Here is a 60,948-nt window from a genome sequence, read left to right on the forward strand (position 1 = left end):
CAGTCATGTGATATTTTGGGTGACTTTCCCGGCTCAAACACCACACTGAGCTGATGCTTTATGGCGATGCTAATGAAGTCCGTCCCTCCATAGACTTTCATTAGTCAGAGGGTGAAATGTTTTAGGCTTGAAGTATTTTTAGTAATTTTATTTATTTTTTGTAGGGCCAAATTTGCCATTAGTGGCCTATATGGCTTATCTAATACTTTAATTAACGGTTAAATGTCCCAGTAATATCACCGCACAGATAAGTGGAGTCTAATCGTCGCGTTTTGATGGCTCCGCTAACCTTGACGCGCTGAAATGCTGATCGTTGTTAAATTCCAGCCCCGTCGTGGCTACCGTCTCCACCTTTACATTAACGTGTTGCGCAATCGCTAAGCGTTGGTGTTAAATGTTAATTCTTGGCGCTGAAAGCTTTACTATGTTTTACCAGCTTACCCCGGGTGGACCGAGGGTTCCCGACCGATCCTACAAACTGTTACGCATTTACAGAACAATGAAAAGGGCTAGGAGCTTTTTCCGAAGGAAACTTGCATCTTTTTAGCGTTGCTTATCATGCCCTAATAAGCTCTCCTTAGCAGATCTGCCCCTGACACCCCTGCTATAGAAGAACCTATATAAAAGTAATGAGAACACATCTCCATGGCATTTAGCTGGGAGACGGGCATAGGGGCAAATGCATATGGGGGGTTTCTTCAGAATCCCCCCGTGGGTTTGTGGTCGCTTTGCCAGGCGGAGAAGCATATGGGTTAATTGCCTCTGCCCATTGCTAATAGCCCTTTCCTCCTGAATGAAAGACCTGTTCTTCTGGTTGGTTTGGCCAAAGATCCACATTGGTAGAAGAAAAAATAAATGTTGTAAGTTCCCCCTTTCACGTGAAACATTATTGCTTTTTATTACTGGAATCCAATTAAAAACTTTCAATAATATTGCGTTTTGCTTTTGTGAAACAGTTTATGGTTTTCAGGCCGCTGCTTATCAGCCGTTTGTATGAGGTTCTCGCTCTGTTATCTGATCCCCAATCTACTAAACACCCCAACTCCTTATACAGCCTGTGGGGAAATAATAGAATGGCTCAGTTCTAGTCACCCAGGGGGACTCTCCCACTAGTCAAATTCTGTGGAGGAAATGATTTCATTGGATAAGCAGGCCTTCATTAGCGATGCCGTAAGAAATCTGCTCCGTCACAGCAATGGCAACCTCCGGGTCTGCAGGTAAAGGGAGTTTATTGGAACAAAATGAGATAATAAACAGGTTTTTGCTCTTTGTTGGTTGTCAGGCGAGCCCCCTGCCGGCGACCAATAGAGTCGCTAGTATGGACTTTTAAAATTCCGGCGCCGAAACTTGTCCTGGGGAGACCATTGGAGTCCAACGGAGTCGCTTGTACAGACCTTTTTAATTCTGTCTCTGATCTGCCGAGACCAGCTGCCGGGTGAGACGGGGCTAAGGTTACCGCTCCTTGCCGTATGTTCCCGCGCTCGCCCTCCCGTCTGCCGCTTCGTACTCCAGCTGTCGCTTGCGCTGCTGTTTCGCTTTTCCCTTGCCGTTCTCTCGCTTTATCCTTTTATGCTTTTGTCCTCTATAGTTTCTGTTCCCACTCTGTATCTCCATCTATATCGCACACGGTTTTCTTTCGCCAGTCCCCCCCATTTAGCACTTTACAGTAAACCAGCAGTTTACAGGATTGGGAGATGGGGGGTGGGGTAGTTGTCAGAATCCAGCAAATCAGAAGTTCGTGAGAATCGGCACAAATAGCATTATGACCCGAAATAAATGTGTATTCGATGGATGTGGGGATCGAGAAGGCGGTCAATTGTGCGAGTGTGTGTATATATGTGTATATATGTGTATATGTAATACACACGCCCAATATTTTGCTTTTTAATCCTGAAAATTAATACATCTCTGCTCTCGTGACAGCTAATGTGAAACTATTCTTGTTGCCCCCAGGTGGTGATTAATTGCGCCATCCCTAAAGGACTGAAATACAATCAGGCGACGCAGACCTTCCACCAGTGGCGAGACGCCCGGCAGGTCTACGGCCTGAACTTCGGCAGCAAGGAGGATGCCAATGTCTTCGCGAGCGCCATGATGCATGCCTTAGAAGTGCTGAACTCGCAGGACTCCGGTAAGACGACGGTTTGAGATTTGGTGAATATGGTAAACCAGTGCCATGTCTGCTAAATGGCTTTCACCTCGCAGTCCAATCCTCTCCTTGTTACATCCCCATACTGTTATGCTTTAATGCATTAGCCTCTACCACTTCCGCTGGGAATCTGTTCCCCTTATTTACCACCCTCTCATTAAAGTAAATCTTCCCTACGTTCCACCTAAGCCTCTGTATATCCCCTCTTTCTCTCCTCTCCCTTTATCTGTTTGTTTACCTCATCGCTGGTTCTTTGGCCAGAGAGCGGTGACATCACCGAGCGCTTTGTTTAGAATCTCAAATAAAAATCACATCATCAACATGGAAGTCCGCCCGGAGTCCTGTTTATCCACGCTGTAAATCTACCGCTGACAGCACGATCCAATGTCGTCGTGTGATGTATCGGTCTCCGCGTGACCCCCGGGCTTTGGGGCGATCTTCTCTGTACTCAGACGGGATTATCAAATCTTTAGGGGAAAATGAAGTCATTTGTTGCCTAAAGACTTTTTAAAGTGAAATAGCTGTCTCTTTCCTCCGTTAGTTTGGAGCCCTTCCACGCTTTGCGGGGGATTGTCTGCAGGGTCTCAGCTATGACTTTATTGACGCCTAGAGCATCTTACGGCGACTCGTAAAACTTTCGCAGGGCTGCGTCCTATGCTTTCCTGCGGGGGGCACGGTGTATCGGGGGTCGTAAGGATCCCGCCGGGATTAACTAGGTTGTGTATTTTATGAAAGAAGAAAATCAGGGAATTAAAAAACAAAAAAAACAAAAAAAAAAAGCGTTCCTAACTTTTGGCTGGATCCAAACCAAATTTGTCAGCATCCTGGGGTAACCAGACGGCTACTTCATCGGCTTATACAGGATAGCCGTATACATTTTATATACAATTCCCGGGTTAAGAGGCTTCTGGTTATTCTATCTTAATATAGATTTTCCTTGGCGTCATTCTCAGTATGTTGAGACCGCGGCAGAGAAATAGCCGAGAGCTCCCGTTGATCCTGACATTGTTTGCAGTCCTTCCTTTGTAATATTTATTTCAATAGTTGACAAGAGCGGCGCTGTATACATAGAGAAAAAGTTTAAGTAATGGGGTTTTTTTTTGTTGAAATTGAAGCTTACTGTGTACTTAGAGAGGGGATTTAAGGACAAGAAAGAAAAATAGACCCTTAAAGCTAAAATTGGGTGGGATGATGTCCAGTGAAACCAATGGCACCCTATGGGTTTCCTATTCAAACACTGCCCTCTTGTGGTCAATCATGGGTACAGCATGTGACAAACGTGACTCTGCTGGAGTGGGTCTAAGTTTTATATTCGTATGTTAGTTTGGAAAATTAAGGTTTCTTTAAACGCCCAAATAATTGGAGACCAACAGCAATGGCGAAGCTGGAGGCCGAGATCACTAAATATCCGAATGAAATGGTGTTTACGTATGAAAATGTGTTTGCCAAAGGAGCAGCCATGCTCAGGATCTGCATATTTATCCATCTCTCCATCATGATTAAATGTCTGACGGGAGTAAGTTTATTGTAAAGTCAAAAACAAAGGGAGTTTTAACCCCTTAAGGACCAGGCTGTTTATTTTATGTACCCTTTGTGACTTTTGTGGCCCTCGTGTTTAGATGTAATTTGTATTATATATTTTATTTTTTTTTTGGTCTCGTTGGATACGCGGCCACCACGTTCCTTTAACACCATGGACGAGCTGGGTTTGTTTCTGAATTGCCACTTGAGGTCAACTGAAACCTGACGGGACCTGATAGAGTTGTTACATTGTTGTCCATCTGGAGAAGCAGAAAAGTCTGAAAGGCTCCCGTCTTTCCTGAAAAACCCTTCGTCTTGTTGGGGTAAATATCTGTTCATGAGACATGAGCAGAGTGTCTTCTGTGTCTCCTGGAAACCTCGTCGTCGGATGTGAATGGTGGTCTCCGGGAGAAATCCAAAATTCCTCGGAATAGAATCCGGTGAAGCTTTGGCCTAAGCCGGCACGTGGTCCCCGATCACACAAAGTACCACCAGCTCTTGGTTTTCTATGACTTACCCAGCAATATTGTTTAGATCTTGGCAAAAATATGGCTTTATTTTGCATAAAACAAATAAATTGACGATCTATTTTTGCATCTTCCGGCGGGCTGATCGTCGGTACTGCTGACCATATTCTAAAGCGTTCTTTTAATGGCTCTGTCTGGAGGACAAGGCATTCTTCTGGAGGTTAATGAATCAATAATTGCAATCTTTGAGTAGCGATGGTTAATATGCTGAAACGCTGTCTTTTGCTTGCAGAGAGAAATGCTTTTATTATTTTTTTCTCTCTCTGTTTACATTAGCAGCGAGGTAGTGGTTTGAGACTTATGGATATAGAATGATAAATAATTCAGGGGCTTCGGGAAGGGCAGACTGCAGTGAGTTTTAATGTAAGAAGCGAGAGCTGGAATAGGAGAGCTTGCTGTGGCTGTGAAGCGCTCGAGAATGAGCGGTCGTTAGGAAAATGGTCCTTATCCTTCATGCCGATGGCCGCCGAGAGGCTGCGTTCGAATCTTCCCATCGCAGTGAGGAGAGCGGCGTCTGGCGGTACCTCTGCTGTCACAAACGGGACCATGCCCGCATCTTCGGCTGTGAGTACTCGCTCTTCGGCTTCGCGGCTTCCAAGCATCAGAAGTCATTCTGTTTCTAAGCCACTTCCAAAAGTATTTTCCTTCTGAAACTTTGTTTTGCTGGTTGAAGGAACGTTCTTGTCCCTCCAGAGTAACTGTGGCCCTATAGATGGGCAACCACAGGAGCATTTCTAAGTGAACCAAGTGCTTGGAGGTGGTTTGCTCTAATAAAATATGGCGGATCCGATGACGGCAGCTTTAAGAGTTTTAAGCATAAAACTTTATTGTTTGGATCGTAGCGATTGTTACAAGGTTTGGTCTCCACAGCGGCTGGTCTTTTGGCCAAATGCATGGGACAGGAATTCGGCTCCTGAATCGAAGACGAGACCAGCGGCTCATTAAGGTCCAAGTCTCTGCGACGGGAGAAACGGGCAGACTAGACGGGGGCCGGTTTGAGCCATCGAGTTTCATTTCCCTAATTATTTTGAACATTAAAAAAGAGAATCCGGCCTCCTGCGTAGAAGGTTTCTGTATCTCTGTACGCTAGTAACTGCTAATCTGACCGTAGTATTTAGGACTCCAGGAATCCAAATCTTCTGGTTTAACACAAGTAGGGATCTCCCTATCTGCCTTTTTTTTTTATTTTTGTTGCGTTTAACTGCAGTAGTATTCAGATTACCTTAAATCCCTCTAAAGTCATCCCGTATTTGTTTCTTCGATTGTCTGTCAGGTAGACAGTTAACTAAGAACCAGCCTCTATTAATCATCAGAGCGTGAAGAAGCTCTGCATGTATCTTCGTCTTCGGTGTTCCCGTACCTGATTTTTAACATTTCCATCGGTTTTGTTGCTGACACAGCTGGTTCTTATGCTAATTCCACCGCTGTCTGTGCTGCGGGGTAATTTGTGTGTAAAGCTGGGGCATATTGACGACTTTGAAGAAGTTCCATACGGGTGACGTGGAGGACGGGGTCAGAACCAGCTGGATATACATATTGTTGGACCCTTGGTCCCGTATTTTGAAGAGTCTCTTGTTCGGCTAATGTGGAAACCGCTCGCGATATGGGTTATTCCTAAATATGTTGCCTTTATGCATATTTTTCGTCTGGGAGATAATGGCTATTTTTATCGCTTCTGATTTTTTTTTATTTTTTTTATTTCCAGTGTTATCTTTTGGTGGGTTTTTCTTCTTCTCTGTTGGCTGAGTGTTCCTTTACGTCGTGTCAGCAGTTGACCCATAGAAGGCTTCATTCCTCGCACATTCTTAATTCTTACGCTTCATCTGCTTTTCCTCAACTTTTCTGCTTTGTGCTTTCCACGTCAGGAAATCGTTGCATGAAACCTGTTCTTATTGATACTTTTCTCTTCCCAGGTCCAACGTTATCTCGGCAGAATTCTCATATACCTTCTCAAGTGCAAAATGGCCCATCCCAGGAGGAGCTGGAGATCCAGCGAAGGTAATGAATGTGAATGAATTGGTTAAGCGATAAAGATCTCCGCGTATTACGTAGCTTTGGTCGGTTAACTCCATGCAGCCGTGTATTCCGGAGATGTTCTGTGGCTCCTGCAGCTTCAGACGCCCCAACTATCCTCAGTGTTCTAGAACATCTAGAAGTTCTACTATGTTTCCAAATCATTCTCGCTTCTCCCCCAAGCTTTTATGTTAGAGAGGCCATTGACTGCGTGTAAAGGAATATCACCCAGCTGCTCCTAGTAAAAAGTGACTCAACATTTCAGATATATGAGAGGGCATCTCTTAAAAAGCAGAGCCGCTATCTAAACCCGACACACGTCTTCTGGGGAGCGCTCTGGAAGTCTCTCATCGCACGCGGTTTGCTGCATGTCTGCCCGGCAAGGAATACCGACGTATTGCCGACTGGGTGAGCGGCAGGATTGTGTGTGCTTTCATTAAGTCACTTTGTATTTATATTTTTTTAGCTTTGTTACCGAGTGGTCGTCGACGTAACAGACTGTAAAAGTTTATACTTTAGGGTTAGGGCAGGGAAGAGAGTGTTTTTTATCTGAAACGGGATAGAGGGATATGTAATGTAATATGTAAATATTAGGGTTGGGCTGAGCGACCACCAAAAAATATATGGAAATTATTTCGTGGCAGGGTTTTTTAATTTTTTTATTTTTTTTTTAATATCTACAAATGAAGGGATCTGCTCCTTTTTTTTTTTTTTTTTTTTTTGTAAATCGATTTTAGATATTGACGTATACGTACCACAACTGTTAATGTAAAGCGACGGAGGAACTTGAAAAGCAATGTTTTGTAAGGCGCTGGGAGCCGAGAGAATGAGCCATGTTGTAGATGGAAGTGCTTAGGGGCCCCACACAGTACACGCTTGTTTGTTTGAGGCTTCTGTCCGTCTGTCGAGTGTGGGGAGCTTCCGGACCGAGGTCTCTTGGGGTGGCTGCGCCCCCACTTCTGGAGACCCCCATAAGGTAACGTAGGCCCCCTATTAAAAACGTAGTGAGCCGTTTATTTGGCAGGCGTAAGAATCCGTGTGCTTCGCTCAGCACTCCTACAGACTTTATACGGTGTGTTTGGGCGAACGTTGCTGAGTAAGCAGTTTCATGGAGTGTGTGTGTGTGTGTGTACGTTATGTAAATATATTATGATATGGCCGTCCCCAGATGTTATGTCAAGGTCATTAATGTTGGAGAAACAAATCCCAATGCACCTAAAGAGAAGCCGTTCCGAGTGACTTAGTGGCTGCTGCCAGAAGACACCCACTGTTTACACAGGAGAAACAGCTGGGGAGGACTAGCCCGTGGGGTCTGTTTTGATGAGCCGGGGCCGCAAGGGCCTACTTATAGCTCTGCTCCGTCACCGGTATTTAAAGCTCTTGTCCCCCCTCGCGCTCCCTCGGCTTGGAAGCTGACAGATTATCCATTTGGAGCCGGCGCTGGAATCTGTGTTTTGCTACTGATGTCATTCCCGAGGGGGGCGAGGACATTAACCCCTTCACTTCCAGCTGTCCGCTGTCACAAGTGTCACGGATCCTGGACTCGGAGGGTTAATTCACGAATATGTAGAGAGCAAAACTCTGCTCAATTTATGCTTAAAATTATTATAAATCTAGCAAGAGAGGAAGAGGTTAATGCGCGGCTGGGAGGGGGCAGCCCGGGGCATCTATTAATAGCCGTTTATGTATCAGACATCTATATCTGTGTAATTGTGTAACAGAAGTTTATCTCGGAGAAGGAGAAATGTTACAACATGAGGCCAGAACCTAACACTAGAGGGTCAGAGGCCTCAATGGAAGGTAGTAGATAGGTGGAGCAGCCTCCCAGCAGAAGTGGTAGAGGCTAATACAGTGAGGGGATTAAACATGCATGGGATAGACATATGGCTCCTGAATCTAAGACGAGACCAAGGTTTGAGTCTTTACACATTGGGGCCGATCTGCCGGCAGATTCTATGTTTCTATACCCAACAAAGTTATTAGGAATTCTAAAGAGGGACTGGCTGTCCCAAACCTAGGGCACTTGGTTAGTATGTTGTTTGATGCGGTTGAGTGTTCCTCGGTGCCAGCACGAACTTGAAAGCGCAGCAAATGCTTTTTTATTACGGGAGCCACCAAAAAGAAGTTGCCTCTAATGCCAGCCTAGAGGAGGAATACGCTGTCGGGGATGACATCATCGTGACTCACCGACCACAGCCTGGTGGCTTGGGGGGGGGGGGGCGACACCATTTATTTATAGCATGGAAGTCACTGTTACGGCCCTATAAAAAGCCGACGGTGGCCCCACGGGGAGATCTCTCCCGGCGTGTAATGAGGATGAAGCCGCACGGCTGCTACATTGTACTTCAAAAGGGAAATGGGCCGCGGGTGGACCGGCTCCTGCTGTAAGTACCTGCGTAGAGGGGCGGCGGATTTACTCGAGGACTTAATACTTGCCCCAGAACCGGGAAGCTGGGTCTTCCTCTTAGCTTGTTGCCCCCAGTAGTGTATTCATGTATATAAATCCTTTCATAGAAATGGTGTATTCATGTTCCAGGGCAGCATACGGGTAACATTTAAAATGATCCCATGCCCCTGACTACAAAATATGTCTATCCCATGCATGTTTAATACCCCCTCACTGTATTACCCTCTACTACGTCTGCTGAGAGGCTGTTCCACTTATCTACCACCCTCTCGGTAAAGTAAAAAAAAATAAGACATCGTTACACTAGTTCTGTCTCATTTTGATACAAATACCGGCTTTCTAATGTTTTAAACCTAAATAAATACTTCGAGATACAGACAAAAACAACGCGCTGGTGTAAGATGTTGTCGCCGTCACATTTCTGTTTGGCTGGACAATGTGTGATATTCTATTACAGAGTGTGTTACCCGCCGAGCAGCATATAGCGCGTGCATGAATGAATGTGCATGAATGTGTTGCTCTTATTCACGATATTCCTTTGATTCCGCCGCAGAGTTTTGTATGTATGTATGTATGATAAAGTAGTTCCCTAAACCTCTGGGCAAGCTTCCCCTAAAAAGTAACGTAATAATTAATTTGACTCGTTTTAAGTTATTTTATGTATGATGGAGGTTGGTTAAGGGGGGGCTTTGTGTGTTTTACGCTGCTCTGGTGCAGGTTCGTGCGCTTCCTACAGCCCGCTCTCTATCGCTGTGCGCCTCCTCCGGCGTAATGTGACGCGATACCCCGGGGCCCTGCGGACGGCAGTGGGGGAGCGTCGGTGGAGTAGTTGTGCCGGTAGCTGCCGTCAGGGTTGGGGTGGCCCATGGTTGGGTAACTTACTCCAGACGTCTCCATACATCGGAACATCAATCGTTCGCTCCGTCCTCACTGTAGCTTCTGGATGAAATCCGTGCCCTTCCTAAATACACGACCGCAGTGAGATAAAATAAGCCACAGTCCTTGCCATGTGCCTATATTTATCTTCTAATATATATATATATATATATATAACACATACAGTATATACGCAGCTTGTATTTTTTCTGTTCACTAATGTCTCATTATAGAACTCTGTGTGTATTTACACAACTTTTCAAAAGTTTGGGGTCACTTAGAAATGTCCTTGTTTTTGAAAGAAAAGCAAATAACATGAAATGGATCAGAAATCCAGCGCAGATGGGGTTAATGTTGTAAATGACTATTGTAGCTGAAAACGGCTGATTTTTAATGGATTCTCTTCATAGGCGTACAGAGGCCCTTTATCACTCCCATCACTCCTGTGTTCCAATGGCCCTTTATCACTCCCATCACTCCTGTGTTCCAATGGCACGTTGTGTTCACTGATCCAAGCGTAAAAGGCTAATTGATGGTTAGAAACCTTTTTGTAATTATGCTACAGCTAGAAATGTCCTTGTTTTCCGGTGACCCCAAACTTTTGAGTCAAATTTGGTTTGTTCTAGGCATTGGCCGGCTTATAAGCACAAACGGCTAACATACCTGCCCCTGGTCAGGGCAAATAATCCTCTCATGCGCAGAGGAACGTTTTTTTTTTTTTTGTTTGTTTTTTTTTTTTGCTGGGGTTTCGTTTGACGACAGAGAGGACGATTAGTTTCCATTAAAATATTCATATTAATGGCATTTGATCCGAGGCCTTTGATGGTTTCTATGGCTCCTTTTATTCTTATAACCGCTCTCCCCGTTACTTTTCAGGCAGCTGCAGGAACAGCAGCGACAGAAGGAGCTGGAGCGCGAGAGGCTGGAGCGGGAACGGATGGAGCGCGAGCGAATTGAAAGGGAGAGGCTGGAGCGGGAGAGAATCGAAAGGGAGCGTCTGGAGCGGGAGAGAACCGAAAGGGAGCGTCTGGAGCGGGAGAGACTGGAGCGGGAACAATTGGAGCGAGAGAGACTGGAGAGAGAACGTTTGGAGCAAGAACAGCTGGAGCGCGAGAGAGAGCGGCTAGAGAGGGAGAGGAAAGAGCAGTTAGAGCGTGAGCTGCAAGAACAGGAGAGACTGGAGCAGGAGAGGAAAGAGAGAGAGCTGCAGGAAGAGCTGGAAAAGGAGCAGCTGGAATGGGAAGAGGAGCAGAGACTGTCCAACGCTGGTAAGAATAGCCCTCCTGCAGCAACACACGATTGGTTGAATTTTTTTTTTTTTAAATTTATTTCTTTACTGAGCGGGTGGTAGATAATTGGAACAGCCTCCCAGCAGAAGTGGTAGAGGGTAATACAGTGAGGGTATTAAACATGCATGCGATAGACATACGGCTCCTGAATCTAAGACGAGACTGCAGCAGCTGCCCTCTCCACGATCTGCCATTTCTTGCCACTGCTTGATGGTAAATCAATGATGTCCCCTTCCAAGCATTTATCCGTTTAACTACGGGCTAGAATTACCTTCCTTAACGAGCGGTGACCAAGAAGTGACCGCAAAGGGCTACTTAATTGTATCCGTTTCTGTGGGGCCTTTCGTTAGCCCAACGAAGTCGCATAAAGCAAATAGAATAAGAATCCAAAACTCAGAAAAGCGCGGTTCCACGCATTATAAAGACCTTCCAAGGGGAGAATTTAGTGGAGACTTTCCGAGGAATTCAGAGAAAATATGTGAACGAAATAAAAATAATAATAAAAAAATATATATATTTTTTTTTTATTTGTTTTATGGGTACAGTTGCTTGGAATGTCTGCGATTTTCCTTTGTAGGTTGTGTTTGAATCTCTTCATTTAGTCTTGGCGATGAGGTCCCTGGCACCGGCTCCATCGTTTAATACATTAATATTTTGAAAATTCCGTTAGTGCCCGCGGGGCAGCCTTTGCTCACAATTATTTTCTTATTCTTTGTAACATTACTTTTTGATTGTTGAATTATTTACCAACTACGCTGAGATTAATTTCATGCGATAACGTCCTCTTTTGCCTAATCTCCCGATACTAACCGTTTTTGTTTGTACTTTTTTTTTTTTTTTCATTTGAATGCTGGTTTGGTTGCTTCATTCGCTCCTTTTTTTCTCTCTCTCTCTCCCCCTTCTGTTTTGTTTTCCGTCCTGTCTGTGGCTGCTGTCCTCTCCAGAGTCCTCTTTCGACAATTCATTATATAACCCCCCCCACCATGACTTCTCCGGCTGCCAGCCTCATTCGCCATCTCCCATATCTTACGCTAAAGCCATTTCTGTCCCGGCAGCCTCTCTCTGTACAGACTCCATGGCTGACTTTGTAGTCGTGAACTCCTCATCCATTAACTCCACGCCGCCGACGCCTCCCCTGCGGCACTCCGCGTCACGTTTTGCTACTTCTTTAGGCTCAGCTTTCCATCCTGTTCTTCCCCATTATGCCACAGTTCCTCGACCCCTCAATAAAATCTCCCGACCCCCTTCTCCGGTGAATCCTGCTCCCCTGCCGCCGCCACCTCCCGCAAAGCCCATCTCCTGGTCTGCTTCTAACTTTGCGCCGCTCCCTCCCTCTCCTCCGGTCATGATCAGCAGCCCTCCCGGGAAAGCCACCGGTCCCAGGGCGGTCCATCTAGTCTCCACGTCCGGCCATTTGGCTCAGCTGGCCCTCATACCCACCGCTCCAAACGGGCACGCCGATAGCTCTTCTTACGACGCATCTCCCACTTCGCTCCCTCATCCTGCACCACCCGCTCCACCTCCACTCCCATCATTCCCACCATTCTCTTTGTCTTCACCTCCAGCCGTCAGCCCTTCTCCCGGCACCTCTGTTGTCTCGGCACCCTCATCCCAGCCTGGTGTTCTCCCTTCTCCCTCTGCAGCTTCCCCCGCATCTGTTGAGAACTCTTTAAACTCTGTGCTGGGAGACCCCCGTGCTTCTCAGCCAGACTTGATCACCACCTCTCAGCTGACTGACCCTACGACCCACCCGGGTAAGGCTTTCTGTCACCGCGACTTACTCGACTAACCTGCGCTTGTGTTCATCAAGCTTGTGTGTAATGAAGGTTGGTCTACAAAAAAAAAAAAAGTGAACATTGAGCCTTCTCCATACTCCATACTACTATGTGAATCAGGGCTGTCCGCAGGTTTGTTGGGTGGGCTGCAAACATTTAACGTGGGGTATTGCGACCTAAAGCTTAAACCCGAGCCCGAGATCTCGTTGGCAGCCCCGATGAACCAAAAACGTGGTAATAAATTCTCATTTTCCTTACATAATGGCTTCGTTCACACGGGCCACATAACCGAATGCCGCATTCGCATATGACCCCCTCCCCCTCCCCCTGCTCCGGAAATCCCTTTCTGCCTCCTATATATACTTAGATTTTATTTTTTTTTATGACCCCCCCCCCAACTATACAGTTTTGTTTTGTTTTTGTTTGTTTTTCTTCTATTTGAAGTAGAAAAGCAAGTTTTATTACCATTTTGCCCGGTACCTTCCATTTTAAGAGCAGCGCAGTTAGATCTTCAGCTTTTGGGTCATAATTAGAAATGTTTACGTTTGAGGCCCCACCCCCATAAATGGCGCATGTTTTAAAATGCTCATAAACATCTTATTTTACCACTGCCCCCCCCCAGACACAGCTTAACCTTCCGTAATCTTAACAATGATACCTTTTGCTCTCTGATTTCTATAACTGCCCCCTCGTATTATTTGATCTCCCTTTGCATGTAGAGGGGGTTATTATTATTATTTTTAAAACTTGTTGTGAAAAGTTTTGACTCTAACTTTTTAATGTAGATCTTAACATTTTAACACCAGTCCCCCGTTAGAGGCCGGTGACCGCGCGTCCGTTTACGTTCCATTATCTGTAAGATTGTCCTTCTATACTGTTTTGTTTGCATATAAGTTTAATTGCCCCTGTTTCTTCTATGTAGGTGTCATCCCCGGACCTCCTGCACCTCCTCCGCCTCCCCCTTTGCCACCGGGCCAGAGTTTACCGGCAGCAGCTGGACCCCCACCTCCCCCAATACCCCCTCCACTTCCTCCTTCAGCTCACGTCCCACCGCCGCCGGGGCCGCCACCACCGCCGGGGCCACCGCCTCCTCCTGGACCTCCACCCAAAACTAGCCAGGCTCCTCCCCCGGCTCCGCCGCCGCCTCCAGCTCCTCCTCTTCCGTCGGCGGGGGCTTCCATTGGCTCAGAAGAAAACCGTCCTTTGGCGGGCTTGGCTGCCGCGCTTGCCGGAGCCAGACTGAGAAAGGTGTCCAGGGTAAGGAGCTCTTCTTACTTCCATGTTATCTTCCTCATTTACACCAAGCACAATGGTTTATTATTTATATTTATAAACGTTTAGGGCGTTTTTTACCAGTTCTTCAAGGTTTTCACAGAGTTAGCTAAGGTTTTGAGAAATAGTGTCAAATACTAGAGTTTTGTTGAAGCACGAGAACATTTTTGGTACCCTTAACGTCCGCTATTTTACGTAGAAAGGAGAACCTTCGCCTTTTGCTTGTCTCCTGGATAAAGCTCGTAATCGCGTTCCATTCAGCGTTTGTTCAGAATTTAATAATTCTGTTCTATTTTCCATTAGAGCGAGGATTCCTCTGGCCCAGGGGTCGCAGTCGCCGCAGGAGCGGGCTCGTCGGCTGCCAAAACTGAACCTAGTCGCGGAAATGGACCTCTCCCCATGGGAGGCGGAGGACTCATGGAAGAAATGAGCGCCCTGCTGGCACGAAGGTACTGTCCGGTGCGACCCCTGAGCAGAAACGCCGCGGGGCGTAAGAGCTGATTTAACCACCGCTCTCGTTTCCAACAGGAGGCGGATTGCCGAAAAAGGACCAACGGTGGAGTCCGAGCCGAAAGAGGAGAAGCCGGTAAGTAAAATGGAACCGCGCTACACGAATACGTTGCGCTGAGCCCATGGGCCGCACGTCCAAGTTTGCCCCAAACCTTTTCATACATTGGAGACCCCATCTCCACTGACGAAACGTGCTCGTGATGTCTGTCATTAATCTTGCTTATTTAAGCCATATATAAATGTGACGCTGCTTTGGAGGGGGGAGGGGGGGCAATGTTTTCAGGCCGCTGCATATTTAACCATTTCTATGAGTTCCTGCTCTATCTGGTACCCAATCTACTAAACACCCCGACTCCTTATGATACCGCCTGTGGGGAACAATAGAATGACTCGGTCTTAATTACCCAGCCAGGCAATCTGACTACTAAAAGTCTATGGATGAACAGACTTCACTAGCAGCCCCCAGGTCTGCAGATTCGTTCCACTGAGTCCACGCTTAGTTTTTCTCAGTTTCATGTGTTTTACATCATACGCTTTTTTCGCGTGCAGGAAGAGCCCGAGATCGTTCCTGCGAGAGTCCCCTCGGCCGGCACACCCGGTGAGTGCTCTGGGAATGTCTGATGGGAATAAGAAAATACTTTTCCGGGTGACGTTCTGCATTGACGTGTATTTATTTTTACTTGCAGAGCCCACTAGGAAGCCCTGGGAAAGGACTAATACGTTAAACGGCAGCAAGTCCCCCGTTATCTCCAGGTGAATCATCGCGCAGATACTTGTTATATAGATTTGTTTTCTGTCCGTTTCAAACGTCGAAGATCTCTACGTTAAACGTCTGTCATGTTTTTGTGAGATACATTCTTGCGAGAGATACAATCTAAGTAGACTGTTAGCACTCAACTCTAAGAATCATGCATCTGGGAAAGCATCCGTATCCGACTATACAGAAGTTATTTTATAATCCTTTACCCTTATAACCTGTTCCCTGTGAGTATATTTGGTTCATCGGACTCTGTCATGGTTACAAGTTGGTTTTCTTCCCCAATATTTGATGGTATTAAGCTGCCGTGTAATATGTCGGGGTTCGGTATGGACTCTCCAAGTCGGGGGGTGATTAGTGAAACGTGGAAGTTATTCTCGTGTTTTTTAACTGCAGACCAAAGTCTACACCGTCTGGGCAGCCCAGTGCCAACGGAGTGCAGTCCGAGGCGTTGGACTATGACAGACTGAAGCAGGTACTGTTGGTGCCCCCCATGAAGCGCACATTTCAAATGAGAATGCCCCCCCCCCCCACCTACCCCAATGTCTGCCTATCCTTTGTAACGATACCAATGCATGTAATGCCTTTATAGAAAGGTATAAAATACATGTAGCCTTTTTGGTGTCATTTGGCTGATTTGGCTTTTTTGCACCGGGCCATCATAGCCCTTCAGTTGAGTCTCCACGTTACCCAAAATCGGTTAAAAAAAAATAAATAAAAAAAATAACAATAAAAATATATATGAACGCAGACGACAAAAGCCGCAAGTCAGAGACCCAGAGAGGTCAATCTAAAAATGGCCCGGACTACCTGGCATTTGTCAAACCCTGGCTTATGATCTCCCCTTTGCCCCTTCAGGACATTTTAGAAGAAATGAGGAAAGAATTATCAAAACTTAAGGAGGAACTCATCGATGGTGAGTATACTCTGCGTTACTGTGGATCCTGTACAGTGACCGGGTTTCGCAGACGTGTTTATTCGCCAACTTCTCCTGGTTTGAAGGAGTTTTGGCCCAGCGGGATTATCCTGGTTGCCTTCCGCCCAGTTATTCTTTTAATCCAATATTACGTTTTCTTGGGACGTCTCTTAAGGATGTTCTTACGGTGTGGGAAAGTACACAGGGACTTGTCTGAAGGACAGGGACACCATCCTTGTCTGAAAGATGGACTACAAGCGCTGCAGACTTAAGCCGTTGAAGACTGACCCAAAGAGCTTGCGTTTATGGTCCTTCTGTTTTTTTGGGGGGGGACGTTCTGGGCTGTATCTTAGAGGTCTCTTTGGTGGGATTTGGCAGGAGAGTTGCAGTTTCACTCTGCATTATGAAGGACCAACCCCAGTGAGCTTCTCTGGAAGAAATGCAGGAGAAGCTTACCGAGGTTGTCCCTTCATAATGCATAATGAATGCGGCTCTCCTACAAGCTACTATTTTAGTGAATAAATCCCTTAGTTGAAAGTTTATTTAATTAACAAACTCCCTTTAATGGGGCTTTAAAAAGGGATAATGATGATATCTAAACATTTTTTTTCTCAACATAATAGCGTTGGCATATTAGATATACGTTCCAATACTTTCCTCAACCCTATCGGCTCAAACACACTGAGCCTTTATCATGCTGCCTTATAAGTAATGCATTCCTTAGTCTTAATCACCCAGAGGCCTCCTCTGATTAAAGTCCACGGAGAACTCCGTTAACGCGCCATAAAGAGTAGGGAATGTCGCCTAAATACCGCAGCTGGCAACTTCCATTCTAGGAGCGATATGGAATAGCTGAGCTCCTTCGGTGCTACTCGATTACTGTAGACTACACTCCGTTTAGGGCTCAACATTCTAACTTTATAAATTATTTCTAACTTTTTCCCCCCTTTTCTTTCTCTTCCCAGCCATCAGACACGAACTTGGAAAATCCAACAGTTCATAGAGCGGCCTCCGGACAGCCAGGACACGATCGCTTCACTTTCTAAGCAAACGGGGAACAGTATATATATATATATATATATATATATATATATATCTCTCACTCAATATATATATATCGGACTTTACAGATTTCTCTCTGGATGTATATGAAAATCTCCTGGTTTTTCTGCTTTTTTTTTTTCTGCACTTTGAGAGCAACAGGAAAAAAAACCAGTCTTAATGTTACTGTAACGATTAAGCAGAAGTTACTTCTTCACCGGTATACGGAGCTTGCAGTGCGAACGCAAACCACGTCGCGATGAGATTGCACATATAGGAGCGCAAATGTTTTTTTTAAGAGACCGGTCCTAGCGGGTCGTACGGTCGTGGACTGCAGGCGTAACTCGGGTCTGTCTTCCTATAATATTTGATTATTCCCCCAATAACGGTATCGACATTCTGTATACGCCGGCCGTGCGCTCGTCCGGAAGCGAGGGATCGCGGGCACGGTTTCGGGAGAATCGCCTATAGACGGTTTTGCTAATTTTTTTTTGTTTGTTTTGTTATATAAATTGACGGAATGCCTCTGTTTAACTTTATAGATTCAATTTAAAGAGGGGAGAAAAGGCAAAGATGATAAATAGGTGCCTAGCCAAATACTTTCCTAATGCAAGGTATAGCGTTGAATCTGATCTCCTTCGGTATGCTAAGATCTAGCGCTTTTCTGCACGGGAATTCTTATTTTACGTAATCGGTACCACGACCCAAGAATCTGCCCCCCCCCCCCCCCCGATGATCCAGAGCGTGCCGCCATTCATACTAAATACCCTCCATGTACCCCTCATTTCTCTCCGGTCCTATTTACTATAGGTAGACGCGTGTAGCTACAGGGAGGCGATATCCGCTAACCGCCGCGATAAACGTCTGGCCGTATCCTCTTGCTTCCGGTTTTTGATCCATCCGGGTTCTGGGATAAGGTCACGGCGTGACGTGCCTGATGGATGCGTCCTACACGACGGCACGAAGGCTGCGGACGCGATCACCCCGTTGGGCCTGTAGTACACGACGACACAGCTCGGCACGTCGGGAGGCTGCTCTTTGAACCTCGACGGTCTTCGAGGAGACGTCCACGATGGTTTAAAGCGAATCCTCATGGAATGTTACTGCCGGCGGAACAGTGCCATACTCACCACGGAGTCTGCCGGAAGAGAACAAGGCTCCTCTACGTTTTTTTTCCTTTTTCTTTTTTCTCCCCCATCGGCAGAACCGTATTAAAATCAAACCCACTAAAGTGCTGGTCACCAAAGCAAATGACGTCTAAAGGAGATTCCGAACAAGGACTTCGGTCTCCAACACAGGCGCGGACTCTGTCTTTTCCCAAATAAACTGTCGTGCATGGTCAGAAGACGGGAGGGCATCGCCGTCGGCTCCGCGCACCGACCCGCTTTTACTCAAACGGGGGAAAAAAAGAAATCCTTCTCTACAGTAAACGTCCACCTTTTTCTGCAGACGCTTCCGTCGTTCGAGCGTTCCCGCCATGTATAAAGAGTTCTTTGTGTTTCTAGAACAAGTTCGAGGCTAAATGTTACGACCGCAAACAGTCCAAAGTAATAGACAATGGGCGTTCTGGGTCTCGAGCGGAATTGGTTTATGCACTATACGTTTTGTGCCTTGGTCTGAAATTTAACATGACTTCAGTTCTATAGTATTCCAATGTCTTCACCGTGTGTTCCCATTTTTTTTTTTTTGTCTCCCCTCCCCCGCTCACCATCGCTTTTTTTTTTTTTTTTCTTTTGGTTTGATATCTCCAGACCCGCTGGATCCATAAATGCTTTCATTAGAGATTTCAGTGTTTCAAATCCCGAAGGTCTATATTTTCTTTCATCTATAAAAAAAAAACAACCCACACAATTGTATCTTAGCCTTGACTTTTTTCCCCTTTTTGTGTACAGGTTTATTAGGGGGGGGGCTTCGCGATCCATAATTTTTCTTTTTTTTTTCCTTGGGCGCCAAAGGCTTTTGGGGGGGTATTTCCAGAGGAGCATTCTGCTTTTCCAACACTGTGACCTTGAGTTGTGAGGAGTTTATACCCGCGTGGTTCCGAAATCAATCACAACCAAACTGAATGTACAAATCTGAGTGCTGGTGCTGAAATCTCTACTCATTCTAATCACGATTTCACTGTCCTCGTCGTCGCCATTTTTTTCCCTCCCCCCCATGTGTGACATTTAAAGCGAAATTCAGAAACACTAATGAATGTTAACTTCTTGATTTGCCACTTTTTTCCCCCTCCCCTCCCCCCACAACCCATCTCTGTATTTTTTTAACCATTGTTTGTTTTCTGTTTTAAGATTTAGTACATTCTAAGTTTTTTGTTTTTTTGAGCAAATTAAATAAAATTGCAATATTTCTGTTGCCATCATTCGTCTGTTGAAAACTTTGGACTGCTAAGAGTTCTCGCGGAGGGGGGAAAAGGGGGTGGGGGAGGGGATGTAAAAAAAAAAAATTGGTAAATTTTCTCTAGGGTAATGCGATCGTTATTTTTCTAATTTTAAGAATCTTTTTTTTTTTTTTTCAGAATTGAATAAAAACGCCAGCAATGTCAGAGTATATGTAATACTTATAAAAATGAAGAATGTATATAAATGTATTTGTGGGTGTCTATCTTCATTAAGTGAGATAACGGATAACGTCCGGGGGGGGGCACAAATCATATTTATGTATCAAAAGCAAAAATGCTCTGAATTCAGAGAATTGTCGACTCCTGATACACTGTCAGTATGACATTGGCTGTTTTAAACAGTAACATAATGGGGAGGAACAGCGGCGACTCTAGAAACAATATATAGTGGGGACACATAAGATACCACAGTCAAAACTGGGGAGGAATTAATAATTTCCACCGTTAAATCCTACCACTGAAACGATATATATATAATTTGCCAAAAGTAATGTGCTATGGAATGATACTTTTTGTTACTGGACTAACATTATACTTGATCATTCAACATGGGAAGCCTGAAGCCACAATTTAGTGCCACTAATCCTTGAAATAAATAGAGTAAATAACACAATACCTTAACTTTTACACTAAATGATTTCAGGGCCTTGAAAGTTTTGTCCCCTGAAGAAAAATTAAATAGTTCCTACTGTAAGTTAAGTGGCAGGACAGGCTCGCACACCACGCACGCACGCTCTTCCTCTGCCACACTAATAACCAAAAACAGACAAACAGCAATGAACTCTGCATGGAAGGTATAGATCAAATAAACAGAATCAGACATACAAATCCTGTATTTGCAGGTATACAATAGCAATGTATGGAAATGTAACAGGCATGGGCGTAGGAACGCCTAAAAATCTGGGGGGGACAGCATTTTCCCCCATCAGATCCCCACTTTCACACTATCTACCCCCTCTCACACTTTCTTACTATCTACCCCCCTCCCTACCCTCCCTTCTCACACTAGCTACCCTCTCCCTACCCCCCCTTCTCACTAGCTACCCTCTCCCTACCCTCCCTTCTCACTAGCTACCCTCTCACTATCGCCCCCTTCTCACTAGCTACCCTCTCCCTACCGCCCCCTTCTCACTAGCTACCCTCTCCCTACCCCCCCTTCTCACTAGCTACCCTCTCCCTACCCCCCCCTTCTCACTAGCTACCCCAGGGGTGTCCAAGTTTTTTCTGCAGTGGGCCACTTCATCAGAATTGTATACGTGCGCGGGCCGCACTCATTTTTCACTGTGAGAAAATATGGCCTTAAATAAAATATGCAGATTAAAATAAAGTAAATGACACAAAACGTTTACTTTTCCTCTCACTGATTTCTGGGCCTAGAAAGTTTTGTGACTACAAATTCAGGAATCAGGATAATTAAAAATGAAATAGTTCTATTTATTCTAGGGATGCACCGAAATGAAAATTCTGGACCAAAACATTCACGGTTCACTTAGCCAAAACCGAAAATGACCCCCCACCTTTAAAAATAATAATAAAAACTCACATTTTTAATTAAAGTAGGTAACACACCACAATTGGACAAAAAAAATTAGCAATATGACTTGGCATGATAGGAGTGTGATTGCTAACAGCAATCACACTCCTATCATACCCAGGCAGCCAGTACATGCTGGTACAGGGTGGCTGTAAGTGATGTGCAGACCCCTGCTGGCAGCATCAATACACAAGGGGGGCAGCTAGCTATGTTTCAGCATGTACTGGCTGACTTGGCATGATAGGAGTGTGATTGCTAACATCAATCACAGTCCCATCATGCCTAGGTTCCAGCACTTACACATCCAACCAGTAAATGCTGTAACTTAGGTATGATGGGACTGTAATTGCTGTTAGCAATCACACTCCTATCATGCCAAGTCAGCCAGTACATGCTGGTACAGGGTGGCTGTAAGTGATGTGCAGACCCCATACTGCTGGCAGCATCAATACACAAGGGGGGCAGCTAGCTAGGTTTCAGCATGTACTGGCTGACTTGGCATGATAGGAGTGTGATTGCTAACATCAATCACAGTCCCATCATGCCTAGGTTCCAGCACTTACACATCCATGCTATAACACACACACATACACTCATTCATTCATAGATTCATTCCCTCAATCACGAATACTCATTCAAACACCCTCCCCACCCCCTTACCTGCACTGCAGCTCCTCGATGCCGCTCACAGGCTTCAGCAGAGGGCGCGGACTCCCTCTGCGTTCTCTGGTACTGCACAGAGGAAGCAGGATGTGATGTAATGTCACGTGAACTCTGCTGGGTTCCGGTTCCTCTGTGGTTGCCCTGGCTGCCGATCTTACGCGGGCCGCATTTGTGGCGTTCCTATTGGGGGGTTCCTACGGCCCTGGGGGGGATTTCTTAATTATCGCTCCCCCCCCGCATGAGTTACTGGGAGTGATCTGTCCCCCCCCCTGGTTCCTACGCCCATGGTAACAGGTATAGATCAACTGGAACGCGCATGTAAACTCAGCACTGAGGGTATAGATCAAATACATGGAAACATAATTGCAGGTATTGATAAACTGAATAAGACATACAAACCCTGTATTTGCAGGTATATATAAATAACGTATGGAAACGTAGCATAGCAGATATGGATAAATTGGAATTCGCATAAAAACTTAGCATTAAAGGTAACCCCCCCCCTCCCTAAATTATAGGCATTGATCACAGGTTGCACACCCCAAAGCCAGCCCTGGCGTCCACACTGCCCACATAAAACCTGACCAGCACCCAGATAACACACATAGGTCGTGCCATCTTTGTCCCCAAACAGCCCGGCCTGTGCCATCTTTGTCCGATATACACCCTGCTTGTGCCATCTTTGTCCCATATACACCCTGCTTGTGCCATCTTTGTCCCATATACACCCTGCTTGCACCATCTTTGCCTTTCCACAATTATACATATGATACACACAAACACTTTTACAGTCACTCACTAATTCACACTTTCATTTCACATTGGTTTATTTAGCGGGCTGAATGAAAGATACCCTTAAAGATATATTTGGGGTTTCCTTCAGACATGGTATTGGAACTGCTCGGGGCCATGTCTACAATTTGCATCCGGATGGAAACCCTATTATATACTTTGATTACAACTCTAGTTATCTGATACAAGTGTCAACCGTTCCAGTTCATCCCAAAGGAGTTCGATGGGGTTGAGGTCAGGGCTCTGTGCGGCCGGTCAAGTTCTTCCACCCCAAACTAATCCTGCCATGTCTTTATGGCCCTTGCTTTGTGCGCTGGGGCACAGTCACGCTGGAACAGAAAAGGGTCTTCCCCCACACTGTTCCCACAAAGTTGGAAGCCGAGCATTGTCCAAGATGAATGCTGAAGCATTAAGATTTTCCTCCACTGGAAGTAAGCGGCCAGAACTCTGATTTAAATAATAGAGGTGCGTCCCAATATTTTTGTCCGTATAATGGTGCACAAAGCAAGGTCCATAAAGACATGGTTGGATGAGTAGCGCATCACAATTTTGGAATTTGGAGGGCCCTGCTTAAAGAGCTTACAGTCTAGAAGCCTTCTTAATGCTTAGTGAAGTCAATAGGTCTGCATGTTAAATGAACAGCCCCCATTTATTTATTTAAAATTTTATATTTTGTTGGATTATGTTTTATTGGAGTTGTAAACAGAATTTAATGGCAGATGAAACCCATTTGGTTACATCTAGTCGCTTTATTTCTGACTTAATCAGTCGTTGGTCTCGTCATTGGGAGCCATATGACTATCCCATGCATGCTTAAATTCCCTCACTCTATTACCCTCTGCCACTTCTACTGGGAGGCTGTTCTATTTATCTACCACCCTCTCAGGAAAGGGCAGAAGCCTTCAAGAGGACCCAATGGAAGGCTGCTCTAACATCTCTGGTGCTGCTGATAGTTTGGTCAGTGACCAATGAGCAGTTTACGTAAACTGCTCATTGAAGTATGTCGGGGGAGAAGATATCTGCCTTTGAACAGGGATCATTCCTTGGAGCAGGCAGCCTGTTATGGTATATTTCAGTATTGAATTAATAACTCAAAGTATATACAAGCAATATACCTCTTGTATGTAACCTTAACTATAACTATTAACCCCGATATAATATATAAAAATTAGGTGATAAAACATAAAAATACCCTCTATTCACTAAATGATTTAAATATATATATATATATTGTCTTTCTGTTAATACAGGTTTGTTATACTCTATCTTTTGTGAAAAGCACTGCGTACATTGGGAGCGCTATATAATATATATATATATATATATATATATACATACTGATATCAATAAATGAGGGCAGTAATAAATCTAGATAGCGAATGCAGGAACCCCATGCTGTAGTAACACAATACCGCCAGGACATGGCGTAGAGTTACGTGTCAAACCAGCCAGACAACACCATGTTGTCACCAATCTCTTTCAAAGTTTGTGGTAACTTCAAGAAAAAAAACAAAAACTTTTTTGCTACAGCAATAGTTATTTTAGCACCTCTAAAAATCAAATTGCCCCCATGGAATTGTTTTTAAGATGGGTATTTTTGTATATTTTCCATTTTTAATTAGGTAAGATTTGAATGGGCTTGTTAAGGGATTTAAAAATGTCCTTTTATGGATTAATTTCTTTACTTTTTTATGTTTAGTTTTTTTTTTTATGTATTCGTTTTTTTTTACACAGCTTTGATCTGCAAAACCTCTGGTGACATCTAGTGGAGAACCTTCAGAATGCAGCCGTGCCAGGATTATGGAGTATTTAGTAAGGATCAAACTTAAAAGGGACTTTTAGAGTGTACTGGAAAAATCTGAAAGTTCCAAAAAGATTTCTATAATCTGGCACATACAGTGCAGGTACGGAAAATTCTTTAAAAAAAATAGACATGTTAGTTTATTTTTATTTAAAAAAATGCAGTGAGTGAACAGAAAAAAAATCTCCATCAAGCGCTGGGGGGTTATATTACTGTATACAGCGCTGGGGGGTTATATTACTCTATACAGCGCTGGGGGGTTATATTACTGTATACAGCGCTGGGGGGGTTATATTACTGTATACAGCGCTGGGGGGTTATATTACTGTATACAGCGCTGGGGGTTATATTACTGTATACAGCGCTGGGGGGTTATATTACTGTATACAGCGCTGGGGGGTTATATTACTGTATACAGCGCTGGGGATTATATTACTGTATACAGCGCTGGGGGGGTTATATTACTGTATACAGCGCTGGGGGGTTATATTACTGTATACAGCGCTGGGGGTTATATTACTGTATACAGCGCTGGGGGGTTATATTACTGTATACAGCGCTGGGGGTTATATTACTGTATACAGCGCTGGGGGTTATATTACTGTATACAGTGCTGGGGGTTATATTACTGTATACAGCGCTGGGGATTATATTACTGTATACAGCGCTGGGGGGTTATATTACTGTATACAGTGCTGGGGGGGTTATATTACTGTATACAGCGCTGGGGGTTATATTACTGTATACAGCGCTGGGGATTATATTACTGTATACAGCGCTGGGGGGTTATATTACTGTATACAGCGCTGGGGGTTATATTACTGTATACAGCGCTGGGGGTTATATTACTGTATACAGCGCTGGGGGGGTATTACTGTATACAGCGCTGGGGGTTATATTACTGTATACAGCGCTGGGGGTTATATTACTGTATACAGCGCCAGGGCCGGACTGGGACTGAAAAGCAGCGCTGGGGGTTATATTACTGTATACAGCGCTGGGGGGGTATTACTGTATACAGCGCTGGGGGTTATATTACTGTATACAGCGCTGGGGGGTATATTACTGTATACAGCGCTGGGGGGATTATTACTGTATACAGCCCGGGGGGGGGGGGTTATTACTGTATACAGCGCCAGGGCCGGACTGGGACTGAAAAGCAGCGCTGGGGGTTATATTACTGTATACAGCGCTGGGGGGGTATTACTGTATACAGCGCTGGGGGTTATATTACTGTATACAGCGCCAGGGCCGGACTGGGACTGAAAAGCAGCGCTGGGGGTTATATTACTGTATACAGCGCTGGGGGGGTATTACTGTATACAGCGCTGGGGGTTATATTACTGTATACAGCGCCAGGGCCGGACTGGGACTGAAAAGCAGCGCTGGAAAAATTTGGAGACCAGCCCCATATAGTTTATCTCACGGTGAAGCTCTTATACCCACACGCACCCCTTATACACACCCGCGTCACACTATTCGCCATTCTTTTTATCTCATTATTTGTATTAAAATGCCAGAAAGCAAAAGTGTTAAAAGGCCCTAATAAATTAAATACATTACACAGAATGGATCAAAACATTTGCTACTGCGAACATTTTTAGATGAAAGAGTTCCATTTTATTCAGTGGAACAAAACACTGATCACATTATTCTTCACGATATTCTGGTAAGAAACTTTTATTTCTTTATTAATTCATGTAGACTATTTTTTTCCATATTTAATAAAAGCTATGATTGAGACATGTTTGGTTTTTATTTCCTTTCATTTGAGAACCTAACCCCGAGTTAGGCACCTCTGCCCCCAGGCTTGCCACTCTGCCCCCCCTGATATGCCTTCTAACCCCCTATATGCCACTCTGCCTCCAGAAATGCCTTATACCCCCTATATGCCACTCTGTCCCATGATATGCCTTCTAACCCCCTATATGCCACATAGGGGGTTAAAAGGCATATCATGGGACAGAGTGGCATATAGTGGGTATAAGGCATTCTGGAGGCAGAGTGGCATAAAGAGCGTTAAAAGGCATATCATGGGGCACTCTGCCTCCAGAAAAGCCTTATGCCCCCCTATATGCCACTCTGCCTCCCCGATATGCTTTATACCCTCCTATATGCCACTCTGCCCCATAATATGCCTTTTAATACCCTATATGCCACTCTGCCTCCAGAAATGCCTTTTACTCCCTGTCACTCTGCCTCCAGAAATGCCTTATACCCCCCCATATGCCACTCTGCCTCCCTGATATGCCTCAACCCTCCTATATGCCCCTCTGCCCCGTGATATGCCTTTTAACACCCTTTTTTGCCACTCTACCTCCAGATATGCCTTTTGACCCCCTATATGTCACTCTGCATCCAGAAATGCCTTATACCCCTATATGCCACTCTGTCCCATGATATGCCTTCTAACCCCCTATATGCCACTCTGCCATATAGAGGGTTAAAAGGCATATCATGGGACAGAGTGGCATATAGGGGGTATAAGGCATTTCTGGAGGCAGAGTGGCATGAAGGGGGTTAAAAGGCATATCATGGGGCACTCTGCCTCCAGAAAAGCCTTATGCCCCCTATATGCCACTCTGCCTCCCCAATATGCTTTATACCCTCCTATATGCTCCTCTGCCTTTTAACCCCGTTTATGCCACTCTGCCTCCAGATATGCCTTTTGACCCCCTATATGTCACTCTGCATCCAGAAATGCCTTACACCCCTATATGCAACTCTGGCACAAATCCAGCATTGCAGGTAAAGATCAACTGGAAATCACATGAAAACTCAGCACTGAGGGTATAGATCAAATAAACTCATGGAAACAGCATTGCAGGTATTGGTCAACTGAATTGTGTGAACGAAAGAGATAACATATGAATTAATGTGTAGATGAATTGTGTAAATTAATGAGAGAATGAATGGATGTGTGGATGAATTGTTTGAGTGATTTGTGAGAATGTATTAATGGATATGCGCATCATGGATGTGATTTAGGGAAAGGCAAAGATGGCGCAAGCAGGGTGTTTGAGCCTTGGGGGCCAAGATGGCACAGACAGGGTGTTTATGGGACAAAGATGGCACAGATCGGTATATTTATAGACAAGGATGTCTCACGTTGGGCTGTTTGGGGACAAAGTTGGCTCTCTCTGGACTGTAATCTGTTTATGTAATTTGGGTGCTGGTTCTATGTGAGGAATGTGGATGCCAAGGCTGGCCCTTGGGGTGTGTAACCTGTGATCTATGCCTGTAATTTAGGGGGTTTTATCTTTACCTTTTAATGCTGAGTTTTTATTTGAATTCCTGTTGATTTATACCTGCACTCTTGCAGTCTACCCCTAATCTCCGGTTGTGTGTTAGCGGAGGGAGTGATTGCATGCTAGGGAGCGTGGAGCCGGGCCCAAGGAAATGCTTTCTGGGGTCCAATTTTTCAATATTTAACCATTTTTTTTGTTACAAAGATTAGCTGTTTTTTCCCCCTATATTTAATGTATTAAACACACATTATTTGTACCAGTGTTTCAACTTGTTTGCAAAAAAGAGATGGGGAGAAAGTGGGGTGGGGGATAGTGAGGAAAGAGGTATCTGATGGGGAGAAATGCTATCCCCCTATCCACGGTTTATGTGACCGGCGCATACAAGACATTTCTCAGTCCGAGACGTTACGGCTCACCGTACCAATAGCGTGATAGACATTGTGCATTTCACCGGTAGGCTGAGGCTGTTAGGAGTCAGGCTTTAGAAATAGCTTAAGAGACCTATTTACATGTATTTATTACAGTGGACTTGTATCTTTTTAGAGAAGGGAAGGGAGCTCTTAGGGTGGTGAGCATCATTGCCCTCCCTGATGCATTAATTTAACGACTGCTGTCTAAGCTATCGCTGAAACAGCCACGTAACATGTAGAAGCATTGAATCTGCCAGCAGATCAGCTCCATCTACTTGCCCGTTTCTCCTGCTGTAAAGACTCAAACCTTAATCAGTCGTTGGTCTCATCTTAGATTCAGGAGCCGTATGTCTATCCCATGCATGTTTATATTCCCTCACTGTATCACCCTCTACCACCTCTGCTGGGAGTTCCTCACACTTATCTACCTTTATCTTAGTAAAGAAAAACCACATCCCCTTCCATCTAGGCCCATTGCCCTCTAATTTTAGATTACGGCCCCTTGTTCTAACATTTTTTCCTCATTTGAAAAAAAATCAGGGGAGAAAAAGTATGGGGCTTTTGGAGCCAACATTAGGGAAGTATTCTGATGTAACAATAATGAACGCAGGGTTGACAGCAGAGGGTCACTGGGCCGGCCTATGTAACCCATAAAGAATTCAGCGGCATGGAATGTTTAACTGCTTTCCAATTCACCGTAAGGCGAATAAATTCCGCTGAGCGATCCCCCCCCACGTGCTTCCTCAGACGGCTGCCATGACACTTCTCTGTGGTTGTGGGCGGAGCGCGTTACGCCACTCCCCAGGTGATCGTGTCCGGAAGCCACGCCCCGTTCTCACTGCGCATGCTCCCGCCTGAAACACGTGGCCGGGTCCGGAGAGCGAGCAATGGCGGCTGCGGGCGGCGTGTGTGAGCTGCTGCCACCTCCGTGCGCCTTCTCCCCACCGCTCCGGGGGCTTCTAGCTCTGTCAGGGGCGGATGGCACCATCCAAGTGTGGGACACGCAAGGCGGAGGCCTCAAGCGGGAGTACGTGCCCTCTGCGCACCTCAGCGCTACCTGTACGTGCCTGGCATGGGCCCCAGGCCGGGGACATAAGGTGAGGCTTACTGGGGAGTTGCAGGGGCAAGGGATGTAAAGTCGAGGGCATGAGGCGGTCCGGTCTCCCGCGCGTGCAGTGAGGTGCATTCCAGAGCTGGGGCCCACGTGGGGTTACACACGGGAGAGAGGCCCAGAATGTCTAACTACCCCACCAGGGGCACGTGGCGTTCTGGGCGACGCTGCGGTTGTTTATAGAGGGATGAGCTGGGTCGCCCCTACTAAATCGGCAGTAAAAATCCTCTCTGCCCCGTGATGAAAATCTACGGGCTCCGTGAGCCGCTTTATTAACACTTTCGTCACTACGATGATATTTTGTGCGGTCTCCATAGTGCGTGGGGCGCTGAAAGTGTTACTCGGGCCCGTTTACATGTTACCATCGGGGTTACCGAATGGCCACGATGCGTGTCGCGGCCTCGCTGATCACATGTGCTCCTGACATGAGGAGCGCACTTCCTCCCTGCCCCCACCCGGTGGTATCGGTGATCTGCCCCGTGTATGAGCCGGTTGGATAAAGATGATGCCCCTTATTGAAGTATTAGAGCGCAGGGCTACATAAACCTGGACAGTCCCAAAAGCTTGCAATCTATTCTTCTGTTATCCAGTGAACTTTTTCTTTAGCAGCTTTGCTCTTCTTATTCCCCCCCATATGCGGTGTGTGTTGGGTGGATTGTGGGGGTCTCAGGATAGTGCTGTGCTCTCATTGAGAAGACCCGCGAGTGAAGTCACAGAGACTCCTTTCCTCAATATTATAACCGAAAGCAAGCGTTTTACAGCGTAGTTTAGACGGCAAGCTCTGACGGGTGCGTTAATCTCATATCTACGGGGAGGTGTATATATAAGTGTGTGTGTGTGTATGTATATATATATATATAAATATACACACACACACACCTGTTTCTGTAAGTCAAATTGTTATATTGCTTATTATGCCCACTATACCTGTTGTACAGCGCCGTGGCATATGATGGTGCTATATAAAACACTAAATAATATTTCATCTAGCTTGGCTTCTGCAAGAGGAAATTATCTATTAAACGGCGCTCGCCGGTTGTATAAAATAAAGCTCTGTATTTACGGAGGGCGTTCGCTCTTCAAACATCTCGATGATGACGGTGGGCAGCATTTCTTATAATTTTACATTAAATTCATGCGAATAGAAAGTAGTAGATTTTTTTTTTTCAGGGATGTTGTACATAAAGTCTCCGTCCGCTGGAAAATAATTCTTAGGGTTTCGGATTCACGTTTAGGGCTTCGTGTCCCAAAAGAACCGGTGCAGAAAATGCTGTCTTTTTCATTTTATATTGAAGTTTCTGCGAGTGCTTTGGGTTTCCCTGGTCGCGGAAAAGTTTTATCGGAGAAACTACTAGAGGTGATAGTTTTACTTCCCAAATAAAAAAGGTAGAAGCATTTCGGGGGAGATTCCGTATTTTTAGTTATGAGCAGATCGTTGGTGAGAAGGAGAGTCCTCGGTTATGGTGGAAGTGTCTGTCTCTTCTGGTGATCTCGTCTGTCTCGGGAGGTGTATTTTTTTTTCTTTTAGCGTAAAATGAGGGTTTCTATATAGGCCACGTGCCAGTCTATAGGCGATTATATTAGGTTGGGGGGGTTCAGGGGATTACAGAACAAAATAACCTTTCCAAAGCAGCCGGGGGCTTGTATAGGCGATGCGTTCTCTTCGGATAGACTCTGGGGGATTTTGTCTCCGTCCCACACTGACTGCGTTTAATGAAATGATCCGTTTCTTATCCGCGCCGGTCCGAACTATACATATATATATATATTTATTTATTTGCGTATATGAAGGTGACTCTACTGATTTGTTTTATCAGGAAAGCCATCAGAAGAAGAAGCGGAAAGCTGAAGCTGCGGATCAGGAAGAACAATACGACCTGCTGACCATCGGCACGGCCACGGGAACCATTTTATTATATAGTATAGTTAAAGGAGAACTGCAGAGCAAGCTGGTGAGTGCGCCCTCTCCAGCATCCGTTTCCCCCTCGGCAGCGGCTTCTCGTGTTCTTGCGGCGTTCTTCGTTAGTAATTTGGATCGCCACGTGACTGATCTCCTAATCTCTTCCGCGTGTGACAGGTTGGTGGCCACGATAGCCGAGTGAACTGTATACGATGGCACCAGGGAAACGGCTGTCTGTATAGTTGTTCAGAAGACAAACACATCGTGGAATGGAACACACAGACCTGCAAAGTCAAATGGTAAGTGATGCTGCCCAAGGGGTCCTCGCACTCTCACCCCGAGGGTCTTATTAGAGGGGGGCAGCCGTACAAAAACAGGAGACAAGTAGAGTTGGGTTGAGACCTTTATTGGCTAACTTAGTAGGATTAGAGTGCAAGCTTTCAGGACTTCTCAGATCTCTTCCTCAGGCATATACTTACATAAACTTATAATATGCCTGTGGAAGAGATCAGAGGGTCTTGAAAGCTTACACTCTAATTCTACTGAGCCGATAAAGGTATCAACCTGGAACTAAATGCCGTCAGACCGCAAATTCAGTTACTGAAGCAACTGTGAGCAGGGCTCTCACCTGTGGTTAAAGCCTTTCCGTGATCCGGCGGTCGGCCGAACGCATGCGGTGATGATACGAAGAGAACGGTTTCGCAAACTCCTGATATTTTGTGACGATTGAATCTCTTGGCTGTCTGAGCATGCGTGGAATCTCCAACGCGGAGACAAAAGTCCCTGGATGTGTGACTCGGGGGGTGTAGTTCTGGGGTATGCTTAGCTGTCGGGTGGTTATAGAGCCTTTATATATTTATAGAGCGCCATCCATATATATATATTATACATTATACACAAAACTGACAAAAAGATCCACACGTTATAGCATACTGGTACCGGAGGTGAAGCGCACCCTGATCTTGTGAGCTAACAATCTAACTGGATGTTGAAGGATTTCAGGAAGAAAACTTTTTATTTCAAAGTCTACATCCAAAACTTTCTCTTTCACTCCTGTGTTCCAATGGCCCTTTATCACTCCCATCACTCCTGTGTTCCAATGGCCCTTTATCACTCCCATCACTCCTGTGTCCCAATGGCCCTTTATCACTCCCATCACTCCTGTGTCCCAATGGCCCTTTATCACTCCCATCACTCCTGTGTCCCAATGGCCCTTTATCACTCCCATCACTCCTGTGTCCCAATGGCCCTTTATCACTCCCATCACTCCTGTGTCCCAATGGCCCTTTATCACTCCCATCACTCCTGTGTCCCAATGGCCCTTTATCACTCCCATCACTCCTGTGTCCCAATGGCCCTTTATCACTCCCATGTCCCAATGGCCCTTTATCACTCCCATCACTCCCGTGTCCCAATGGCCCTTTATCACTCCCATCACTCCTGTGTCCCAATGGCCCTTTATCACTCCCATCACTCCTGTGTCCCAATGGCCCTTTATCACTCCCATCACTCCTGTGTCCCAATGGCCCTTCATCACTCCCATCACTCCTGTGTCCCAATGGCCCTTCATCACTCCCATCACTCCTGTTTTCCAATGGCCCTTTATCACTCCCATCACTCCTGTTTTCCAATGGCCCTTTATCACTCCCATCACTCCTGTGTTCCAACGGCCCTTTATCACTCCCATCACTCCTGTGTTCCAATGGCCCTTCATCACTCCCATCACTCCTGTTTTCCAACGGCCCTTTATCACTCCCATCACTCCTGTGTTCCAACGGCCCTTTATCACTCCCATCACTCCTGTGTTCCAATGACACGTTGTTTGCTGATCCAAGTTTAAGTGTAAAAGGCTAATTGATGGTTAGAAAACCCTTTTTGTAATTATGTTGCAGCCAGAAATGTCCTTGTTTTCCATGAAAACAGCTGAGTGACCCCAAACCTTTGAACTGCAGTGTGTATGTGTGTGTGTGTGTGTGTGTATATATATATATATACACCCCCCCCAAAGGTGTTTTACTCTTCACTTGGTGTTCGTTCTTAAAACATTTGACTTAATGAGTGAATTTAATTGAATTCTGTCTGCATTTCCAGTCGCTGGCGGTGGTTTCGGGGAGGGTTATTATATGGCTGGTGGGTTCTTTAGTCCTGTATGCACTGGTTGGCTTTCTCTTTCTCCCGGGGTTTCACCGACGGCGTTTACTGACAGCGCTTCTTTCTTTGCAGCAAATGGAAAGGCGACAACAGCAGCGTCAGCAGTTTGTGTATCGGCCCGGATGGAAAGATGCTGCTGTCGGCCGGTCGGACCATCAAACTCTGGGATCTGGAGACCAAAGAAGTCTTCAGGGTATGTAGATGGTCAATGACATCATAGTTTAGTTTACTACTTTATGTCCTGTCTATCCATTGTACAGCGCTACAGAATATAAGGGCGCTATATAAACCATAATAACTTGGAACGGCTACACAGAAGAGCCCATCACAAGTGATTTCTGCTCTTAAAATGTTTCAAATGCCTTTAAAGCCACAGCAATGGGTCAGAATGTGACCTTAATGACGTCATAATTACGTTTTAATGGTAGAGATTATGGAATGTTGGGTTTTTAGTAATTTAACCGTTCTGGACCTTTAGCAATTCACAGGACACTCTGCGGCTGTCACGTCCCTGATGTTCATGCCGACGCCGTCTTCCAGCGAGTCTCTGCCGTCACACGACCCGATGGGGCTGTATTTCTTGTCTGGCGCCCTGCATGACCGACTGATCAGTGTTTGGTGAGTGCCGGAGGGATGTCGGCTGTTGGCCGCTCATAAACCCCCTTGCTTAAAAAGCCACTTTATAACTTCATTTTAGTTTTCCTGATTACATTTAGGGTGCAGTGCTGCGCTACTGCGTGTGTGCGCGCATACACAGGGATAGAAAGCATGCGTTTATGACTGAGCCCGGGTTCTATGGTGAGCAGGCTGGGTCACCAACGAAGGTGTTATCTCCTAAACGGCGCAGGGTGTTGGGACTGCAGTGATTAGGAGCAGCTCCATCCACGCGCTTAATGATTTCCCTACAGCTTTAGTTTCAGGTCAGATTAAAAGACTCCTTAAAAACCTGTCTGTCCTTGGAGCAGCCTCCCAGCCAAAGTGGTAGAGGGTAATACAGTGAGGGATCTTAAACATGCATGGGATGGGCATACAGCTTCTGAATCTAAGACAAGACCAACGACTGATTAAGATCTGAGTTTTAACAGCAGGAGAAACGGGGGCCGAATGGGGCCAGTCTGCCAGCTGATGTGGTGCCCGGTAACTCCTTTTACGCCGTGAACTCGAGGCCCTCTCTCCTCACCAGCGCACGTTTTTATTTTTCAGGCAAGTCAGATCGGAGAAGAAAGAAAAAAGTGCTGTCCTGTCCTTCTCGCTCACCGAAAGCCCGGTGTGCATGGACCTGGCTCCATCTGACAGCAAAGAAAAGGTGAATGGGACCGCAGGGCTCGGGGCAAATATGGCGGTGTCCGGGGTAATTGGCCGAGGGCTGGGGCTTTTCCGCATGCATGCTGAGCCTATTAGTTTGCTATTAAATCTCAGATTAGTGAGTGGAAGGATTCTAGATTCTCAGTCGTTCCTATTCCGAGCCGGTTCGGCTGTATGTAGTAGTGTTTGATAGCTTATGCGCCCAGCTGGTGCGGTAGGCTTCACGCTATTTGACCCCGCTTGGCGCTCAGTGTTTTGTACCCTCTGCCGCTATCTGCCTTCTCAGGGCTGCTGTCACGTGTAGTCCCTGCATGTCTCTTAGATAGCTATATTACTGGTGGGCTCTACTGAGTTGGCGTATCTCTCCGTGGTACTCTGATATCAAATGCCCCACTACATGCCCCATAGCTGTAAAGGGGCAGTCATTCATCCGCCTCTCTCAGCTTAGTGAATGAAGCTGTCGCTGTTCCCGTCTCTTGGGTCACTGGCTCATTCCTACGCTCGCCCCTGGCAGTGTGTCTTCCCGGTGAGGGGCATATAACGCTGGGGTCGTGCATTGTAATTGCCCCTTCAGGTTACAAGCTCCCTTCTGTTTTCACATGTTTTGCTGGCAAATACGCTCCGTGGCGTCTAACCCTTTCCCTGCCAGCGATAACCTTACTATAAGAGCGCGTGTTCAGGTGTCTGCTACACGTGGGGCGCGCGGCTATTGGGGTCACCTTTCCGTATCTGCTTTTGGCCCCCCGGCCCCTGTCATTTCTCAAATGTTTTTTCTTCTTGTTCTCTTGCAGCCGTTGAAGTTGGCAGTTGTTTGCAGAGATGGCCAGTTGCACTTATTCGAACATGTGTTAAACGGGTACGTTACCCTTCCCCAGCGCCCCCCCCCCGGTTTGGGCGTTCAAAATGAGTTGAGGCCAAAAAACTTTGTTTTGGGTGAGGACCTCCTAAAATACTCTGCTTTGCTGTTTTTCAGAAACCACAAGAAGCCCCTGCAGCCCACCTGCACCGTACAGATCGCCACGTCCGGCAGCGATAAGGACTCCACCCCGAAACCCGTCCCCATCCTGGCTGCCAACTTCTGCCCCGACAAGCAGTCCATCCTGCTGTACTACGGGAGCACCATGCAGCCGTTCATCGAGAGAGTGGTGAGTGGCCGATACCCCGAGGGCAAAAATACATTGTTCAGGGCTAAATCAGCGATAAACACAACGCCTCGCCACCATAACATCACAAAGACAAAACCGTGAACTGGTGCGACCCCCTACCTGCTGACCGTGTCCGGGAATGATGGGAGTTGTAGTATAACCTTATAACTGTACAGAATGTTCCATCCTGAGACCCCTGACGGGATTTAGATGTCTCGGACGCCTTGTGGTTTCGTGGTGTTTGATCGGACTCTCGCTGTGATGATATCAAGAGAATGGTTTCGCAAACTTCTGATATCTCGTGAGGAGCGACTCTCTTGGCTGTCTGAGCGGACACTCAAACACGTGTAGTCTAAAGCTCACTCACACTCGGTCTTCTTGAGGAGCTCTAACATCGTTCTCGCGCTCGAGTAAAATACTGGATGCGTTCTTTCACGCGATTCGCCAGTTTTTTTTTTTTTAGATGTGTTAAATATATATATTTATTTATTGCCTTTCTAGGAGCTGAAGACGGACGAGCCTCACATATGTCTAATCAGGGATCTCCAAAAGACTGTCACGCTCCGAAAAGACATGCCTGTCACTAAAGTAAGTTGCTGTTCCTTATCCGGTTGCTGGTAGGCATCTCCGTTCCGTGATCCGGCGGTCGGCCGAACGCATGCGGTGATGATACGGAGAGAACGGTTTCGCAAACTCCTGATATTTTGTGACGATTGAATCTCTTGGCTGTCTGAGCATGCGCGGGTTCTCCAAAGCAGAGACAAAAGTACCTGGATGGGGGGGGGGGGGGGGGGCGATCGCCGTGTAGTTCTGGGTTATACTTCGCTGTCGGGAAGTTATAGAGCCTTTATATCTTTATAGAGCGCCAGCTATTACAATATATATATATATATATATATATATATATATATATATATATACAAAACTGACAAAAAGATCCATACATTAAGGCATGCTGGTACCGGAGGTGAAGCGCATCCTGATCTTGTGAGCTAACAATCTAACTGGATTTCAGGAAGAGCTTTGCTTTGTCGCTGCGAGGCGCATTTTTATTTTAAGGTTGTTTGGCCAAAAAGTCCACATCCACGACTTTCTCTTTCCTGAAGCTGGGCATTGTGTGCGGTGGGAGATCGGGGTGATGTGATTTATACAAAGCGTTGTGTTCCGCAGGTGAAGACTCCAGTTGTGAATTCAGACTCCAAGGTCCTGGTTCCGGGAATTGCCGGTCACAGCTCGGCGTTACCGGCGGCAGCTGCGCTCTCCATCAAGTTGGACGGCAAGAGAAAACCAAGAGACAAAGAGGTGACCGCCTTTTACCCGTTACCGCGTTACTTGTCGGAGAGCCTTTGTTTCAGTGACGCCTCTGACTTCGCTTGGAAATGGTTACTCCACTTGTTTCGCGTTGCTAGCGGTTGCCGTTTAGCGCGATGCCACGTCCCCGCCGTGATGATTTGACCACGGTTTCGCATGTTTCCGATGTCTGTGACGATCTCTTCTCTTGGCTGTCTGAGCGGGACGTGGGCTTGCTGGAAATGTTACAATGTATCCGAAACTGTAGCTGAACGTTTCCCCCGGTTATTGGCACCCAATGGACCGCGTGTATGTGTGAAATACGCCACGTCGGGTGTTCTGTGTCGCCGCGTCTCACTTTCTTCTCCTGCACGTTCCAGGCCAGCATTGAAGATCGTCTCGACGCGATGGACATCGACTCCTCCGCAGCGCAGAGTAAAGGCGGCCTTCCGCAGATGGACAGCCTCGCCGTGCTCCTCGTGCAGGGCTTGGAGAGCAACGACGCAAACTTCTTAAACGTAAGACGCCGTCGCCCCTTCATCTTGTTCATTCGCTCGTTCTCTAAGTTTTTTTCCTCCCCGCGGCGATTAACGTCTTCTCCTTCACTGCTTTCCGACACAGAAAGTCTTCCTTTCAAAAAACGAAAGCATGATAAGGAAGACGGTGGCCCGGATCCCCGTCTACGCAGTCATACCACTAGTGAACGAGGTAAGGGCTTGTTACCTAAACACTGTTGCGCGTTCAGCGATGAACCTGCCCTGCCGGTCTGCGGATTTCATTAATTTATTTCTAATCTAATGCAGATTACGAAGAGACTCCACGGGAACCCCACAAAGTAAGTACTATGCTTCTATCTCAGAAGCCCGTTGTCTGTAGACCAACGTGTTAATGGAAGGGCCTGACTTTTAAGGTCTCTAGCTGTGTTTAGTAGATAAACCCCTAACACCTTTATCTGCCGAGTGTCCTGCCTTAATGTCACGTCGGCACTTCAGCTTTTTAAAGTCATTTTTGTTGATTTCTCCCCAGTGCCCTGCTGATGGTGAAATGGTTGAAAGCTGTGTTTGTCTCCCACGCCTCTTATCTTTCTACGGTGAGTATGTCTTAACGTGTCGCTAACGTGTGCTGCTCACGCCAGTATGTATTGCACATGAAGTGGAAAGGCCTTTATTTATTCATATGGCTCCGTCATATTCTGCGTCGCTGTACAAATTGACAGTTTTTAAAAGCTATATCCGGCCGCAGAAAACCCACCCAAACCCAACCCCTGTAGCCTGCGGGTTGTTGGTAAAAACAGGACCGTTATTTTTTTTATTTTTTTTTTCTCCCCTGCAGTTGCCCGACCTGGTTCCCCAGCTGGGGACGCTGTATCAGCTCGTTGAAAGCAGAGTGAAGACGTTACATAAACTGTCCCGGCTGAACGGGAAGCTTTATCTTCTGGTCACGCAGGTGAGTGGTCCCGGCGGCTGGGCGTTGTGGGGGTTGCAGCGATTCTCCCCAGGAACGCGCCGTTTATTTTTTGTTTTTCTTTAAAGGTTGCTGCTTATGAAAAAGCCCAAAGGACGCACGTGAGCCAAGAGGCGAAGCTGGTGTACGAAGAAGGTAAGGAAAGCGGAGATGTCAGTCTGCAGCCGAGAGCCTTGGGTCTGGGTTTGTGACGCATGATGCGTGTGAAAGCCCCCTATGCCTTTACTCTGATTTATCTATGCATTATATGGCTCTGACTCTGGATTTGACCCCTCGCTGTACAGAGTGACGTGGGGGGGGGGGGGTTGATGTGTTCGGCTCTCCCGCAAACTCCTAGGTTAATGGTTAACCCTTTGTATGCGTGGGAGCCGGCGCCTTACGGTTTGTTGGCCCATTTAGGTTCTCTGTAGAAGCTGATAATTGGGGGTCCTTCCCCACTTTTAAGTTGCGTGTTTTCCAGCTTTAGCGAGCTCTATAGTGCGCTGTATTTAGCAGACATTTCCCGGCCCCTCTGGTAGTCCTTGTGTATTTGAGCCGGACCTGTGGGGCTTCACTCGCTGCTTGCACTTCACACAGCTGGCTCGCATTTGAGACCGGCTTCCATGAGACATAATGACTTTATTAATGTGCGCAGCCTCAAGGTAAATGCTTCTCATCGGGGTTTCCCAACGCACAGTCTAAGCGCCCGCTTTTTTCTTGTTTTCTGTATTGATGAAAGCCCCGCCGTGACCTCTGTCGGCCATGTCTTCCTGGGCGGTTGAAGGACTGGCATGCGGGTCACAGAATGCTTGCATGTGTGAAAAGCACCTCGATTAATCACTTTTTATTAATCTTGTAGAGTCTTCAGAAGAGGAGTCTTCGGAGGAGCTAATGGCGGATCACGAGTCAGATGTAAGAATTGCTTTTTTGTTTCATGACATTTCGTGACATGTGTTGGGTTTTTTGACAAGGTACTATAACCCGGCTGCGTCTCTGGATGGCTTTGTTTTATTTTATCGTTGGGTGTTAGCGTTCCTTGCCCGGCTTCCGTGTTTTTAATGCTTTATCCGGGTTTCTGCGTATTATACGTGACGCTGCCGTTCTTTCTTCTCAGGACAACTGGGAGGAAGAGGAGGAGACGGGGAGCGGAGCCGAAGCCCGGTCTTCAGAAGACGAGTCCGAGGAAGATGATGCGGATATGAGCGTGGATAAAGTGAACGGGGATTCCGACGGGGACCCGGGAAACGAAAGTGAAGAAGAATGACGACTTCCATCGGAAGGAGGACGCTCTCGGGAGCTCTGAACTGTCGCCACGCCGAAGGGTGGCTTCTCCCAGCGCCACGCATTTCAACCTCCAGAATGTCAACCGTTGTCTGCCTTTCCTACCTTTTCTGAGGGCCCGATCCTCTTTATTCTGACCAACTACCCGTGTCCGGCTGCGGACATACGATTTGTGTTTAGATTAAATTGCCGCTACCATTGAATGGTAATTTTTTTATTATTTTACCGTTTTGGAGTTTGACCGCGGGAGAAACGGCCTCGTTACGTTAACGCGATGTGAGATTCACGCGTTTAGAAGACCCATCAGAACGGGCTCGGGGAGTCTGAGGAAAGATCTGATCTTGCCGTTGTTTCCGGTTCATGATTCTGCCATCTTCATAAACCCAAATCAGTGCTTGAATGTCACCTCTGTTTAAGGGGACATTCCACTAAACACCCCCCACCCCCGACTGTCATGCTCCATCTTAGAGATGCGTCAGGGGTTCTTTACAAAGAATCATTGATTACTTAATGCGCCATCGGTTTATTTTGGCTAAGTTAGAGGTCACTGCACCAGTTCTACACTCAGCGGAGGGGAGACTCAAGTATATGCAAGTTCGTCCATTGGAAGGTTTGAGTCCTGTGTGTGCAAAACCATTTCTGTTCCAAACCTTTCCCATGATCCCATCTCAGCTATAAACAAAGACTGTAATTTTACTCTGATTTTTATTACACGTGGGTTCGTCTCCAATTTCATAATGAAATCTGATAGTTTTTTTTTTTTAACGAAGCCTGTAAATACCTTTTTTCTGCAAAAATAAATAAATTCCCAGTGCCCTTAAGTACAACCTAAAAACATATCTAAAATATTGACTTTTTTTCCCCTTTGTCACAGAAAATCTGTGGTTACCTTTTTTTGTTTTGTATTAAAAAAAAAAAGTGGATAAAAAAGGATGATTTTGAACGCTTTATAATTGGTTTTCTTTTGTCCTCCCCAGAGTGGGCTGCAGTGCTTTAAATAATCACGGTATAATGTACAGTATATTTGTCTATTAAACGGAGCTGTTAATGGAAATATTGCCTCCTTTGTAAAGTGAATAAAATATAGTTCTCCTTTAACCAGCCAAACTATTGTGCCTCTCCATTGTGTATTTGCCCCAATGCTGATCCCTGACAGCCCCGCTAGTGAAGAACGGAGAGTAATTCTAACCAGCTGTTAACTCTCTAATATGTATTTTTCCCAAAAAATGTAAAAAAAAGCACTTACCGGTGCTAGATCCCTGCCACTGATTGGCTGCTTGAAATCAATGAGATGATTTTCTAAACATGTAGGGTTACCACCTTTCTTGCAAAAAATTACCATCACAAAAAAAAAATGTCCCCCCACAATATTTCCTGTCACAGAAACATTAATGTGCACCTTCCCCCCCAAAAAAAATTTCCTGTCACAGAAACATAATGTGCACCTACCCCCCTCAATATTTCCTGTCACAGAAACATAATGTGCACCTATCCCCCCCCAATATTTCCTGTCACAGAAACATAATGTGCACCTACCCCCCCAAAAAAATATTTCCTGTCACAGAAACATAATGTGCACCTATCCCCCACAATATTTCCTGTCACAGAAACATAATGTGCACCTACCCCCTCAATATTTCCTGTCACAGAAACATAATGTGCACCTATCCCCCACAATATTTCCTGTCACAGAAACATAATGTGCACCTATCCCCCCTCAATATTTCCTGTCACAGAAACATAATGTGCACCTATCCCCCACAATATTTCCTGTCACAGAAACATAATGTGCGCCTACCCATCAATATTTCCTGTCACAGAAACATAATGTGCACCTACCTTCCCTCCCCCCAATATTTCCTGTCACAGAAACATAATGTGCACCTACCCCCCCAATATTTTCTGTCACAGAAACATAATGTGCACCTACCCCCCAATATTTCCTGTCACACAAACATAATGTGCACCTACCCCCCCAATATTTCCTGTCACACAAACATAATGTGCACCTACCCCCCCAATATTTCCTGTCACACAAACATAATGTGCACCTATCCCCCACAATATTTCCTGTCACAGAAACATAATGTGCACCTACCCCCCCAATATTTCCTGTCACAGAAACATAATGTGCGCCTACCCATCAATATTTCCTGTCACAGAAACATAATGTGCACCTACCTTCCCTCCCCCCAATATTTCCTGTCACAGAAACATAATGTGCACCTACCCCCCCAATATTTTCTGTCACACAAACATAATGTGCACCTACCCCCCAATATTTCCTGTCACACAAACATAATGTGCACCTACCCCCCCAATATTTCCTGTCACACAAACATAATGTGCACCTACCCCCCCAATATTTCCTGTCACACAAACATAATGTGCACCTACCCCCCCAATATTTCCTGACACAGAAACATAATGTGCACCTACCTTCCCCCCCAATATTTCCTGTCACAGAAACATAATGTGCACCTACCCCCCAATATTTCCTGTCACAGAAACATAATGTGCACCTACCTCCCCCCAATATTTCCTGTCACACAAACATAATGTGCACCTACCCCCCCCCCCCCAATATTTCCTGTCACAGAAACATAATGTGCACCTACATTTTACTTTTATCAGGCAGGCAGGAGTTGGGACATAAGGCTTTTTCCTCCGAGTCCACAGGCAGTGAGCTTGCACAGGCCGGCCGGTCTGCGGATGCTGCCAGACTCCAGAGCACTGGAGGAAGTGACGTCATGAAATTAAACATCACTTCCCCTCAGCCTCTGCCAATCTGCTCTAATGGGTGCTCCCCCTCTTGCCAATCACCCTGCCAGTCTGCCCTACGTTGCCGTTATTTTTAATATAACGATATACCGGCCAGGTGGCAACCCTATCTCCACGTAAGGACGCACCCGGCCATCCACATGATGTAAAAGAAATCATCATTTATCAGACTGTCCGCCTTCTTCCATCGCTCCACGGCCCGGTTCTTATACTCACATGCCCATTGTAGGCATTTTTTGCCCCCCCCCACGTGCATCAATGAACCTCGGCCCCCCATCACCCTGTCGCCGGTTCACTTCTTTCCCTTCCTTGGATCACTTATGACCGGTACCGACCACCGCAGAAGGCTTGTCACCATGTAAGTCACACTCGGCAGGAGGTCGGCTCCTGCGTGTTCGGAGTCCTGAAGCGTTCCAGGAGGTCTCATGCGATCCCCCCTCCGTGACTTCACCTCACAACAATAACAAAATAACCCAAAATGGGACTACAGACGGGTACAATGCAGCTCTGGAGCTGTAGCTTCTCCAAAACATATTTTTATATATATATATTTTTTAAGATGAAGAATGCATATTGTAATAACACAGCGAGGGGATATAAACATACATGGGATAGATATACGGCTCCTGAATCTAAGACAAGACCCACGGCTGATTAAGGTTTGAGTCTTTACAGCAGGATAAACGGGAGACTAGACGGGGGCCGAATGGGGCCGATCCGCCGTCTGCCATAATGCTTTTGAACACATCGCCCCATCCGCCTGGTCTGTTGACTCACTGGGAATCTGTTAATATAAAAACTAATTTGTTCGGCTACCAGCCGAGGGGGGCATCGGCTCAAAATGATTTACAGCCATGGGAACCGTTGCCAGGGGCGACCAAAGAAAACAAATTTATTTTCCACGCATGTCTCAAAGAACAGATCCGATTGTGTTTTAAATACATCATCCTAGAGGGCCAGATGACGGCCGGGTCTGGCAGGGCTGCTTGAAGCCAAGTCCTTTGTCGGTGGCCAAATGGAGGAAGATGCTCTCCGGACGCCTTAAGTGGGTCTCCTGCAAGGTTAGGATTTATTGCTTTGTCTATTGTCTTTTTTTTTGTATTGCCTTTATGGGACATGAGAAGCCGCTGTTGACTTTCTTTTTTGGCTGGTTAGTTGTTAATTTCCACTGAAAATCCTAAAAAATCACCAGAATTTTTTTTTTTTTTAAATTAAAAAGTTTCCCCCCTTAAGACTAATTTTTAACCCTGTGTGCAATAGTGAGCAGCCCACAGGGCTCTGGCACCGGTCGGGTTAAATTTAAACTGAATCTGGATTCACCGATGACGACTGATCACTTTGCCGTCATCTCTTGATCAGTTGAATGTAAAGATAAACCGGAAGACATCATTGTCCAAGCTCGACTTTTGTACCAATGTGGGGTTCTATATGAATCTTGTGCAAAGTTTTATATCTGGTCTTATCACCATAGCAACCAATGGAATCTAAGATGAGGCCCAGTTCTGTTTAAGGTCTATGTCTTTAAACTGGGACAAAAATGGCAGACTGGATGGGCTGAAAGGGTATGATCTGCTGGCAAGTTATGTTACTACGTTACTTATAGCATAACTCCCAACTGATGGTGGTAGATAAATGGCACAGCCTCCCAGCAGAGGTGGTAACAGCTAATACAGTGAGGGGATTTAAACACGTATAGGATAGGCATACGGCTCCTGAATCTAAGACCAGACCCACGACTGATCGGGGGGAAACTGGGACACTTGATATTGAACGTCTAAAAAATATATATATAAAGCAGACAAGTTTATCCCAGATGATGCTTACTTTGGGGCGAATACATTTTTTTCCGTTCCACCAAATACAGTTTATGTTTATTGGACTCACATATTTTGTGAAACAAAAAGTAAAAAAAATGTCCTCAAACTTAATTAAAAAAAATGGTGAGTTTATTCTTCCTGTCTTTTGTGATAGAACTCCGTGGCTGAGAAAATATGTATCTAATTTCCCGCGTCAGAATAAAGCCAGGCGTCCCGTTCTTTATATCCATTCAGTAAGATAAGATTTAACGAGCCTCTCTTTGCCGAGACAGATAGACGGCGTTGGCGTTCCGTCTCTAAGAAGGAAACGGCCGTCTATTAATCTGAACCCCTCAGCCGGTATAAACGTATCGAACAATTAATATGTCAAGAGAGGCGTCCCTTCAGCAGGAGTGAAGTTTATTGTGTTCACAAAGAAATCAATTAAACCTGAACAGAAGAAAGATGGTCAGGCAGGTAACCAATGGATGTGTTGGTTTTGCCACTTTTTGCCACGGAAGTCGGCTCAATAAAACAAATACACGTACTGACAAACTAAGAGCAAAAAACTAAAGGTGTCATTCGGTCTTCAAAGCCAGAGGTGTCACGGTTTCTGCTTCTTATGAAGAAAGAGACCTAGAAGATCGAGCCCTAGCGTGGCTTCTACCTGGGAGGGAAGGAAGATCGACTCAATCAAGCAGGGAAAAAACATGTAAAGAACAAAGGTCGAAAGCCCTTGGCAAGTGCAAAGCAAGGGTCTGGGGGCTTACTCTGCGCTTACCTGCATCCCCACCCCACACAAGTGATGAGCGCCACGCTCACCCTAATCAGGGGCCTCCATAAAGGAACCTTGGGGGTCCTTGGATTCCCAACCTTAAGGCCAGAGGGCCAGGCTCCCCACCCATTAGATCTCTGCCAAAAGGCTAAATGATTGAATAATAATTTTAATAAAAACTATGGAATATCAGATATATTAGTCATGCGAAGCAGCACGGGGCAAGTCATATTGGAAAGGCGGTGGGAAGTGAGGTTGTGGTGTGACTGGGGTGGGTGCAGGGGTGCTTGGGGCAAGGTGAGGGGTAAAATAAGGGGTTTGAGGAGAGTGGGTCAGGAGTGGGACAAGACTAGTCCACCTCTTCTAGACTGTCCAAGCTGTGGACTGTGACCTTCTCGCTCCTCAACACCAGGCGGGTCCTCTAGACTTGTGCAAATGGACCAAAATGTGTGTGAATCAGACACATTTTTAGGGGCGTAACTGGAAACCACATGGCCATGGTGCAAATATTCTCCCGGGGCCACCCAACTTTACAACTTGTCTGTGCCTTCTTTGTCCCTTCCAACATACACTCTGGCACCTCATTTCACCTCACTTACACATACATATAAACAAACACATTTACACCGCGGGGTCATGTTACGCCACGATGTGCTCCTGTCTCCCCTTCAAAATAGTTTAGAACTTCCGACCTAGATGTCATATTCTATCTCAATGTCTCCTTCTCCGCCGACCGCCTCCTTTCCCGCGTCTTCTCTTGCCTCTTCTTGTTCTTCTGTCTTCTTTCTTGTCTGTTACACCCACACCGAGTATTCAGAGATGAGCTGCCACGCCGGATCTCTTCCTGCCCCTGTAATCTCCCCAAAGGGAGCGGGCGAGCATCTCGCACGGAGATCTTAATGATTTGTTTACCAGTGAAAGCGACTTTTCGGCAGATCATTAAAATATTTTATTACGCGTCGGCCGTCTTGGAACGATGCACGTTAGTCATCACCGGATACATTGTGCACGTATTGTGTTTCTGTAAAGCCGGCCGGTGTTCTGTTTCCCACTGAGATTGCGCATGAAAAACGACTATTTCTGTCAAATTTTACGTCTTATGGCTCTACTGTTTTGAGCGGCCCGTCACCAAAAATGTATATTAATTCAAAAGAGCATAAAATGATCTACAACTTAAGACCTTAAATTGTAGAACATTTATTCATGAAACCACTTTTTTCTCTTTGAGTCCTGCACCAGTGATTAAAAGAATTCGATATAAAATTTAGTCAGATGCTCCAGGGCACTATGGAATATATGATCATAAGACGTTCCTTACCATAATAAGATCAATTTGTTTAAAGGGTATCTCCCACTAATGTTTTTTTATTATTATTAATAACAGATTAAAAAAAAATTTTCATAAATATTTGCTGTTTTATTTTTTAAACTGTTCTAATTTTTGCCCCATAGCTGCATTTCAGCCGTTTTTATGAGGTTCTCGCTCTGTTATCTGATCCCCAATCTACTAAACCCCCCGACTCCTTATCATACTGCCTGTGGGGAACAGTAGAATGGCTCAGTCTTAATCACCCACCTGGACACCCTGCTTAATGAAAGTCTATGAAGGAACGGACTTCATTAGCATTGCCATAAAGCGTTAGCTCAGTGTGGTGTTTGTGCCGGGAAAGTCACCCCAAATTTCACATGACTGACAAATCCCGATGAAGAAGTAAACAGCGATCAGTACCACAGACAGCCACCAGATGGCAGTAACCTCCAGTAGTTTTCTAAGTGCCCCCCTGGCACTGCAGCCATTCAACATGCGCAGCCCCTGTGTATTGCTTTATAAATTGGATGTGAATTGTTGGTGCGCCGGGACCATCTTGTAAACGACGCAGGGGTTTTTGTATTAAATAGTTAACTAAAAGCCCAGTCATTGCCAAAAAACAAAAACCCGACCCTGTAGCCTTTAATTAATGAAAGAGATTTTTTATAAAATTAATTCATAGAAGAATAATAGCGGCAGCAGTAAAGCGCAGACGCGGCTTGTTTATCACGACACCCTGCGGGATATTTTTATTTTTAAATGTAATTTTTTTTTCCTGTAACAAATCTTTCGAGTTATTTGCCCCGGGTTAATTCCATTAAGGCCGTGATAAATTGCACCTTGAAGCGCAAATACGTTTCCCTACAATGTTCTGTCCCCATATTATAATAAAACAGGTTCCGCCATCAGAAATCTTGGGGGCCCAGTCCAAACCTCCCACAAATCTTCACGCTGCCGTCCCTTATGCTCGATTATTTTGGGAGCCTGGTCCTGGGTAGCGAGGGGGTCCAGGACAGATCAGGGGAGGGTCCCCCTGCTTGTTTTGGCCCCCCTCGCGAGAGAGAGAGAGAGAGAGAGAGAAAAATAAAAGGAGAGAAGTAAAGAAAGGGAAAGAAAAGAAGGGAAAGAAAGAGAGAAATAAAGAAAGAAAGAGAGCCCCTGGTCCTACAGGTAGGCCCTTAAATACAGCCCCAGGGGCCATTTAACTCCTAATTATGTCAGAAGATCCTAAAAAGTCATTACATCAATTTCCACAATCTTCAGGACTGTTTCAACAGACACAGTCGGCTTGGCGTGTGTCATCTTGTTTTGACCCGCTGGAATTATTAATTCACTTTTTTTCACAATTTTTTTTTAAATATTGAAAAGGTTACATTTTTGGACTCCAGCATTGAATGGGTTAACCACACGTGGGAACCATTAGAGACGGGTGGGCGATGCAGGGCGATGCCAGGACAGCCTGGCAAGGGCTGCGGTTGAAAGACATCTAACCTGTAACCAGCGAGAGATCCCTGTGCGCTCCTCGCTCTGCATCGCAGCCGCTATATATCACGCTTTAGACATTCATTCATTCATTTACACGTCGATTGATACATTTATACATTCTGAGTATTGATTTCTAGGTATTTATAACCAATTATACGCTATTTATAAAAGGTATTTATGATGTCACAAACTGCCCACTTCTATTTAGACACAATTACTTTTATTTACATTGTATTTATATTTTATTCATATATATTTATATGGTATGGAGGATATTATATATTTAGCTCTGGACACTTTATTATTATTTATTATTTATTATTATTATTTTTTTTTTTAGGTAATCCTCATCAGTCTCTTTCTCGTTTTTCTGTTGTAACTGAGAGATCTTTGGTTCATGTTGGGCTCAAACTAAGCCTCTTCAGGTTTACTCTTTTGGTCTCCGCTAGCATCCGTACAGAACATTCAGCTCGGCTCACGTGGCCCCAGGAGCTGAGCTTAGGCAGCTGAGGCAGATGTGACATCGGTAGGGGGTAGGAACGATCCTGCCCCAGGCCCTGGTGGTATCTCTGATCATTGCGTATTCTGCCGGCCGGCCGCTTGCCCTCGGATATCGCGTTCCTTTTCTTGGGCCAGCGAGACGTGCGGAGCCCGGAGTGTTATCTGAACCCTTAATCTCCGTCTCTTCGCAGCTCTGATGGCGCGGTAATATCTATACGCACCGCTACGCTCTAATAGTCCTGGAGACAGACGCCTAGCGCTGACTGACAAGACCATTATTATTATTTATTGTTTTTTATATCGCCGTCATATACTGCAGCGCTGTACAACAAGTTAACTTGAACATCCCTGTTCGGGACGGAGTCTCCACTCGGTTGGCGCGAGTGTCGGGTATCTGCAGGATTTTGGTCAGACCGGCGGACAGCTTAGTACCGGTACGTTCTAAAGAGGTCCGACCAGGTTCAGGCCCCGAAGGGCCGTAGGTCCCTCGTGTCACCTCTATTACCACAAGGGCATGTAACACCTTGTTACCCTGCCACATTTCCGCAGGTCCAACTCGGATTGTCCCTGTTTGAAGAATTTTGGACTGGAACCAGGGCCACTACCGTCGGGACTGGCTGCTCCTGACTCCGGGACTGCCTGCTCCTGACTCCGTGACTGCCTGCTCCTGGCTCCGGGACTGCCTGCTCCTGACTCCGGGACTGCCTGCTCCTGACTCGCTTTATTGATTAGTATAGCAGGATGAGCAACGATCAAGAACCTAAATGGTTAACCAGAACCCAGCTGTTGCTGCCAATGCGGGGGCTGAATTTCTGCACGGATGATTGACACGGGGTCATCTTGTGCAGCTGGTGCAGATAGGTTGGGGCAATAATCACAGCTGCTGCATCAGAAGCCCGGGTCTGACAGCCGCACCGTGCAAAGCATAAGCCGCTCGTTAGCGCTAATTACCTCCACTCGTTAACACGAAAGCTGCCGGTCTGATAAGTAATGCTTGGCTTCTTCCCCGGCACACAAGGGGTTAATAGTGAATAATTGAACGAAAAACAATATTGACAAACAACAGAAACCCCATTAATTTACCTTAAATTAATAAATAAGGAGATATTGCAGCCGATGGAATGAATTTAAAGGCCCTGTGAAGGCGCTTGGTGTTTAACCTTAAAGTTTCAGATCAAAAAATCATTTTTAAAAATATTGCACGGTTTCCTTTTTAAATAGTTGTAGTTTTTGCCCCATAATATAACTTTTTCAGGCCGCTGCATATCAGCCATTTGTATGAGGTTCTCGCTCTGTTATCTGATACAATCTACTAGACAAACACCCTGACCCCTTATCATACTGCCTGTGGGGAACAATAGAATGGCTCAGTCTTAATCACCCAGCGGACTCTCCAACTAATGAAAGTCTATGGAGGAACAGACTTCATTAGCATTGCCATAAAGCATCAGCTCCGTGTGGTGTTTGAGCCGGGAAAGTCACCCCAAATATCACATGACTGACAACAATGCAGATAAAGGGAGTTTATTGGGCCAAAATGAGATAAAAGCAGTTTTTTTATAGCACCGTATTTAATACCCAAAGAAAAATACAGTCAGCATGGCTCTTATTGGTGATTTTGAACATAACCTTTAGCATTCTACATATTTCTTTTCCACAAAGCCCATCAGCCACCCTGCTGCCAGTGGATCGGGGATCATGGGTCGGTTGAGGAGATCATTTGACCTCACCTGACCTTTCCAGGGAGCTGAGACATCAATGGCTCTAATACCGATCGTCATGGAAACCCTGACGTGTCATTATTTAAAGATACACTTAATTGAGTCACCTGAATTCAAGCAGGGATATCAACCATAACATACCGGGAGCAAAGGCACCAACTGGGAGTCTTTTATATGATCACAGCGGGGGGATAGGAAGGAGTCAGACTGTGTCACCCGCAGAATCTGCCCCGTCACCCTGAGATTGGAGCAAAAGCCCTGAGACTCCGGGGCAAACCATGTCTGCTGATCTGCCGCTGGAGCGTTTGCCGGTTGGCCGGTCCGGACCTGGTTCTTGTTGTTCTCATTCTTCCGTATTATGGAACGGAACCAGCACAATCATTCTTCTGTTTGCTAGGAATGTCAGGAATTGTAGCCCGGAATCGGGTGTGACGGAGCGCATTGTTACTGTGCGGCCCCCGCTATACACATCTCTGCGGAGACACCTGAATAATTGCACCTCTGTGCCGCTATCGCCCCCGGGCGCGGGCCCATGACACGCTAATGACACCCGTGCCGCAGCTCCGCGGTTGTCATGGAGACACTGTCCGGGTCCCGTGTGGGGACGGGTGAGACGCCGGCGAAGGTTACCTGGGAGTCGCGTGCCGCTCACTATACTGCGACAAAGAAAACAGAAGCGGCTGATAGAGAGCAGCCGTCCAGCGAGGGCGTCTCGGGTTCCACGCCGGGCGCAAAGCCAGATTCCCGCGAGTCAACGCATACGATCCAGAGCTGAGTGTCCAACCTGCAAGGTGACCTCCGCCAGTCAGGTGAGTGATTAGAGCCGAGGATTTCCTCAACCCCCCCCGCCACACGAATCTCTGCACATGACAGCTAAGAGGTCCCTTTAACCCCCCCATGTGCATTTGCCCCTTTGCTATTTTCTGAGTTTCCTGTCACTGATTGGCTGCTTCAAGCATCAGCAAACTCGGTGGGAAGCTGCAGCTCCAGAGCTGTAGCTTATTCTTAAGTGATTTTATATATTAAATAAGTTAGAAAACTTTGCTGTGCTTAGCCTGAAATTATATCCCTTTTATTTTTTCCTCCCCACCCTCGAAAACGGCTGCTTGAACCGAGCAGCTGCCACCAAAGTCACTTAACTCATCTTGGTAAATGGGGATGAGGAAGGATGAGGCCCCTGGGAACAGGAAAGTTACTCGGCTGCTCCACATCAGGCGGGTTTCTCATAAATATATATCCATAAGCTCCAGATAGTTACCCCCGGCCCCCTGACGGATACCCCCCCACGCACAGGAGGGTGACGGGACTCTTTAACGGGGTCCCCAAAGTACTTTGTAATGTAAGGGAAATGATACCTTGGTGAGAAGCTGCAGCTCCACGACCTTTGCGGTCCGATGCTTTGAACCAATCAGTGGCAGGAAAGAGACCCCGACGAATGCCCCCCCCCGAGGTTTCATTAGGCTGACTGGCGCTCGTCGTGTGCCAGGAGATATCTAAGGCAGGGCAAAGAGCAGGCGATGGGCAAATGGATGAGGGGGATTCTGCAAAATTTCTTAAAGGGACCTCTCGGGTATCGGATGCATTAAAGGGCATTTGATGACCGGGGTGGCCACCACATTGCACTCTGGACAGGGGGTATTCGCTGTGTCTTTTGCCCCGCGGGGTGTGTGAGAGAGAGAATGTCCTCATTCCGGCGGGCTCCACCATCCCCCCCATATAAAACATCCTTCGATTTAATGCAAGGAAATGTTACATTACTGAGAGGGTGGTAGATAAGTGGAACAGCCTCCCAGCACAAGTGGTAGAGGCTAATATAGTGAGGGGATTTAAACATGCATGGGATAGGCGGATAGGTGGTCCTGAATCCACCAACCTCTACCTCTGTCCTAAAAAGCAGGACTGTCCTACACAAAGCGGGACAGTTGGGAGGTGTGCAATCTGTAGTTGAAAGGCTGTAAACGAGCAGCGAATCTGTATGACGGATCGTTCACTTTCTGCGCCGGCCCCGGACATCTAACTTCCCTTCTGCAGGTGAGTTATGACATCATACACGGCACGGGGCTGGAATTAAATGCCCTGCTGGGTTTTCACTTACCTGTAGACCCCCATGTGGCAGTGAAGGAGTTACTCGCTGCGCTCTCCTGCAGAGCGTCTCAGACCTGCCAAGACACCCAAGTGACCCCCCCCCCCACTCCATTAACATAACAATGGGCAGGTGGGGCCGGCGAGTGAGAGCTCACACTCGGTTGCTAAGCAGTCTGTTTACCTGCGCTGCGTGTGTTTACCTGCAGTATGAACAGTGAGACGGCAAGCAAAATGCTGACACTGATCCCATAAGCTACCTGGGATCCCACCGGCCGGGAGAGAGAGGACTCATCGATCTCTTGGTCAGACAGCATCCCAGGTACCGCAATAATCTCTGCGGGTTTTATACTGAGATAAACGCAGCCGTTGGTCTTGTCTTAGATTCAGGAGCCACATGCCTATGCCATGCATGTTTAAACAGCCTCTACCACCTCTGCTGGAAGGCTTCTTTTGATATGCTGCATAGGGTTCTCTATGATCCCGATCTATCAGGTAATCCCGGCACATAAGATCCATAGAGTAACACTGAAGCTGTTGGAAAGGCTGTAACCTTGATGGGGAGAGTTAGACGTGTTTGATCTGTTGGCAGCTATAGTCCAGGAGGAACATTTATTTCAAAGGGTCGGAGTCTTAGATGGAATGTAAGGAAGTTTTACTTTACTGAGAGGGTGGTAGATAAGTGGAACAGCCTCCCAGCAGAAGTGGTAGAGGGTAATACAGTGAGGGGATTTAAATATGCATGGGATAGACATACGGCTCCTGAATCTAAGACCAACGACTCGTTACAGCAGGAGAACCGGGCGACTAGACGGGGCCGGATGGGGCCGATCTGCTGGCAGATTCTGTGTTTCTTTATAGAGTGATTATAATCTCCATGGGTCTTTAGCCTGTGATGGGATCATTTCTGTGCTTCTTCTGTGGGGTTTCTCTGCAGTCCTTTCTGTGTGTTAGACAGGATATATATATATATCGTGTGTGTGTGTGTATATATATATATGTATATCGTGTGTGTGTGTGTATATATATATATGTATATCGTGTGTGTGTGTATATATATATATATTGTGTATACGTGGGTATATACTGTATGTAATACTCAATACCACTGATTATTTTGAGTGTTTTTCAATTTGATGAATTAATCAATAATGGCACAAAACACAAGTTCTTACAAAATCGATCAGTTTGAAGATCTGAGTCCTTTGCTACGGGGCGGATTTCTCATTGAAATTTGGTGGAAAAAATCCAAATATTTTCTGTTATTGTTTCAATTTTTCATTATTTAGAACGGTTTAACCTCTCGAGAGCCGGGGGAGACGGGCCACCTCGCGAAGAGGTAAATGTCCTATATCTCTGGCTCTCGAAGGGTTAAGCAGAAGGCTTGGCGTAGAAGAAGGGGTTACATTAGTGTCTGATCTACTAAGCTATTTGTAACGGGGGACACAGATGTATTACGCTGTTGGGTGGCCACGGGTTACTAAGCCAGCCTGATCAGGTTTGTAAAATGTTTGAAATTTGTATTTCATGTTTTTCGTATAAAATGAAGAATTGTTCCGCATTGATGGAACACTCCTGTGTTCCAATGGCCCTTTATCACTCCCATCACTCCTGTGTTCCAATGGCCCTTTATCACTCCCATCACTCCTGTGTTCCAATGGCCCTTTATCACTCCCATCACTCCTGTGTTCCAATGGCCCTTTATCACTCCCATCACTCCTGTGTTCCAACGGCCCTTTATCACTCCCATCACTCCTGTGTTCCAACGGCCCTTTATCACTCCCATCACTCCTGTGTTCCAACGGCCCTTTATCACTCCCATCACTCCTGTGTTCCAACGTCCTTTATCACTCCCATCACTCCTGTGTTCCAACGGCCCTTTATCACTCCCATCACTCCTGTGTTCCAACGGCCCTTTATCACTCCCATCACTCCTGTGTTCCAACGGCCCTTTATCACTCCCATCACTCCTGTGTTCCAACGGCCCTTTATCACTCCCATCACTCCTGTGTTCCAACGGCCCTTTATCACTCCCATCACTCCTGTGTTCCAACGGCCCTTTATCACTCCCATCACTCCTGTGTTCCAAAGGCCCTTTATCACTCCCATCACTCCTGTGTTCCAACGGCCCTTTATCACTCCCATCACTCCTGTGTTCCAACGGCCCTTTATCACTCCCATCACTCCTGTGTTCCAACGGCCCTTTATCACTCCCATCACTCCTGTGTTCCAACGGCCCTTTATCACTCCCATCACTCCTGTGCTCCAACGGCCCTTTATCACGCCCATCACTCCTGTGTTCCAACGGCCCTTTATCACTCCCATCACTCCTGTGTTCCAACGGCCCTTTATCACTCCCATCACTCCTGTGTTCCAACGGCCCTTTATCACTCCCATCACTCCTGTGTTCCAACGTCCCTTTATCACTCCCATCACTCCTGTGTTCCAGTGGCCCTTTATCACTCCCATCACTCCTGTGTTCCAACGGCCCTTTATCACTCCCATCACTCCTGTGTTCCAATGGCCCTTTATCACTCCCATCACTCCTGTGTTCCAATGGCCCTTTATCACTCCCATCACTCCTGTGTTCCAATGGCCCTTTATCACTCCCATCACTCCTGTGTTCCAACGGCCCTTTATCACTCCCATCACTCCTGTGTTCCAAAGGCCCTTTATCACTCCCATCACTCCTGTGTTCCAACGGCCCTTTATCACTCCCATCACTCCTGTGTTCCAACGGCCCTTTATCACTCCCATCACTCCTGTGTTCCAACGGCCCTTTATCACTCCCATCACTCCTGTGTTCCAACTGCCCTTTATCACTCCCATCACTCCTGTGCTCCAACGGCCCTTTATCACTCCCATCACTCCTGTGCTCCAACGTCCCTTTATCACTCCCATCACTCCTGTGTTCCAACGGCCCTTTATCACTCCCATCACTCCTGTGTTCCAACGGCCCTTTATCACTCCCATCACTCCTGTGTTCCAACGGCCCTTTATCACTCCCATCACTCCTGTGTTCCAACGGCCCTTTATCACTCCCATCACTCCTGTGTTCCAACGGCCCTTTATCACTCCCATCACTCCTGTGTTCCAACGGCCCTTTATCACTCCCATCACTCCTGTGTTCCAACGGCTCTTTACCACTCCCATCACTCCTGTGTTCCAACGGCCCTTTATCACTCCCATCACTCCTGTGTTCCAACGTCCCTTTATCACTCCCATCACTCCTGTGTTCCAACGTCCCTTTATCACTCCCATCACTCCTGTGTTCCAACGGCCCTTTATCACTCCCATCACTCCTGTGTTCCAACGGCCCTTTATCACTCCCATCACTCCTGTGTTCCAACGGCCCTTTATCACTCCCATCACTCCTGTGTTCCAACGGCCCTTTATCACTCCCATCACTCCTGTGCTCCAACGGCCCTTTATCACGCCCATCACTCCTGTGTTCCAACGGCCCTTTATCACTCCCATCACTCCTGTGTTCCAACGGCCCTTTATCACTCCCATCACTCCTGTGTTCCAACGTCCCTTTATCACTCCCATCACTCCTGTGTTCCAACGTCCCTTTATCACTCCCATCACTCCTGTGTTCCAGTGGCCCTTTATCACTCCCATCACTCCTGTGTTCCAACGGCCCTTTATCACTCCCATCACTCCTGTGTTCCAATGGCCCTTTATCACTCCCATCACTCCTGTGTTCCAATGGCCCTTTATCACTCCCATCACTCCTGTGTTCCAATGGCCCTTTATCACTCCCATCACTCCTGTGTTCCAACGGCCCTTTATCACTCCCATCACTCCTGTGTTCCAAAGGCCCTTTATCACTCCCATCACTCCTGTGTTCCAACGGCCCTTTATCACTCCCATCACTCCTGTGTTCCAACGGCCCTTTATCACTCCCATCACTCCTGTGTTCCAACGGCCCTTTATCACTCCCATCACTCCTGTGTTCCAACTGCCCTTTATCACTCCCATCACTCCTGTGCTCCAACGGCCCTTTATCACTCCCATCACTCCTGTGCTCCAACGTCCCTTTATCACTCCCATCACTCCTGTGTTCCAACGGCCCTTTATCACTCCCATCACTCCTGTGTTCCAACGGCCCTTTATCACTCCCATCACTCCTGTGTTCCAACGGCCCTTTATCACTCCCATCACTCCTGTGTTCCAACGGCCCTTTATCACTCCCATCACTCCTGTGTTCCAACGGCCCTTTATCACTCCCATCACTCCTGTGTTCCAACGGCTCTTTACCACTCCCATCACTCCTGTGTTCCAACGGCCCTTTATCACTCCCATCACTCCTGTGTTCCAACGTCCCTTTATCACTCCCATCACTCCTGTGTTCCAACGGCCCTTTATCACTCCCATCACTCCTGTGTTCCAACGGCCCTTTATCACTCCCATCACTCCTGTGTTCCAACGGCCCTTTATCACTCCCATCACTCCTGTGCTCCAACGGCCCTTTATCACTCCCATCACTCCTGTGTTCCAACGGCCCTTTATCACTCCCATCACTCCTGTGTTCCAACGGCCCTTTATCACTCCCATCACTCCTGTGTTCCAACGTTCTTTTATCACTCCCATCACTCCTGTGTTCCAACGGCCCTTTATCACTCCCATCACTCCTGTGTTCCAACGGCCCTTTATCACTCCCATCACTCCTGTGTTCCAATGGCCCTTTATCACTCCCATCACTCCTGTGTTCCAACGGCCCTTTATCACTCCCATCACTCCTGTGTTCCAACGGCCCTTTATCACTCCCATCACTCCTGTGTTCCAACGGCCCTTTATCACTCCCATCACTCCTGTGTTCCAACGGCCCTTTATCACTCCCATCACTCCTGTGTTCCAACGGCCCTTTATCACTCCCATCACTCCTGTGCTCCAACGGCCCTTTATCACTCCCATCACTCCTGTGCTCCAACGGCCCTTTATCACGCCCATCACTCCTGTGTTCCAACGGCCCTTTATCACTCCCATCACTCCTGTGTTCCAACGGCCCTTTATCACTCCCATCACTCCTGTGTTCCAACGGCCCTTTATCACTCCCATCACTCCTGTGTTCCAACGTCCCTTTATCACTCCCATCACTCCTGTGTTCCAGTGGCCCTTTATCACTCCCATCACTCCTGTGTTCCAGTGGCCCTTTATCACTCCCATCACTCCTGTGTTCCAATGGCCCTTTATCACTCCCATCACTCCTGTGTTCCAATGGCCCTTTATCACTCCCATCACTCCTGTGTTCCAATGGCCCTTTATCACTCCCATCACTCCTGTGTTCCAACGGCCCTTTATCACTCCCATCACTCCTGTGTTCCAAAGGCCCTTTATCACTCCCATCACTCCTGTGTTCCAACGGCCCTTTATCACTCCCATCACTCCTGTGTTCCAACGGCCCTTTATCACTCCCATCACTCCTGTGTTCCAACGGCCCTTTATCACTCCCATCACTCCTGTGTTCCAACTGCCCTTTATCACTCCCATCACTCCTGTGCTCCAACGGCCCTTTATCACTCCCATCACTCCTGTGCTCCAACGTCCCTTTATCACTCCCATCACTCCTGTGTTCCAACGGCCCTTTATCACTCCCATCACTCCTGTGTTCCAACGGCCCTTTATCACTCCCATCACTCCTGTGTTCCAACGGCCCTTTATCACTCCCATCACTCCTGTGTTCCAACGGCCCTTTATCACTCCCATCACTCCTGTGTTCCAACGGCCCTTTATCACTCCCATCACTCCTGTGTTCCAACGGCCCTTTATCACTCCCATCACTCCTGTGTTCCAACGGCCCTTTACCACTCCCATCACTCCTGTGTTCCAACGGCCCTTTATCACTCCCATCACTCCTGTGTTCCAACGTCCCTTTATCACTCCCATCACTCCTGTGTTCCAACGTCCCTTTATCACTCCCATCACTCCTGTGTTCCAATGGCCCTTTATCACTCCCATCACTCCTGTGTTCCAATGGCCCTTTATCACTCCCATCACTCCTGTGTTCCAATGGCCTTTTATCACTCCCATCACTCCTGTGCTCCAACGGCCCTTTATCACTCCCTTCACTCCTGTGTTCCAACGGCCCTTTATCACTCCCTTCACTCCTGTGTTCCAACGGCCCTTTATCACTCCCATCACTCCTGTGTTCCAACGGCCCTTTATCACTCCCATCACTCCTGTGTCCCAACGGCGCTTTATCACTCCCATCACTCCTGTGTTCCAACGGCCCTTTATCACTCCCATCACTCCCATCACTCCTGTGTTCCAACGGCCCTTTATCACTCCCATCACTCCTGTGTTCCAACGGCCCTTTATCACTCCCATCACTCCTGTGTTCCAACGGACCTTTATCACTCCCATCACTCCTGTGCTCCAACGGCCCTTTATCACTCCCATCACTCCTGTGCTCCAACGGCACTTTATCACTCCCATCACTCCTGTGTTCTAATGGCCCTTTATTACTCCTGTGTGTCAATGGCCCTTTATCACTCCCATCACTCCTGTGTTCCAATGGCCCTTTATCACTCCCATCACTGCTGTGTTCCAAAGGCCCTTTATCACTCCCATCACTCCTGTGTTCCAAAGGCCCTTTATCACTCCCATCACTCCTGTGTTCCAACGGCCCTTTATCACTCCCATCACTCCTGTGTTCCAACGGCCCTTTATCACTCCCATCACTCCTGTGTTCCAACGGCCCTTTATCACTCCCATCACTCCTGTGTTCCAACGGCCCTTTATCATTCCCACCACTCCTGTGTGTCAACGGCCCTTTATCACTCCCATCACTCCTGTGTCCCAACGGCGCTTTATCACTCCCATCACTCCTGTGTTCCAACGGCCCTTTATCACTCCCATCACTCCTGTGTTCCAACGGCCCTTTATCACTCCCATCACTCTTGTGTTCCAACGGCCCTTTATCACTCCCATCACTCCTGTGTTCCAACGGCCCTTTATCACTCCCATCACTCCTGTGTTCCAACGGCCCTTTATCACTCCCATCACTCCTGTGTTCCAACGGCCCTTTATCACTCCCATCACTCCTGTGCTCCAACGGCCCTTTATCACTCCCATCACTCCTGTGCTCCAACGGCCCTTTATCACTCCCATCACTCATGTGTTCCAATGGCCCTTTATCACTCCCATCACTCCTGTGTTCCAATGGCCCTTTATCACTCCCATCACTCCTGTGTTCCAATGGCCTTTTATCACTCCCATCACTCCTGGGTTCCAACGGCCCTTTATCACTCCCATCACTCCTGTGTTCCCATGGCCCTTTATCACTCCTGTGTGTCAATGGCCCTTTATCACTCCCATCACTCCTGTGTTCCAACGGCCCTTTATCACTCCTGTGTGTCAATGGCCCTTTATCACTCCCATCACTCCTGTGTTCCAATGGCCCTTTATCACTCCCATCACTCCTGTGTTCGTTGTGTTCGCTGATCCAAGTTTAAGTTTAAAAGGCTAATTGATGGTTAGAAACCCTTTTTGTAATTATGTTCTTGTTTTCCATGAAAACCCCAAAATTTTAATGAATAAATATATATTAGCGGAATTAGCAGCCTTTGTATATATTTCATGTTACGTCCATAAAGTGATTTAATGAGCAGCGATACTGAAAGCACATAATGCTCCTTCCATTTTACAGACCGATTAATTATTCCGCCTCTGAAAGGTAAATCTGGTAATTGGCCGGGATTCCTAATTCCTTTTACTAAAATCTCTTCCACTTCCATACAAAACATTTCAGGTGACCTCCGGCTTTCATGCTTATAATGAGTGTTACTTTGTAACAATAAGGACATTTTACTTTACTGAGATGGTGGTAGATAAGTGGCACAGCCTACAAGCAGAAGTGGTAGATGCAAATATGACCTGCGGGCAAGTTCTATGTTGCGTGTTTCTAGAGATTTTCCTTGGACAGGTCCTGTCTGCCCCTTCTACAAAATCTTTTTTTGAGGATAAATAATGAATTTTGAATATATATTTATTTTTATTATTTTATTTTTTTTAAATAAAGATACTTGACAGGAATACCTTTTTTTTATAGAAATGATTTCTCGGAGGGCTCGATGAGCTCGACGGGATGCGTGGAAATTCTTTAATAACAGGGCTATAGGATCCAGGCGTTTGCGTTACGCAGTTACGACGATCTCGGCAGCCAGGGAATCCCGCAGCTCTCCAGGAGCCTTTGCATCGCCGCCCGGGGTGGGGGTGGGGGTGGGGTTGTCGTTTCCATAATTAACACCTTCCGAGGGTATAATGGACCCAAACTTTGGTTAGGAAATAGAGGGATCCCTTTACCGAATTCCCCCCGACGGTAATCCCGGCTGTAGACCGCATCACGCGTAAAGCAACCACTTCCAAATTCTAGTTTATTGCTGTAACTCACGCAAGGACTGCACGTATTGACCAATAACCTCCGTAATCTCTTCTTGAGACCTTCTGTACCTGGTACAAATGTTTTCTAAGATGGTAGTTGGCAGTAGAGCAGACTCCCAGCAGAGGTGGCAGAGGCTAATGCAGTGAGGGAATTTAAATATTGGTCTAGTCGCCCGTTTCTCCTGCTGTAAAACCTTAATCAGTCGTTGGTCTCGTCTTAGATTCAGGAGCCGTATGCCTCTATTAACCGGCCCGTGACTTTTCATATACTCCCCTGGCATCTCTAGTTGGCACACATATTCTACGGGACAAATCATCATATGTGTTTGTAATGATTCTATGCATGCATGTACTGGGGGGGGGGATCACCCACTCCGACGATCAAGCCCCCCCCAGTGTCCCGCTGCACAACGGGCCGGTAAAAGGGGGCATCTTTGATCCCAAGCGGTCTATTTACGATGCGGAGACTCAGCGCGGGCTCTACAGGCTTCATTTATTGTACGTCGGACGCCGAACACGGATGGGGGAGATACGTCGCTGGTCAGCAGAGGGAAGAATATCGTGACCGGAGACCCCAATGGGGCT

The 60,948-nt window shown here is 46.6% G+C and overlaps 2 protein-coding genes and 4 non-coding genes across 6 annotated transcripts in view; all 6 read left to right on the forward strand.

Moving 5' to 3' along the window:
- LOC149281652 (protein enabled homolog) overlaps positions 1-17,015 on the forward strand; it is a 24,902-nt gene extending 7,887 nt beyond the window's left edge. The window contains exons 3-14 of the mRNA XM_089499090.1: positions 1,954-2,131; positions 6,111-6,195; positions 10,370-10,761; positions 11,727-12,536; positions 13,480-13,814; positions 14,133-14,278; positions 14,358-14,415; positions 14,889-14,937; positions 15,026-15,092; positions 15,493-15,571; positions 15,955-16,012; positions 16,978-17,015. Of these exons, the coding sequence (XP_089355216.1) occupies positions 1,954-2,131; positions 6,111-6,195; positions 10,370-10,761; positions 11,727-12,536; positions 13,480-13,814; positions 14,133-14,278; positions 14,358-14,415; positions 14,889-14,937; positions 15,026-15,092; positions 15,493-15,571; positions 15,955-16,012; positions 16,978-17,015 (2,295 nt within the window). The remainder of the gene's footprint in view (positions 1-1,953; positions 2,132-6,110; positions 6,196-10,369; positions 10,762-11,726; positions 12,537-13,479; positions 13,815-14,132; positions 14,279-14,357; positions 14,416-14,888; positions 14,938-15,025; positions 15,093-15,492; positions 15,572-15,954; positions 16,013-16,977) is intronic.
- Positions 17,016-28,789: 11,774 nt separating this feature from the next.
- On the forward strand, positions 28,790-39,511 carry LOC149281653 (WD repeat-containing protein 43-like). The gene is made up of 18 exons (XM_089499091.1): positions 28,790-28,999; positions 30,831-30,965; positions 31,091-31,212; positions 33,137-33,257; positions 33,543-33,682; positions 34,268-34,370; positions 35,161-35,225; positions 35,343-35,514; positions 36,016-36,102; positions 36,685-36,816; positions 37,185-37,322; positions 37,426-37,512; positions 37,608-37,639; positions 37,831-37,894; positions 38,137-38,250; positions 38,337-38,403; positions 39,107-39,159; positions 39,362-39,511. Exons 1-18 carry the CDS (start codon positions 28,790-28,792, stop codon positions 39,509-39,511), a joined length of 1,992 nt encoding a protein of 663 aa, XP_089355217.1.
- On the forward strand, positions 31,585-31,664 carry LOC149281654 (small nucleolar RNA SNORD53/SNORD92). Its single transcript, XR_016278028.1, has one exon. It is a non-coding gene; the product is annotated as a small nucleolar RNA SNORD53/SNORD92 (small nucleolar RNA).
- On the forward strand, positions 35,768-35,847 carry LOC149281655 (small nucleolar RNA SNORD53/SNORD92). The gene has a single exon (XR_016278026.1). It is a non-coding gene; the product is annotated as a small nucleolar RNA SNORD53/SNORD92 (small nucleolar RNA).
- Positions 36,173-36,252, forward strand: LOC149281656 (small nucleolar RNA SNORD53/SNORD92). The gene has a single exon (XR_016278029.1). It is a non-coding gene; the product is annotated as a small nucleolar RNA SNORD53/SNORD92 (small nucleolar RNA).
- LOC149281657 (small nucleolar RNA SNORD53/SNORD92) lies at positions 36,953-37,028 on the forward strand. Its single transcript, XR_016278027.1, has one exon. It is a non-coding gene; the product is annotated as a small nucleolar RNA SNORD53/SNORD92 (small nucleolar RNA).
- Positions 39,512-60,948: the final 21,437 nt, after the last annotated feature.

This window comes from Sceloporus occidentalis, unplaced genomic scaffold (assembly GCF_023333645.1).
Source record: "Sceloporus occidentalis isolate IW3139 unplaced genomic scaffold, rSceOcc1.0.p SCAF_129, whole genome shotgun sequence".
NCBI classification, from domain to species: Eukaryota; Metazoa; Chordata; class Lepidosauria; order Squamata; family Phrynosomatidae; genus Sceloporus; species Sceloporus occidentalis.

Coding starts and splice junctions, on each gene's coding strand:
- LOC149281653 (XM_089499091.1), top strand. CDS start 28,790: ATGGCGGCTGCGGGCGGCGTGTGTGAGCTGCTGCCACCTCCGTGCGCC. Junction 37,513..37,607: donor TCATACCACTAGTGAACGAG/GTAAGGGCTTGT, acceptor AATCTAATGCAG/ATTACGAAGAGACTCCACGG. Junction 38,404..39,106: donor GAAGCTGGTGTACGAAGAAG/GTAAGGAAAGCG, acceptor TTAATCTTGTAG/AGTCTTCAGAAGAGGAGTCT.